This window comes from Elgaria multicarinata, chromosome 5, assembly GCF_023053635.1.
Source record: "Elgaria multicarinata webbii isolate HBS135686 ecotype San Diego chromosome 5, rElgMul1.1.pri, whole genome shotgun sequence".
In the NCBI taxonomy this organism is placed as follows: domain Eukaryota; kingdom Metazoa; phylum Chordata; class Lepidosauria; order Squamata; family Anguidae; genus Elgaria; species Elgaria multicarinata.
Genome location: NC_086175.1, coordinates 14,523,195 through 14,595,283, shown reverse-complemented (window position 1 = coordinate 14,595,283; position 72,089 = coordinate 14,523,195).

Sequence of the window (72,089 nt, the reverse complement as noted above, 5' to 3'; positions counted from 1 at the left end):
TACCGTTGCTTCTCCGCTCCTGGTTTCGTTGCTCAGTTATTTCCTGTTTCAAAACAGGAAGTAAACAATGAGTCGGGCGTTCTAATCATGCTGCTTCACCTGCACACAGCAGGAGAGAGCAGCAGCTTCTGGTTTAAAAAATATTTCGGACTTTCTGGGGGTTTTCTTGTGGTGCAAGGAAGGCCAGAAGGCGCGTGGGATGCAGACAAAGTCGTATGAGGGGCCTACAAAAAAAATCTGTGAGTGCCCAGTAACGAGTGTGCAATAAAACGCTCGTCAGATGGAGCCCTAAGTTTCTGTTTCATGAGTTAAAATTGGTGCCTGCCCAATGTCTGCTCAAAAGGGATGATTTTCAAAAGCAGCAGCAGCAGTATGTGTGTGCATGCTTAGCTCTTTTCCCATCAACCAATTTTCCACTGCAATTGCTTGTCTAAGGGCCTTGCTAGACCCTACCAGATAAGCCGGCAGGGAGGCGGGGCGATGCCGCGTTAACTTTAGCGTGCCCCGCCCCGCCTCCTAGACGGCCGATGTGCAGGGACGAAGGAAGCCCTGTAGCGTCGGCCATTTTGTTTTGTTTTGTTAAAGGGGCCACGTGCGCCCCGAAGACTGCGGACAAGGTAAGCGGTTTTTTTTAGTTAAACCCCCCCATCCGCTCCTGATCCCTTCCCATGGCTCCTGCCCACTCTTTCCCCGCCCTCCCTCCCCGTCCCCGTCTCCCGTGTCGCCCTGTGCCAGCCCTCTTCCGCCATCTCCCGTGTCGCCCTGTGCCAGCCCTCCTCCGTCGTCTCCCGCGTCGCCCTGTGCCAGCCCTCCTCCGCCGTCTCCCGTGTCACCCTGTGCCAGCCCTCCTCCGCCGTCTCCCACGTCGCCCTGTGCCATCCCTCCTCCGCCGTCTCCCGCGTCACCCTGTGCCAGCCCTCCTCTGCCATCTCCCGCGTCCCCCGTGCCAGCCCTTCTCCACCATCTCCCGCGTTGCCCTGTGCCAGCCCTCCTCCTCCATCTCCCGTGTCGCCCTGTGCCAGCCCTCCTCCTCCGTCTCCCGTGTCGCCCTGTGCCAGCCCTCCCTCCCCATCTCCCGTGTCGCCCTGTGCCAGCCCTCCTCCGCCGTCTCCCGTGTCGCCCTGTACCAGCCCTCCTCCGCCGTCTCCCGTGTCACCCTGTGCCAGCCCTCCCTCCCCGTCTCCCGTGTCACCCTGTGCCAGCCCTCCTCCGCCATCTCCCGTGTCGCCCTGTGCCAGCCCTCCCTCCCCGTCTCCCTTGTCGCCCTGTGCCAGCCCTCCTCCGCCATCTTCCGTGTCGCCCTGTGCCAGCCCCCACCATGTCCACTCCCCGGGATCCCCCCCTGGCCCGATGGGCACAGCGCTGAGTGCTGTGCCCAGTCTGTGGCTTTTCCCGGCTACTCACGAGTAAGCGAGTAGCAGCAAAAAGCCACAGACTTTGCTAGACATTCCGCAGCCCCGGCCTCAGGCCGGGGCTGCGGAAAAGGCGCGCCATAAGCGACTTCGCTTATGGCGCATTAAGGGAGGCTTCGGTGCGGCCTGGGGCCGGATTCCCCTGTGCATCATGTGGACGCACAGAAGGGAAACCGGGCCTCAAAGCGCGCTAAGGCCTCGTCTAGCAAGGCCCTAAGTCACTACTCACCCACCCCAACCATTGATATTTGGAGGGGAAACTGAAGCCAAAGATCAGACTATCTAAGTTTGACCAGGGGGAGGGCTGCAAAGCACAGTTACTTTACTATGCCCCATTTGTTTTGAATGCTTAATGTGGAGGAACCCTGGAAATGCTGGCCACCTCTAAAGAGGGATCGCTGAGTGGTGGTCAAAGACTCAAGGCACAATTTCTCTCATTTTAGAAAAGTTTATTATGAGCAGCCTGCAGTGCTGCAAGGTGACAGAGGAGCCAAGGAATAAGCCACTATTTTCAGGAAAGGCTAACATACTTACAGGGGCCAAATCTACACCAAGCAGGATATAGCACTATGAAAGCGGTATATAAGAGGCAGGAGCTACACTAAGCAAGATATAGTACTATGAAAGTGATATGTCGTATGTGTCATGGCCCACAACAGTTGTCAGTGCACTTCAATACAGCTATAAAGCAGTAGTGTGGCTCCCACCTCTTATATACTACTTTCATACCATTCATAGTGCTATATCCTGCTTAGTGTAAATGTGGCCAGGGTCAGTTTCCCTTAGAAACAAAGGCAGAACTTCCCCAATACACCAATCATAATACAGTAATAGGGAAGCTTTTCAAACCAATGATAGGCAAGGCTTTCATGCATGTGCAGAGTGCAATATTTCTAAGGCCAGAAAAACAACCAGTACATGAGTTACCACACCTTTCCTGTCCTCGCTGGGAGGACAGGAAGGACACTGGGAGGACACTAATCACTCTGTTGATTAGTACTTCAACAGAAGTGGGTGCATTACTTAATATATTTTAGTAGCTGTAGAAGTTTTGATTTATAATAGAATAGGCCCAAAGCAACTATTTCAATACAGGATGGGCACAGGTGAAGCAGCCCATATACCTTGATTTCCTCGACATTATCTTGTACAGATCTTGTATTGTACATCCTTTCCAGATTGTACATACCTTACAGCACTCAAGCTGCAATAATAGGAGTGCCTCCTACATCAGTGGGCCAGCAGCAGACAGGCAGGAAGTGAGCCACTATTTAAATATCCCATAATATCCCCAATATAGTATCACTCAGGGACATTGGATGAAATTATAATGGTGGTTCCCAGATCCTCAGTGAAGAGCTTGCATCCTGTCCCTGATCAGAGGGCCCAGGGCTGGAGTTAGTGATGGGTCCTGCCAGGGTGTTCCATAAATGCTGCTGTTAGGCCTGAGAACTGTAGGGGGAAAACTAAATGGCTAAAATTCCAGGGTCCCTGGTATTAGATACTCAAGTCACACCCATCTCAAATAGCCTTGGTTTTCCCCAAGTGTTGTAGTTATAGATGTGCTTCAGGATTCACGACAGAATGCTTACATTCGCCCAGATTACACTTGGAACTTAAAACATCTACTCAAACTTTAAAATTAAATGTATTTTATTAAAGAAAAGACAAAGTTTAACACAATCACAAACCTTCCGCCCAAGCAAAGCAAAATGAAATACCCACAAAACTTGCACCTGTATGCTCACCAATTCTGCACCATTCATACTGACTCTGCAAAGGGACTCCTCCTTTGGAGAGGGACTTCAGTTTCTCCCAGGCAAAATAAAGGAATTACTGAGGCCTACATGCTAAGCTCAGAACAATGTCCTGGATCTCATGCCTGAGGAAAAGGAAAGGCATCTTCCTTCTCTGTGTTCAGGTTTAAAAACTAGGCATGTGCTCCGCTCCGATTAGGAGCGGAGAAGCAGTAGCGGATTGGCCTGCTCCGCCTTACCCAGAGGCGGAGTAGAAGTGGACCGCGGACCCCTAGAAGCAAGGCGAAGAGAAGCGGCCATTTTTTGGAGCTCCTCTTTCAGGCGGAGCACTCCGATCGCCATCTTGAAAACATTTCGCCATAGGATTGCATTGCTGGAAATAAACACGGATAACTGGGTTGTTTTTGAAGCTATCGTTCTGGAAATTCTTGTGCACAGAGAGTCGTGGATGGGGGTCATTTTGAGACTACTCTCACCTCTCTGCGTCATGCGGGTCGCGTGCTATATTTTTTAAAAAATCGGGTCAACAAACAGGGACAGCGCGGCTCAAACGGCGGTTTTCGGCTTTTCGCCCATAGGATTGCATTGTGGGAAAGAATCGGGGATAACTGGGGGGGGTTAAGCTATCGTTCTGAAAATTCTTGTGTGCAGAGAGTCGTGGATGGGGGTCATTTTGAGACTACTCTCACCTCTCTACGTCGTGCGGGTCGCGTGCTAGAATTTTTAAAAAATCGGGTCAACAAACGGTTTGGGTTTTTTTTTGGTTTTTTTTTGAAGCGATGACAGGTACATTCAACTCCCAATCCTGATGAGAATTGATCTCCTTATGAAGCATCCTCCAATCCCAGCGTTCGAGGGGGGGGACTAAGGCAGAGTCATCCTGAGATCTTTGAGCTCTCAGCATCTTGTGGGTTTTTCGTTCGTTGGGAGAGGGTCTACTTAGCTAGCTGCTGCTGTGTACTTTGGAGATAGATTAGGATTTTAGCTTGGTGCGTGTGTTTGTTTGCTTCTTTCTGACTTTTTGCTTAGTTTGCTCTGTGTTTTTCCCTTACTTTGATTTAATATAAACTTTATTTTTAAATTTTGGAGTGTGTGTTTGTTTGGTTGGTTCGTTTCCCCCCTCCCCTCTCTTAAAGCCTGCTTTTGTGTAGTGCAACAGCCACAGATTGAGCATTTTGGGGAAAGCATACACACACTTCTTGTCCCATTTCCCTACATTTAGTAATATTCTTAAACATATTATTATATTCTTATACATGGACACATGGATAAGCTATCATGGTGCCGAGTTTGAGGTTTCTAACGTGCAAATTGACGGAGCTATCGAAAGGGGTGTGAATTAGGCTTATGGGTGGTGCGTTAGAGGTTAGAGCCACGCCAAAAATCAGGGGATGATGCGACTGCCTTGAGTCTGGGCATCCATGTGGACACATGGATAAGCTGTCCTGGTGCCGAGTTTGAGGTTTCTAACGTGCAAATTGACGGAGCTATCCCAAGGGGTCTGAATGGGGTGCCCGATTTTCAAAAATTCGCCAAAAATAAGGGGATGATGGGATTTGCTTGAAACTTGGCGTGCATGTGGACACATGGATAAGCTTTCATGGTGCCAAGTTTGAGGTTTCTAACTTGAACAGAAAAAACGTTGTATAATTTTTTAGCTTTCAATGCAACCCTATGGGGGGGGAAACGGAGCTCCGATCCGGATCCGGAGCTCCAAGCGGAGCGGAGCGGAAGTGGGCGGAGCGGGGGTGGGGCGAAGCGGCCCGCTCCGAAAATGGCAGATCTGCAAGTGAAGCAGAGCGGGGGGTCCGTGCACACCCCTATTAAAAACCCTTCTCAAAGACAGTGTCCTGCCTCCTAATACATATTAATTTATTTTAAAACATCTACGTCTATTGGTCCACATCATCAGTTTAGACTATCCTCTTCCCAGAACAGCTCATCCTTTCTGACACACTTGTTTTTGTTTAAACTGGACAACACTTCTGCTTTTCATGTTGTCAAATATCCGGTTTACTTCTCTTTTCTTCCAGACCAGGGATTTCTAAATCAGAACTCTACCTTTCTATAACTCTTGGCTATTTCCCTAGTTCCCCTATAAGGAATACATACTACTGGAACAAGTGCAGGGCAATTATGACTAATACAGCAAGTGATATCAAAGCATACTTTTCGACCCTAAGTCACACCCTTGATACAAATGCTTTACTTGTGCACCTACTTGTCTCCTTAACCTTAAAGCATTACCCCCACTATTTGCATATACCTTTAAACCCTTTCTATGCCTCCAAAAGCTTATTTCCCTATGCTAGGCTGACAAGTCCTTATAATCCCCCTTGCACATACCCAATAAAATTGCAAGGCCTAAGAAAACTCCTTCAGAACACACCAAGTGCTCTCCTACCACTGGCAGGCTCAGGGTTCTAAAATGGCTTTTTGAAAATTTGGCCATCCCATCCAAGTTTTTTTGGGAAGTGTTGAAACCCCTCACTGACGACAGGACAAGGTGAAAGTAGAGCTGCCCTCTGTAGCAAATAAACAACTCATTATTAAACTTTAAATAAAGTTGCCTAAATGTTATGGCTCATAAATGATCTTACTGCTAAATAATTAGTACAAAGCAGACCATGAAGAGTTACGCAGAGTCCCACTGCACCAAGAGCAGGAGCAACATAGCACGAGATTAAATTTAATGGCCGTAATTCAATGTATAAAGTGATATACACTGGGAAATAGAAGGGCAGCTATGCTTACACGGTATTGGCTTCTAAATTAGCCATGGCCATGGAATAAGGCTGTCTTGGGAGTCATTGTGGAGCTCCCTGAAAGCACAAGCTCAGCTGGAAGCAAAATTAAGGAATTATTAGGAAAGACACAAAAAACACTACTGGAAAAACCAAGCATCCTTTTATACGTTTAATAGCTCACTACTTCAACAGGGTTTGTTTGTTTTTCAGTTCTAGATACCGCATCTCAAAATGGGTAGCATAGAACCAGAAACAGTGTATATTAATAGTGGGGAAGTCATCAATTCTTTACTTTTTTACATTCCATTTTAACATAGAAAAATTAGGATCTGACCTTGTCAATGCTCACTCCACTGGGATAACACTGCTGTGAGTGCCTATATCCTGGAGAATGTTCTTTTGGAATGGACTTCATGACATGGACATTTGCACAGGTTTATCATGGGCTGGGAAAGGATTCGACAACAGTGTGCACCATTGCAAGAAGCTGGAGAAACCTGAACAAAAAAACAGACATTTATTTTTTTTATATCTACAGTCCTGGAAATGTAAACTTTAATGGGGACACGCTCCTTATGCAGCATGAAAGGAATAGGGGGCTGTTCTAGGTACTGTATTGCCCCAGATTGGCAGGATTAGCTTAGGGCACCAGAGCCCCCCAACTAATTGCTTTATCCCTAACTGAAGCCCTGGACTAGATCTACACTACTGCTTTATGGTGGTATTGAAGTGCACTGATAATTGTTGGGGCACATTAGATATTCCATATACCACTTTCATAATGGTATTTCCCACTTTTTATTACACACTGCCCAAAATACCACAACAAATATCACTATGTGTCCTATGAGGTATAAATGAGCAAGAGGGATATAGAGCTACATCAGATGGGGGGAAATCACACTTTCTTACCGTTGCTTCTCCCGCTTTTGTTGCTTTATTTATTTTTATTTATTTATTTATTTATTTATTTATTTATTTATTTATTACATTTCTATACTGCCCAATAGCCGAAGCTCTCTGGGCGGTTCACAAAAGAGAAAGTAAACAACCTGCATGTAGCCCATTCAGTGGGCTGTTCTAATTATGCTGCTTCTCCTGCACACAACAGGAGAGAGCAGCAACTTCTGTTTTTAAAAATATACTGGACATTCAGAGTGTTTTTTTGCGGCGTGAGGAAAGCCAGAAGAGGCAGAAGGAGCACTGGAGACAGACAATGTTGTGAGAGGGACCTAAGAAAATCCATGAGTGCCCAGCAACGAGTGTGCAATAAAACACTAATCTGATGGAACTCATAAACCGTGTTTTCATGTTGGGATCATAATGATTTGACACAAGGTGTAGATCTGGCCCTGGTGTAGAAGAGACAGGACTGCAGACAAACTGCTGGGAGACAGCCATTCTAGAATTTTCTTATGATAAAGAAAAAAGTGCAAGGAAGAATGGACAGAAGGGTGGATCAATTGAGTCTGGTTGCCATTTTGTGAGGGAACTGGCTACCATTTCCAGTTTTGACTTTACCTCGGAGCCTGCGTTCTCTGCGCATGCCTGAGTTCCGGAGCGGACATTCCTGTCGAACAGGTTTGAACAGGTTTTGCCATGCTGCCAAGATGCGCGTGCAATGCCTTTGTGTAAGGTGTGTGTGCGCGCGCGGTCCCTTTGTATGAGGGGCGTGTATAAAAAGCCCCTCCTCCCAGTCCCTGGGGCAGCAGCTCGTGGACCCATCCCGTGCTGTTGTCTCGCTAGCGAATAAAGCTATCTGTTTGGACCAGAACTTTGGTGTGGCCTCCAGTTTTTCCGTAACAATTTCAATATATTTTATAGAAGAAAAATTGAATGAGAAAATCTATCCATTTTAAAATCCTATATTTCATTGACTAAGAAAGTGAGTGAACACCCAGAGTTCATTGGCTCAATCCCTTTCTCTCCTTCCCATAAGGAAATTAAATCTCACCTCCTGCTGCTGTGGCCTCCTCTGTCTAATTGTTGATTCAATGTTCCTTAAGAGAAGTGATGCGTTACATTACTCCACGTACATTGATGGTGCTATGTAGATCATATCCAATGTTAGTCTAACTTAAGATTCATTCATTTCAATGGGTCTACTCTAAGCAGGACTAACATTGGATACAACCCATTGCTGCCAATGATAATACTTGTGCTTGTGATAGGATAGTGTAAGAGCATACCAATTAATGGAATCTGGAGTGAATAGATTGAAAACCCATCACAGTAGCCTATAACTGGCATCTTTCTGCTGCTATCTATTCCAACAGGTATCCACAATTCCACTTGGTGGGGTGAACCATTGGGTGAGAACGAAGGCAAGCAGTTTGCATTACCCTCTCCCAGGCTCTCACTTTCATCACAGTTTTCAGAACATAAGAAACAGCAGGAGTCTCTTACACTGGTTCTAATCTTCTTCAAACATCAGCTCAAGTGAGATAAGGCTGCACCTCTCCCTTGAGCCATCTGCATGTGCCAGAGAGCTCAAGGGAGAACTGGGGTCTTATCTCACTTGCAGGAATGTTAAGAGAAGATAAGAAACAACAGGAGTAAGTCAGTCCTGTTGTTTCTTAACTACTCCATACTCTAGTCAAAAGAAGAGAAATCCATGACTCTCCTGGAAACCACCTCCAAGAGGACTTGAGGGAGGAGAGGTACTTGGAGGCGAGCACAAATAGAGGCTGGCTAATAAGACCACAAAGCCAATATTTATGTAGCACTGCATCACAATAGCATGCCTGCTATTAAGCAAAGGTCATGTGGATTTTCATTTTCATTTTAAAAAGGATTGGCCTGTTGATAAACTTAGGTTGGATACATGTATAAGAACGGCATGTCAGCCCATGGCATCTTTGGGCACCTGCTGGGCCACGAGTGCCTTGACAGTTTCCACCACTGAGGTCATGCTCATCCTGGGATGCACCTGATGAGTGGCTTGGAACCACCACTTTAGATTCCCACAATGCCTTATTATTTTATTACATGTATTGCACACAACATCCAATTCCATGGAAAGGGCTGTTTTAAAGGTTATCGAAAAGAAGTATGGTGGTACCATCTTATTAGCACCATGTAAATGAGAAGTTCAATTGTCACATAAATTTCAGGCTACATCCAATGTTACACAGTGGACTTCCATTCACTCAGTGAGACTTCCTGGTCCCTTCCTCTCCTGCATCTCTCCCTGATGTGCTCTGCCTGAATCTGCTGGGAGATCCTTCAGAGCAGATTTGGTGGGATCTACCTGGGAAGGGGCTGAATGGAAGAGAGGGAATATGTTCCACCAGCAGTACCCATTCTGCTGGTGGATGGATACAGTTGATTATGTGTCAGAGGGAGGGAAACGGTTGAATCTATTAATCTATGGGAAATGAAATTACAATTCTTATGGTTCTCTGTGTTTAAATTGGACATGGACTGGACAATAGTTCTGATCCAGCTTGCGGGGGGGGGTACACAGGGGACACACATTTAGGGAGAGAAAAAACATGCATACAATTGCTTAATGCATAAATGGTGTCATGTATAGTTTGGCCCCAAGATGGAACTGCTCTAAATCTCCCTGCATCTACAGGTTTAGCAAGGGATTCAAATGTAATAAATATGAAAGGGAGGAAATGACTGTTTAAGAAGTACTACTATTTATTTATTTATTTATTTTATTTATTTTATTTATTTATTATTGCATTTATATCTCACCTTTTTTTCCTCCAAGGAACCCAAGGCAACATACACAATCCTCCTCCTCTCCATTTTATCCTCCCAACAACAACCCGTGAGGTGGGATGGGCTGAGAGTCTGTGACTGGCTCAAAGTCAACCAGTGGGTTTCCATGGCCGAGTGGGGACTAGAACCCAGATCTCCTTACTCCCAGTCCAACACTTTAGCCACTACACCACACTGGCTCTACTATTTAAAAATCCATGGTCGTAACAGTAGATGTAAATGTGCAACATGTGGATGAAATATGCAAAGATGTGACAGGTGAATTTCTCCTAACTAGCAATATCTTCTTTCAGCCCAGTACTTGTCACATGCTTCCCTGCGATTCCTTCCCTCTACAAACTACGGTTACAGATTCAAGACTGCATGTTAATCTTGGAGAGTTTTCTATCTTTAATGCTTTAGTTTCTCTGCATGGAAGGCAGTATTCAGAAAATTATTTGTGTGCCATTGTACCAAATGAGGACCAAGGTTCTGCTCTCTCTCTCTCTCTCTTTCTAATTAGATAAGCAGTCTTCCTTTGGGGATGGCAAAGCAATTCTGAGTAAGTCTTCCTTCTTATCAGAAACTGATTATCTTTAGATGAGTCTATTTTCTGGAGAGACCATGGGAACAGCAATTACACAGGCACTGATTTTGTGACTCATAAATGGAGGGGAAGAATCAAATGAATCAGTGAAATTATATTTTAAGACTTCACAAAGTAAAAGAAAATCAATTTAATTGGCAAAAGTTGAGGCCATGTGGAGTTCTTTTATCCCCTTATGTATTGGTGAATTATTAAACTACTGTTTGCTCCTGTTCATATTAATTTTGGGAAGAGAACTATAGCAAATTAAAGTCAATTGTTATAAGGCTTAAAGTTAGGAAATTAAGACTAATATTAATGGCTAGGAACAATGGATTAAAAATATAATTAACTGGCTAATCTTATCTTCCTTCAAGAGCTATGTGAGTTTATAAGGTTTCATGTAAGTCCCTTGCACAGGCATAGCTTCCAACAAGTTACCTGGACCTCTGTTGCTATGGGGTAAGACATATATGCTACACAGCAGCACTGTACAAGGCAAAATTATGAGTCAGGAAATGCAGGAGGTGTGACTATGTTAAGTGAAATTTTATCCGCAAAATACTTATGGCAGTGCACACATCAGTTGTGCCTGCATGACCTAGCAGTTCCCATGCACTGCCTTGCAATGCCTTCTAGTAAAGGTTTCAGTTCCCCACCAACATTCAGCAGCTAAATGTCATAGCCCCACAGCTAACTACTTCATGAGCTGTTACTGTAATCCATTATTACGGCAAACCCAGATGATTGAATTTTGCACCAGGGGATGTTTGTGTAGATCTGGAGTCTCTCCGCTAAAATGGGGACAAGTTCTGGGGATCAGCCATCAGCAAAATCATGGTTAGTCAAAAAACATTTAATAAACAATTTCCCTAAAGGATTGGATGAAAAGCCTCTATAGGAAGGGTGATTAGGTACTACCATCAAGACCACCCTGCCCCATGTATTTTACAACAGCCTCTCCAAACTTCCTGGACTTGGCCGTAACCTTCCCTACTAAACTCTGTTATTTCATGCTCTCTAGTGACTCACATCATGTAGCTTTCCTACAGAGCTCATCTGCTGTGAATATACAACCAGCTATGAACCATAGCCACACTACATGATACAGGACTTTTTTAAATATACCAACTGACTGAAGCCTAATCTACACAAAGCAGGATATTGCACTATGAAAGAGCAATATGAGGCAGGAGCCACACTACTGCTTTATAGCAGTATTGAAGTGCACTGACAATTGCTGGGGCCCATTGACACCTACCATATACCGCTTTCATAGTGCTATATCCTGCTTGGTGTGGCTCCTGCCTTTTATATACCCCTTTCATTCCACTTTCATAGTGCAATATCCTGTTTCGTGTAGATTACACCTGAGTCAGGTGACCTGGTAGCCACAGCTCCACCCTATTTCTTTTTTTAAAAAAGCAGTTTTTAAAAAACCCAAAGTAGGATGAGTAGATGACTACACAAAGAGAGGGGTGGGGGAGAAACCACCTGAAGAGTGTGGGGAAAAAACTATCAGAGAGAGAGAGAGAGAGACAGAAAGGCTGAGTTCCGACGACATATTAGGCAATGGAGGTGGTAATAACACACTCATAGTTCATTAATTTTCTGGTACTCCTCACATGACATTTTGACTCTCCCCCGTCATGTAGCTGAGAGTCCCAGTGTTCTTCTGGGCTGCTGGTGCTCCACCCTCCCTCCTCACTCAGTCCTCCCGGCCACATCCCATCAGCCATTGTGAGTTCTGCTGGCTGAATAGTAGTAGCCGGGGTGTTTTCGGCCGCTCCTTCCGGAGAATTCTATGGCCAATGGAATAGTGCACTCGACGGAGGGGGAGAGCCCTCCACATGACATTTTAATCGATTGATTATTTGATAAGCAATGAAGTAGCCTGTTGTTTTTCTGCATTGCTTAAAATGGTGAAATAGCGTACTCTAGGTTGTGTGTGTGTTGTGTGTCCCCCAAGACACAACAATCAACTCAACCAACAGTTGCTTCCCCCCCCATTGATTATTGTGTCGTCTGAACCCAGCCAGAGTCAACTACAATAGTATGACAAGTAATGTAACTCAGCAACCTCAGTGGATGGATGAATAGCTAGGTAGATAGATAGATAGATAGATAGATAGATAGATAGATAGATAGATAGATAGATTCCTACCTAAAGATAAGAAGAAAAAAATTCAAACAAGCTACAAACTCACCCCATAATTGACGACTCTACCCCACTTGCCTCTTACAGCAGCCTCACACAGAACTGCCCTGTTAGTTCATTCTGTTTGCCTGCTCTGTTCACACAGGACCTTGCTAGACATACCTTTAAATCCGGGCGTGTGGAGGGGCCAGCTCACGCTAGAAGTAGCGCACGCTGTTGCTCCTGTCTACACGTAACACGTGATGGGGTAAAGGAAAGCCCTGTCGTGTCGGCCATTTTTTCCCATTTAAAGGGGCCATGTGCGCAGGAGTGCACCAACGATAATGTAGGCTTTTTTTTAAAAGGGTTCCCTGCTCCCCCTGCGATGTCCGATGCCCCCCCGCCATGATCTCCCCACCCTGGCTCCGTTCTTCCCCCCATCTCACCCGCTGCATCCGCTCTTCCCCCCTGGCCCCCATCTCTCCCCCCCAGCCTGATGGGCACAGCACGGCTTCTCCCGGTTACTCACAAGTAAGCCACATAGCCGGGAAAAGCCGCAGAATCAGCTAGACCTTCCGCAGCCCCAGGCTCAGCCCAGGGCTGCGGAAATACTGGGCCACAACCAGTACCGGTTATTCCGGGCCGAGGGAGGGTTTAGCCTGGGCTGACCCCGGGATCCCCTGTGCATCATCTGGATGCACAGGGGTGAGCCCGGGTATCAGCCCGGGCTAAACCCTCATCTAGCAATGACGACAGTCCCAGGAAATAGTTATATAGATGGAAACAGGGTTGGGCAAAGCTGGTAATAGGCCCGGGCCAGATAGGAAATGTAGGCCCCATTTCAAACTGCTCTTTAAGTGTTTTTCAATCAGTTCTAAATACATATGAACTAGAACGATTTATAAAAAACAGTTATGCCAAGCACTTTTATTCAAGATGTATATAAGACATCACTTCGTCACATTCAGAAATGCTTTACGTGCTTTTCTTTGGGCAAATTCATCAACAACAACAGAAAAATAAAGCAACTTTGCACAGGGAGACTGAGGCCATAGCTAGACCTAAGGTTTATCCCTGGATCATCCAGGGGTCAAACCTGTTCATCTAGGTGACACACAGGGGATCCAGTGCTCAGGCAGGAGTGACCCCTGGATGATCCCAGGATAAACTTTAGGTCTAGCTGTGGCCTCAGAGTAGGCCCCCGCAAAATCATAGGCCCATGCCAACTGGCCCCACTGCCCACCCCCTGCCCAGCCCTGGATGGAAACAAGAATCAGTCCTTGTGCCACTGTAGGGAAAATGAAACCTGACTGTAAGAATATGGTATGAGAAGGTTAAAAGACTCTGTCTGATTTGGTAGATTGATTTTATTTTAAACTCAGCTAGTGGTTTAACTGAAGCTAGCAACTTTGCCGCCACATTTTCCCTTGTACCCCCCTTTTTGTTCTGTTCCCTCTGGTGATTTCACATGCTTTCAAGCAGAAAAGAAGTGTTAGCAGTTTAAAGTGATGTGAACTTGAAAAATCAGGGGGGAAATATTGGATGATGTGGCTGTCAGCGAAGGGCGAGTGTAATGAATCAATCTGAAAAGCTATGATTGGACTTTAAAAAGAAAGGGGGGGAAGTCTCAACCCAAATTGGTCAAGGAAGGTTTACAACAGCAATTAGAGCACAGCTGCCATGGTAGACCTTTTGGGGAGTGATGCTCCAAATGCAAGAATGTCAATTTCAAACAATTAGTTTAAAACAACACCAAGGCCAAGATATGCCTAACAGAAATAATAACATGACTGCTCTTTCAATAATTGCTCCAGGAGCAAATCAGAAGGCAGATTACAAAACTATAAACTGGTATTTATCTTTTACTTTGTTCCAGGAAGTGGGCAACAATATGTCAACCAGTGCTTGAAAGCTTGTAGTGGGAAAGTATGCTTATAAGTTAAGAAGAATGTTGGACTACTGTGATATTTGGGTGGGAGAGTGAAGTTAGTTGTCGTAAGCACATGCTTGACATTTCAGGCTCATGCAAATGTACTAGAGAGAACCCTTTACTCAACAATACTAGACCAACCCTAAACCAAAAACTCTTAAAGCCAATATAATATGAACAAGTACATCAGAAGGTGCATTGAGAGACTCTTCAGAGTTTGCACCTCATCCATGACTATGTGCTGCTGCTTTCTTTCCCCGATGAGAATCTTAAGATAAGGTTAGAATGGGCCAATATTTTAAACCATATGACACATTTTTATTAAATATATGAATTAAATGTATAAATATAAATGAGAACCCCCTTCCCCCACCTCGGAATAATGTGGAGATATTTCTGTACATTTGAGTATACCCCATGGATAAGCTAAAGTCAGAGACCCTCAGACATGCCCTGAAATGTAGAGCAGACAATGAGCACCCCATTGCTATCTCAAAATGCCACACTGCTATTCCAAAAGTCCCCAAAGGCCTGAGGCTATCACATGCATTCTAGACTTAGACCACCAAGATCGGGATATTCTGGTACTATTTGGGTGGGTGAGGAAGCAGCAACTCTAACCCTGAGGTAAAGTTCTGAAATTTTCTAAAATGTATTTTCACACTTGAGAAATGCTACACAATTGCACAATTCCTTTCAAGAAAGAGCTAAGTCTGATGTCACGGCCAGGTGTGGTGTGACCTTACCCAAATCTAGACGTAGAGGTCTCATTCTTCATTCTAGGGTCCATCATTAGGTCCTGAAGTGCAGCAAGCAGAAGGGATTGGTTTATTGACCAGGAAATGATAGATGTCCAGCCTCCTGATATATTTTTACCAGGCCTGGCCATTCTTGAGGCTTTATACTCCTTTCCGGTTACAGTATACTAGTCTAGACTTAGTTTTAATGTCCCTACTCCTATTGGTTTTTCCCCTCCCTCTCCTGTCTGTTACGGTGATTTTAGATTGTAAGCCATATGGCACATTGTCTTGTTTTGTTTTATTCTGTACAGCGCCATGAAAATTGATGGTGCTTTATAAATTATTATTATTAATAATAATAATAATAATAATAATAATAATGGCATGTCATGATTTGGGGTTCATGTATGTATAACCAGAATGAGAATGGGCATAAAACACACATTTAATCTGCAGAATGACTTAATTGTTTATACAGTCGTCTCAGTCCTTCCTCTGCTCCAGAAATCCCCTGAGACCTTAGAGGATGTCTCCATAAATCACCAGTTTTAAATAACATATTGACTAGTGTCTTAAAACAAGGGTATATCCTTAGTTTGTCCTAGGGATGTAAGAGCATTTTATTTTGATGTGTTTTGACAAGAACTTGCCTTGTTCACACACACACACACACACACACACACACACACACCCCTCACAAATATAAATGCAAATGCAAGCATATTTTTTGGGCAAAGTCTGCATATTCCCACGTTTGGAACTGCTTTCATAAAAAGTGTGAAAAATATGCTCTATAAAAATGCGCATTTTGAAACATATATGCATTTTCAAGCTTCAGTCAATGGTGGGAAAGTGTGCATTTGGGTACATACTTTTCCCAGTTGAACAACAGCTTCCAGGTAGAATTGGGAGTACCTTGACAAAGTCAAGCCTCACTTATACTCCTATATACTTTCATGACTTGGGACAATGTTGGACACCCCTCTTTCCTTCTGTGTGTGATCTAGGCACCGAGGCCTGTGTACCCCTGGCTATATTCGGATTGGTTTTTCAAAGCCCAGTCATCTACTATGCATTGTGCCACATCATATAGAATGAGAATACCCAGTTGGATCATTACTTTCAAATATTTTCATAGATGGAAGGAGAAAGAGAGACCAAAAAGCAATTCAATATGCTATTGTTTTCTGCTAAGTAATTTATATTCGTCAGCTTCATGTACTTAAACAGAAAAGGAACTAATGAAGCACCAGTGACTGAACACCTATTGGTATGTTCCTTATTATTTTTTCTCCTTAAACCTTAATGAGGTGTAATTACAGTTTCTAGTTGTTTTGTCTGGGACATGCATTATTCCAGCAAAGAACAGTGACAAGTCGCAGCGTTTCACTCCTTGAATGGCAAACTTGCTTGCAAGTATGTAAATGAGGAGCAGCAGAGAAGAGCCTGGAGATATTAACATCTGTGTGAATGAAGCAACCATTTCACAATTCAGTGGACCTTAAACAAAGCAGACATTCAAAGCTGTTCAGTACATGGGGCGGATTTTTAAATATGTTCAATTACCGCTTGTCGCCCAGCTGTCACCAGAGCACAGCTTCTGTATCACCAGGGGATTTTGCATTGACATTGCTTGCATGTAAAAATGGTGTTCCTCAGAAACTGCGGACTGGCATACTAAACCTGCTCATTATTCACACATACTAGTGAATTAGAATTCACAGCTTTTCCTTTATTTATGGTACATTGAGGAATGATGGATAAAGGGTACATGGCACTGAAACTCAATAGGCTTTTTGCCGCCGTATAACATGGCTTTGCTCAAGCTCGTAGTTTGTCCCAGAATTAGGAAAAGTGGGGAAAAGGATATTGCCAATATGAAAATATATATATATAAAGAAGTCCCGGCTACTTCCCATTCCTTGGGATGGGAGAACCAGGGATGCTCGTGATCGCTTAAATTTTTCAATCCTCATTTCAAAGCTCAGTTTGGCTGGCTCCTGATCTCTTTTTCAACTTGTTTTCCAGTTTGTTCACATGGGGGAAGTTGCACATTTTATTTATTTATTTATTTATGCTCTGATAACCTCTCATTTGGATTACTGCAATGCGTTATACGTGGGGCTGCCTTTGAAAATGGTCCGGAAGCTTCAGCTGGTACAAAACAGGGCAGCCCATTTATTAACAGGGACTGGCCGGCGAGATCACATTATGCAAGTCCTTTTACAACTTCATTGGCTGCCAGTCCAGGTCCGGGCCCGATTCAAAGTGCTGGTATTGACATTTAAAGCCCTAAACAGTTTGGGGCCAGGTTATTTGAAGGAATGCCTCCTCCCATATGTACCTGCCCGGACCTTAAGATCATCTACAGGGGCCTTTCTCCGTGAGCCCCTGCAAAAGGAAGTGAGGCAGGTGGCTACTAGAAGGAGGGCTTTCTCCACTGTGGCACCCCGGCTGTGGAATGAGCTCCCCAGAGAGGTCCACCTGGTACCTACACTGTACTCTTTTCGTCGCCAACTGAAGACCTTTTTATTCTCTCAGTATTTTAACACTTAATTTTAACTTAAATTTAAATTTTACTGTTCTAACTCTGTATTTTAATCTTATATCAATTTTGCTGCGTGGTTTTATCCTGGTTTTATTCTCTCAGTATTTTAACACTTAATTTTAACTTAAATTTAAATTTTACTGTTCTAACTCTGTATTTTAATCTTATATCAATTTTGCTGCGTGGTTTTATCCTGGTTTTATTCTCTCAGTATTTTAACACTTAATTTTAACTTAAATTTAAATTTTACTGTTCTAACTCTCTATTTTAATCTTATATCAATTTTACTGCATGGTTTTATCCTGGTTGTGCTTTTTATACTGTATTTTGTCTTTGTGCTTTTAACCTGTTGATTGTGTTATTATGTTTTTAATTTTTGTGAACCGCCCAGAGAGCTTCGATTATTGGGCAGTATAAAAATGTAATAAATAAATAAATAAATAATATTTTATTTATTTCATTTCTATACTACCCAATAGCCAAAGGTATCTGGGTGGTTTATAAAAATTGAAACCATAAGGTACAGTGTAAAATATAATATGGAAGCTTAAAACCACAAATGCAAATGCAAAGAAGAATTCAGGAATTTACAAACATTTTCAGAGAACATGTGGTCCTGTGCGCATTCTTGGTTGCAAACAGGGCATTTTAAAGTGATTTGCATACTGAAACCAAGTTCTTATTCATCCCTACCCATTGTAGGGATGGGCAGATTTACACAGTTCCACCTCACACACCACTCACTGGCCATCTGACCCTGTTCAGTGCGGGACACGAGCCACTGGTTGGTCCATGAGTGCTGGCGCATGGCTGCCTACTCCCTCACTGAGCCACCATTTTGTGGGAAATGGCAGCTCAATCTTTTACATAAAGGGGCTTTTTATACAAATGACTGCTATAAATAAGCCCTTTTATGCAACAGTAGCTGAAATGCCCAGCGTTGCTCAGGTCCGTGAATAATGTTTATAACATTTATTTGATATAATAAATTTCTATGCAATTTATTCATTTTAGGTTGTTGTTGTTGTTGTTTGGTTGAGTTAGTAAATTGTTTTGTCAGAATAAATGGGAAATTGTGTTAATAAGAACTGTATTGTAAATTAGAGCTTTTTGATGAACCACATTTTTTGTTTTACCTGAAATGCCTGCACCTCCCATCACGGCTTGACCGGAGCAGCCATCTAAACTTCAAAAACAATCAGGACACACAACACCCTTTCTACCAGCTAAAATGATGCCTAGGTCCCTGTATAATGTGTTAAATCTTTGAACACATCTGAGGTGTGGTGGAAGACAACTGGAGAGCGGGCCTTCTTAGTGGTGGCACCCTGCTTATGGATTTCTTTTTACCAGGCAGGCTTGCCTAGTGACTGAATTAATGGGTTTTAAATGCAAAGTGAATTATTATTATTATTATTATTATTATTATTATTATTATTAAATATTTTCCGAGGCCTTTTAACTTGATGAGATTTTTTATGTGTTTTTTTTCTGTTATAACTAAACCACAACATTCCAAGACAGATGGAAGAATTACTGAATAAAGTTTATGATTTTTATGTAAAAGCCTGACTTTACTGTTGAAGCAGAAGAGTGAATGGAGGAATGACTGACAGCTGAGGCTAGAATGGAATGGTTGGTGGGGTGAGTGACAGGTGGGGAAATCAGACATACTTTCCACTTTATAGGTAGAGATTACAGGCATAAAAGGTAAGCTATGCATAAATGGTAGACTATTCATGTATCCAAAAGCACATACATTTGAAAGTGTGCAAAAATTTGTACATTAATGTGTACTTTGCAAAAATGCACACACATTTTCATATGGATTTATTTATTATTTATTTATTTATTTATTTATTACATTTCTATACCGCCCAATAGCCGGAGCTCTGTGTGTGTGTTTAAAAAACCAAGGGTTTTTGGAAACAGGACAGAATGAGTATGAGCTCAAAATACGGACAATTTTGGCAAGACCAAGATTGATAGATCCATCCATCTGTATAATACATACACATATACATGTAAGTTATTTTCCCTCCTAACCTAGTTCCAAAATTTGAAACCTCATGACCTCATCAGGAGTGTAATGGGGTTCAACTCCTCAACCAACCCCCTTTTAACCTCCTTGAACAACATTGTCCTCCAAACTTATAACATTGTCCCAGAAATAAATTGCCCTACTATGTAATTTCCAGGGAATCTGACATTCCTCCTGAGTAGCTAAGTGCCAACTACATACATTCTCATTCATCCCTACCCATTGCTAGAAGGGATGAGTGAATGTACTTGGGTCTGCCTCACAAGACAGACTCTTGACCAGTAGCGTAGCTTGGGGGGCCCTCAGGGGCGTTTGCCCTGGGGGCAAAATTCTTAGGGGCACAAAAAAATTTTTTTAAAAAAAGAAGTAGTAATAATAAATTAAAAAAATAAAATCTGTGTAGATCAAACTGTGTAGACAGAGCAAATATGTTATGTTGCCACATAACATTTTCAATGTGTATTTCAATATTATTATTGAAAAATTTGCACATATTTAAACCAGGCAATTTTAAATAAATGTAAGTACCGGTATACTAGTATTAAATTAATTTTGCTTTAAATAGATCAGTATTTTCTTAAAATATAATACATGTGCTTGGGGGGCGGGGGTAAGGGGTTCAATACTAGACTGGTGGAAGAGGCTCAGGGAGTGCTAAAGGTCCACGGATTAGGGGCGTAATACTTGCCATGCCCCGGGTGCCGGCAACGCACGCTACGCCACTGCTCTTGACAGCTGCCTGAGCCTGCTTGCTGACCTATGCATTTGCAGAAGTTTACTTTCCATTCTGAGCTATCTTTGGAAATATCACTTCACTTGTAATACAGCTGGATATTATGGAGTTGGTAAAAATTTGTACTCCAATTCCAGTAAAAAAAAAAAAAGCTTCAGCAATGTTGCCGCGTTTTTAGTTTTGTTCTGGCAGGTTCCTATGTCTTATAGGGAGTTTTCAATATGGCAAATATTCTGATGTGTGATTCCCCCACTTGCAGTCCAATGCAGTCCATTCCAGTAGACAATGCTAACTTGTCTTGTGTTACTTAAATTAATCAATAAACTCATATTGATCCTTAAAGCAATGGAATTACTGAGCTGGCCTTGGAATCTATGAATGAATGTCATTCTTTGGCCTTTTGGTAGAATAGTGTAATAATTCCTTCAACACCAAGCTTTCGTGTTTCCGAGGTTTATACGGACTATTAAAGAAAATGAATGGCATAGCCACAAATCAGCTACAGTTAATCAGCTGAGTAAAAAAGTTAGAGTAGATAGGTAAACACAAATTGATTTGAGGACTTTTAAACTAACAATAAATTAAGATTGGAAACTGCCATGTTTATCCTGTTCTGAAACAACTTTTGATGAGGTGTACTAGATGCAAAATTGGTACAAAAAATTCTTCGGTTGAAAAATCAGAGAATGGCCCTGTTCATATAACAGACTAAGTCATGATGGTTAAGCATTTTGAGCTAACCATGATGGCTTAGCATGTCATGTGAACAGTGTTTTTCCTAACCATGGTGGCTATATAACCACAGTTTAACCATGTTTACTAACCACTTGCTGCAAAAGGGTTAGTAGCCCTAACCATAGCTTAGTGTATTGTTTGAACAGGCCCACCATTTCTAAGATTTGTGGAGGTATTGAAATTTATCCAAATGCTATAAGATCAGTGGAAGCTGGTGCCTCTAGGAAGATGTTAATGTCCATCCACCCTGCCAAGCCTCTGCCTTCAGTGGAGTCTGGCAGATTAAGAGGTCTGCCATGCCTCAGTTAGAAGTTTCCTCCTCAGAGGAACTGTTGGAGGATCAGGAACTACAAACCATCTGCAATGCACGGATCTGCCAGTAGCCAAGGAGGAGCCCAGGCCCTCAAGGTAGACGACTATGAGGCGATCACCTGCAGAGGACAAGGACTCAGAGATGGAGACAGAGAAACCTTCCAGCCCCCAGGAGAGCTGCCTGAAAAGACAGAAACTCAGAATAAGTGCTAGATTGATCCCCCTCCCATGGCTATGGGCCTTAGTAAAAAAAGAAAAGAAAGAAAGAAGGTCCATTGGTGTCAATGTGTGTGTTTGTTTAGAGGGGAATTGGCAGGGGGTGCACATCTGAGGATGAAAGGGATGAGCCTCTTCTCACTGTAAACTCCAATCCCAATAAAAATCTTCCCCTGCTACCACTGCAGCTGTATTAATTAAGATAAAACATGAAACTGAGCTGCGCGTTATGCATTGTGGAGTGTAGGTGGATAAATAACGAGACAGACAACCATAGCTGGATTTTTATTATTATTATTATTATTATTATTATTTATTTATTTATTTATTTATATAGCACCATCAATGTACATGGTGCTGTACAGAGTAAAACAGTAAATAGCAAGACTCTGCCGCATAGGCTTACAATCTAATAAAATCCTAGTAAAACAATAAGGAGGGGAAGAGAATGCAAACAGGCACAGGGTAGGGTAAGCAGGCACAGGGTAGGGTAAAACTAACAGTATAAAGTCTGCACAACATCAAGTTTTAAAAGCTTTAGGAAAAAGAAAAGTTTTTAGTTGAGCTTTAAAAGCTGCGATTGAACTTGTAGTTCTCAAATGTTCTGGAAGAGCGTTCCAGGCGTAAGGGGCAGCAGAAGAAAATGGACGGAGCCGAGCAAGGGAAGTAGAGGCCCTTGGGCAGGCGAGAAACATGGCATCAGAGGAGCGAAGAGCACGAGCGGGGCAATAGTGTGAGATGAGAGAGGAGAGATAGGAAGGAGCTAGACCGTGAAAAGCTTTGAAGGTTAACAGGAGAAGTTTATATTGGATTCTGTATTGAATTGGAAGCCAATGAAGAGATTTCAGAAGCGGAGTAACATGGTCAGAGCGGCGAGCCAAGAAGATGATCTTTGCGGTGGAGTGGTGAACAGAAACCAACGGACTGATGTGAGAAGAAGGAAGGCCAGAGAGAAGAAGGTTGCAGTAGTCCAACCGTGAAATAACCAGTGCATGAACAAGCGTCTTGGCGGAAGAGACAGACAAAAATGATCGAATCCTGGCAAGATTTAGCTACTGCCTCAATATGAGGAATAAAGGAGAGCGAGGAGTCAAATATAAAGCCAAGGCTACGAGCTTCCTTGACCGGAGTAAGCGTAACATCATTGACAGTAAGAGAGAATTACTGCAATGCATTATACGTGGGGCTGCCTTTGAAAACAGTCCGGAAGCTTCAGCTGGTACAAAACAGGGCAGCCCGTTTACTAACAGGGACTGGCCGGCAAGATCACATTACGCCAGTCCTTTTCCAGCTTCACTGGCTGCCAGTCCAGGTCCGGGCCCGATTCAAAGTGCTGGTATTAACATTTAAAGCCCTAAACGGTTTAAACAGGGCCACTTATTTATTTAGTGATCTGCAAGGGGGGGGGGGGTTGCAACCTATCGGGCATCCATTTTAGCCTGTTTCAGGCCGCTTAAATGGGGTGAGTCATTCATGGCCTGTGGACAGGCGTTACACCAGGCGTCTCCCCACAGGCCTCCCCTTACAGGGTAGGGGAGCCTTCCTTTGTCACCCCCAACTCAGACCGCCCGGTTCAGAGTGGGTGAGTAGGGTTGGCCGCAAAGGTAGGTCTTCTCTCCCAAGCTAGGCTGCTGGGCTCAAAATTGGGAGCCTCGGACTTACCAATCGCTTTAAAGAGCGCCCGTAAATGCTCACCAATTCGGAACCCTATGGATGCCCGTACCTAGTGCCAAATAAATGTGACCAAATTAGTAAATCAACCTATTTAAACTCCCAAACTGTCCTACAGTGTGAAGTAGGCAAAAAAAACCTCATGTACAATTCAGTATATGAGTAAAAAATTCCTACTTGGCCCCCAAAAAGGCAACCAGCAAGCCCACACTGTTTACAGGGAGGGAGGGAGGGAGCCGCGCAGCGAAAGAGGTGGTGGGAGGGGTTAGGCTACCATATATAGCCCACGCGCTCCCTCCCACCAAGGCCCGGATGAGTCAATCCCGACATAGATGGGCACGCCTCATGCTCATCCCCCACGCCCACAAAAGCTTCCCCGCACCCAGGCCTTGCCGGGCGCAGCAGAAACGCCCTTCAGCATAATGTAGAATGTGAATGAATTCACTCCAGTTCACAGCCTACCGGGGAGGTGGGTGGGAATAATAAAATACAAAATGCAGAGGCTTAGATGGAAGCATTTCCAAGCATGTTTAGAGGCAGTCATTTGCACTAGTTTGTACCCTCCAAGCTGGCCAAACAAAACCAAAAGTGCATTTGAATACGAGCAGGGATCAATTTAATTTTAAAGGCTAACTGAAGATAACGATTCTCTCTCTCTCTCTCTCTCTCTCTCTCTCTCTCTCTCTCTCATATCTCTGTGTGTATGTGTGTGTTTAGAAATCAGCACATTGGACATAATTAAGAGCCTTCTCTGTATAACATTTGGGATGGCAAAAATAGATTTCTTGGAATTAAAAATCCATTAGCAAGAAGGGTAGAGCTAAAACAAGTAGCTCCTGGATCAGTAAGAAAGGGAGGAGAGAAGTGGCATTTAAGAGTTTAGTTTATTTTGAAAAAGTATATGAGATGCTCATATACATTTAACTGAAGGAAATCCAATGGGTTCGTTTTAATCTCTGTATGTTGTAATTGTATTTTCAGACTGCTGTCTATTAGGGATGTCCGTCACTAGTTAATCTGGTTCTTTTTTCTTCTTTTTTCTCAACAAAGTTCTGTGGCACGTATGGCTTGATTTGTGTTTGCAAGCCAGCCTGCGGGCTTTTCCACAAGCTCCGGGAACATTTTATGCATTTTGCAGGTCCGCAATTTGTGCAAATTTCTGAGCAATTTGGTCAGATTATGGCTGAATTTGAAAAAACAGTGGAATCTGCAGGTAAAAAAAAAAATCACAAAATGTCTGGAAAACGCCTCAAACTCACTGCACACTGAATCAGTTGCTGCTGTGGGAACTGAAATGAAGTCTGACAGCTAAACGTAGGGAAAGCCATCAGACTCCACCCCCAAACAGATTTCTGAAACATCCCTACTCTATATTTGCAATTTTAATTGCTATTTGGCACTTGATTTAAAATTTCAGGTCATTTATTCCACCTTCCTGTCATTCTTGTATTGAGCTGAGGACGCCTAACAATCTGAACAAAAAAAAAAAAATTAAAGCTAGTCTTAAAATCACAAATAAAATCACAAATCAATAATAAATATTACCGTTGCTACTATTCCTTTTACTATAGTTTTGTTGGTTTTATATGCTGTCAGCAAACTTGGATACTTTATGGAAACATAATTTTAAACAAAGAAATTGCAACATAATATATTACCAGGTGCTTCAAAAATGGCACTGAGGCTAACCTTCAAAAAATATGTTAAACCACAGGAAAGGAATGCTAATTCAATATGCACTGGTTTCTGCAAAGCTCTGTCATTGTTAAGCATTGGAAAGACCCAAATGTTTCAGATATCCCTTTTTGGTGAATAGATTTTTGGATTTTGCATGTATGGAAAATATTACAATGCATTAAAACAAACAAACAATGTCATCCATTTATTACCTTTTCGAATGATCATGAACATGGATATGGATTTGACATTAAAAGCACACTGGGGGCCTTGCTAGATGAGGCCTTAGCACGCTTTGAGACCCGGTTTCCCTGCTGTGCATCCAGATGACACACAGGGGAATCCGGGCCCAGGCCACACTGAAGCCTGCCTTAACGCGCCATAAGCGAATTCGCTTATGGCGCGCCTTTTCCGCAGCCCCGGCCTGAGGCTGGGGCTGCGGAACGTCTAGCAGGGTCCGTGCCTTTTTGCAGCTACTCACTTACTCATGAGTAGCCAGGAAAAGCCACGGACTGGGCACAGCACTCAGCGCTGTGCCCATCGGGCCGGGGGGGAGATAGGGGGAGAAGGCCGGACCGGCAGGAGAGGGGGAGGGCGCAGGGCGACATGGGACGACGAGGGAGGGCAACACGGGACGATGAGGGAGGGCGAAGGGTGGCGCGGGACGATGAGGGAGGGCACAGGGTGGCACGGGACGATGAGGGAGGGCGAAGGGCGGCACGGGACGATGAGGTATGGTGAAGGGTGGCATGGGACGACGAGGTAGAGCGCAGGGTGGCACGGGACGACGAGGTATGGCGAAGGGCGGCACGGGACGATGAGGGAGGGCAAGACGGGACGACGAGGGAGGGCGAGATGGGACGACGAGGGTGGGCAGAGGGCGACACAGGGGATGGGACGGGGAGGGTGGGCGGGGAAAGAGGGGGCAGGGGGCAGGGGGCTTACTTTAAAAAAGGGTGGGGGGCTAAAAAAATTTTTAAACCCCTTACCTTGTCCGGAGTCTTCGGGCCGCACGTGGCCCCTTTAAAAAAAATGGCCGACGCTGCAGGGCTTCCGTAGTCCCTGCGCGTCAGCCGTCTAGGAGGCTGGGCGGCGCGCGCTGAAGTTAGCATGCCATCGCCCCGCCTCCCTGCTGGCTTATCCGGCCGGGTCTAGCAAGGCCCTGGGTTTTTAATTGTAAATATTCTACCAGCATGCTTGCTCACAAAGCAGTTTGGAAACTATGCTAGTGTTCATATTTATACTATAATCTAATCCTTCCAAGTAAACCATGTTTATTTGTAGCAGCAGTTCATCAGCAATGGATATGCTTTTTGGAAGCTGTCTCAATGTGTGTCTTGCAAACAGTTCATTCAATTGGAAGGCACTTTGGGAAATTAATTCTGTTTGGTGGAAACCTGGAAAACAAAAGTTTTCTTTCCAACTCAGCACGACCCTATCATGTTGACATTTTTAAAGGAATTAGCATATTTCATCTAACATTATTTAGTGCCGTAGATCTAATTGTGCTAATGTTCTCCATCTAGGTGGCACCAGTCAAGATCTGATGCTGTTTGAAAGCAGCTGGTGTACTCAAAGGCTCTGCCGAGCTTTTGCAACATAATTAATAAAACGATCCTGTTTGCGCAGTGCTCTGGGACCGGAGATACACCACAGCAGTGCCAGCAGAATGGCTGCAGTAGCCAATGCATGCTCAACCCGGGAGGGGAGGGGGAAAACAAGTAACCTGAAAATACACACACACACACACCCTCAAACAAACAAAAAATAATATAAAAATGACAGGCCTCCAGCATTCCTTGAAACTCTGGCGGCCTGCCACCACACAGTGTGGTCACAGCAATAGGAAGTTGCTCCCAGAATAAAGCCTGACATCACAAACCGCAATGATGTCAGAGTAGCCCAAATCCATCAGGCCCAGTGGTACAGCCACCAACAAACCTGCCATTGGTGGGTTTCAATCCTCTTATGCTCCTCATGGTGTGTCAGAGTATGTTAATTTCTTCCTAAGTGAAATTAACATACAGATGTCTTCCTTCAAGTACTCATTCAAACTTATTGATTATATGAATCCCTAGAATTGATTCAAGGATTTCTCCAAATTCAGTGGCAGGATAAAGTTAACTACTCCAATGAAGTGTATTTAATACAACAACCCTAACCATCGAAGGTGTTATGACATCAGTGTTTCACCACCAACTGGGATGACATGATAGTGTTTCCTATATGTTTCCAAGCCCAGTTCAAGGTGCTGGTTTTAACCTATAAAGCCCTACATGGCTTGGGACCGCAATACCTGATGGAACGCTTCTCCCGACATGAACCTACCCATACACTGCGCTCAACATCTAAGGTCCTCCTCCGAGTGCCTACTGTGAGGGAAGCTCGGAGTATGGCAACAAGGGAGAAGGCCTTTTCGGTGATGGCCCCCTTACTGTGGAATGATCTCCCCAATGAGGCTCGCGTGGCGCCAACATTGTTATCTTTTCGGCGCCAGGTTAAGACTTTTCTCTTCTCCCAGGCATTTTAACAGCATTTAACAACGTTAAGTTTGTTTTTAATGGACCCAAAAGAATTGTTGTTTTTAAATTGATACTGTTGTTTTTATACTGTTTTTTATGTTTTTGATGGCTTTTAAATTTTGTATACATTTAATGTTTACCATTTTTAATTGTTGTAAACGGCCCAAAGAGCTTCGGCTGTGGGGCAGTATATAAATGTAATAAAATAAATGAAATAAATAAATAGTGAGCAGAACCTTCCACATTTTTTAAAAAAAGCTAAATAATTAAAGCCAGTTTTATGGATGGTTCCATCAGAATTTAGAAATACACCAAGAATCAGAATCCATGAATGGGATATGCAATTTGGGTGCTGTCTCAGTAGGTCCGTTTACTTTTTATGGGATCTGGAACAGAGAGGAGAGGGGTCACAATTCTTTCCACCCATGTGAGGAAGGTGCAGCCTTCCAATTGGAGACAGCACTAAATAGACAGCCCACAACTCCTGACAGTGTATGGTTACACCAGCAGGATCCTCGGGGTGGGGTATTGTTAATAACTGGTATTTGCTGAAAGAGTCAAGGACTAGAAATGGTTGGAAATTTATGGATGCTGCTAAGAGGTCCTCTACATTATTGGGGGCAGGACACTTTCTTACCAGGTCTCAGATCTATTCATGTTCAAAATGGGCTCCTTCAAACAGCAACAAACAATGACCATGTGATTTTTAACTGAAAAGAGAATGCCATTGAAAAGAATAGGCTGCAATGAAACACTGCCATCAAGTAGTGGAATGAAAACCTATCATAAATAGATACTGGATTATTTCTGTGTTATAAAAACACAGGATTGCTGGGGGGAAAGCGGGGGATGCCCTGTTTGTGTACGACGTCATGAAATCACCCCACAAACTTCCAGGAATGGCCATTCATGAGCATACTATAGATCACTCATTTAGAGATCCCCTAAAAGTGGGAAATCTACATTATCTTCTCTCTCACTGATAAAGAGCCGGGTGTAGTGGCTAAGGTGTTGGACTGGGAGTCAGGAGATCCGGGTTCTAGTCCCCACTCAGCCATGAAAACCCACTGGGTGACTTTTGGCCAGTCACAGAGTCTCAGCCCAACCTACCTCACAGGGTTGTTGTTGTGATGATAAAATGGAGAGAAGGAGGAGGACTATGTTCACCACCTTGGGTTCCTTGGAGGAAAAAAAGGCAGGATATAAATGTAATAAATTAAAGTGTAGTAAAAACAAAAGGCATGACTCCATGTCAGCATGTTGCAAGGTTTTCTGCCCCCAGCGCACCTTATTCACTGCTGCTTGCTGGGGCAGAAAAATATCACAATGTGTTGATGACCTCATGCCACATATTTTATCACACACTTTGTTTTCCTACATATTTCAGGGGAAAGGAGGAGCAGGTGTGGGGCTGCTCTTTTTGGCAGCAGTCCTGCAACTCCCATAGTGTTTGTCTAGCCTATATTGAACATGTCAATAAACATTGGCAGGTCTTTATTATCTCTCTTGTCTGCACTCTTGATCCACTCAGTGCCCCGGTAAAGGAGACCTTTTTAATGCTTTCACAATCAGCAGTGAGACTTGGGGAGTTTGACCGGTTACCTTCTTAATTAGCTAAGTGGCAAGGAGTTAACATCTGGATGCCACTGAAAAAAATATGACTACAGCCATTATGATATTAACATTTGCTGACTCTGGCAATGTGGCCTGCTCTAGGTCAATTGCATCATCAGTCTTTAGCTGTGGGTAATAATTGCTTGCTCCATGATCAAGCACATTTTAAGCAGCCTGGACTTCCATGCAGTCTTCTTGTGGGGAGGGGGGAATACCCATGTGCCTTTGAGCATTGTAGCCTGAGGACAAATTCAACTATTTTGTGTTAATTACGAAATGTGAACTACCAACATATTTCAACCTTCTACAGTATTGTGCATCTATAGGTATCAAAACCCTTTAATTATTTAACATTCATAATTTTTTGGTCAGCACAGCAGACTATTGTTCCCTATTAAAAGTGCCAATTTCATGCTTCATATTGCAATAAAGCATCACACAACCACTACAGCTCTTTTCCTGAGATCAGATTTAAGGAGAAAGAAATGTAACATCAAGGATCACAAATATGCATGTTAAGTGTTAACATGGAGTTGGTTCACACATGGATACTCATCATCTGATGGCAGCCATATCAAGTCATGGCTTGCATGTGTGAATGCGTCACTGCAGATCTGCTACCAAAGCCAGATCTCGCATATCAGTAGTTGTGCAATGATTTTCAGAAATTCAGCTACATGTTTTGCCACTTTTGCAGTTCCAAGCTGTAGCCACTGGTAGACCTTTGATAGAATTTCATTTCTCTGTTCATCAACTCTCCCACAATGCTTTTCAATAGAGTCAGTTCACTCATGTAGCTGCCAGTCATTACGTGTGCAGTAATCAAATGCATGGAAATTAAGTGATGTGCCTGTATTGGATTACATCCAATGTTAGTCCTATATAGGGTAGACCTATTAAAATGAATGGGACTTAAGTTAGACTAATGTTGGGTACATTGATGGTGCTATATAAATAAATAATAATAATAATAATAATAGACATCAGTACAGAATACTTGGTCTCCTTTCTATTCAAAACAAATACAGCTTTGAATGTCATGAGTGCAGAGTTCATCCTGGTTTTCCTCCTATTAGAATCATGGTTCTTTATTATGCCATCGTAGATCATTAATAAAAGAGAGAGAAAGACTGGTAAATGGGGGAAATCACAAAAGGAAAGGAGAATGATAGAAAAAGAATAACAGACACAGAATAAAACAGAGTCATTTTTGAATGCCAGATCAAGTTCCTTAAATACGATGGCAAAAATAGATGTCTTGAAGGATGGATGAGAAATTCATTGGGTTTGCATTTTAACATGAACTTAGTAAATTCACACTTCCCAAATCTACACACCAACCAGAATGCAAACAAACAGAAATATTTGCAGTTTCCTGAATTTTGTGATGCACTTCACACAGCAAATAATGTTACCCCAAAAATGCATACTAGAAGAAAATGTATATATTAGGGAAACGACTACACAAAACACATTAAACTGGAGAAATCACTTGCAAAAATGCTTTCTGCAGGGGGCAGGCAGGGGGCTGCAGGATGGTTGGAACAGCCTCATGGAGTGTGACCCTATGCACAAGTGCAGTAGAAGACAAGTTTTTATATACCAAAAAATGGCCTGATGTGTTTCAAGGTTTAGAGCTCCTTTCAAGGGCATTTTGCTTTCACAACTCTTTATACAGAGAAGAGATTCTCTTTTTTTCTTTACTTTCTTCTCTGCAGAAGAAATGTATCAGGGCATTTTTTTGTAAATAAACCAGTCTTCTATACCACCTATGAACATTTCCCTTTAATGGATTGAGATAGCTCCCTTGTTTCTGGACACTTCAACGTACAAAATGCTTGTAAATTCTACCTTACATAAGCATAAAAGTATATCTGGAATTCTATATATAATGTTCAACTGAATTTATTTCAGCTTCAGGTTTTCTTAATATGTACAGGGTTATTTGTGTGTGTTCATTGTCTGTTTCTTCTAATGACTTTTAAAATAGGTTACAATTGTATTTCACAGAAATTGCAAGAAAAATATTATAAACTCCATAGGATTTTTCAAAATTAAAAAAATGGAAAGTTGATGTTCAAACACATGGAATATGCAATTTGTTTATTTAAAACAAATTATACCACCTTTCAAGGCAAAGCCTTGTCAAGGTTGTTTACAAAGTAAAATTTAAAACAACAACATGTAAGATATAATTAGGCAAAAGAGCTATCTAAAACATTTAAAATAACAGCCATAAAAGCACACATTTATAAAATAAAATGGGCATTGTGTAGTAACAGAACTGTCTTCCTTTTTGTATATAATTTGTTTTTTGATATTATGGAGTTAAATCCTTTCTGAGTATGCTGATCAGTTCCAGCCAAGAGGTCATCTGTTTGGTTAGCTGTTAGGAGACAGTTCATAGAATCATAGAATAGCAGAGTTCGAAGGGGCCTACAAGGCCATTGAGTCCAACCCCCTGCTCAATGCAGGAATCCACCCTAAAGCATCCATGACAGATGGTTGTCCAGCTGCCTCTTGAAGGCCTCTAGTGTGGGAGAGCCCACAACCTCCCTAGGTAACTGATTCCATTGTCATACTGCTCTAGCAGTCAGGAAGTTTTTCCTGATGTCCAGCTGGAATCTGGCTTCCTTTAACTTGAGCCCATTATTCCATGTCCTGCACTCTGGGAGGATCGAGAAGAGATCCTGGCCCTCCTCTGTGTGACAACCTTTTAAGTATTTGAAGAGTGCTATCATGTCTCCCCTCAATCTTCTCTTCTCCAGGCTAAACATGCCCAGTTCTTTCAGTCTCTCTTCATAGGGCTTTGTTTCCAGACCCCAGATCATCCTGGTTGCCCTCCTCTGAACACGCCCCAGCTTGTCTGCGTCCCTCTTGAATTGTGGAGCCCAGAACTGGATGCAATACTCTAGATGAGGCCTAACCAGGGCCGAATAGAGAGGAACCAGTACCTCCCGTGATTTGGAAGCTATACTTCTATTAATGCAACCCAAAATAGCATTTGCCTTTCTTGCAGCCATATCGCACTGTTGGCTCATATTCAGCTTGCGATCTACAACAATTCCAAGATCCTTCTCGTTTGTACTATTGCTATTTGTAGTATTGTCTACTTTATTGTAGACAGTAAAGTTTGTACAGTAAAGTTTGTAGTATTGTCTACTTTAAAGCCAAAGGTTTGTCTGACCACACTTGAGACAGAAGACAACTGCAAGCTTTGAACAGGATCTTCTTTTTACAATTAAAAATAGGCAAAACAACTAAGCAAAAGTGAAACCAAAACCAGTACCCCAACTCCCTACAATCATTAACCATTTAGTAGATTTTCTGTAGTAATTTCCTTTCCATATAGTGGGTTTTCACCAATGGCTGTTGGCTTATTCCAATGGTTTAAAATAAATTTCCATTGCATTTCTTCCCTGCCACCACCACCACTCACCCCATAATTCCTTTAACATCTGGCATTTGTACATGGTATTTAATGTATCTAAGTGCCAAACAGTAGACTAGGGCCTTAGCTAGACCTAAGGTTTATCCCGGGATTGTCCCAGGGTTGTCCCTGCCTGCTCCCGGGATCCCCTGTGTGTCATTTACATGAACAGGGATGACCCTGGGATGTTCCCGGGATAAACCTTAGGTCTAGCTAAGGCCTGGGTGGAAAGGAACCTTTTTGAATGTGAGCCGATGGGGAATCCTCATTGTGAGATTGAAAAGTTGCAGTACATAAGAGTGTCCATATTTTTGTGTGTCAAATGTTGTAAGTTAAGTAGAAATGGAACATGAGCAGTGAATCATCCCCCCATTGGCCATCTCTATGCTTATTTAATATTTATTTGCTTAGTATAAGAGGCTAAAGATCATGAGAAAAGAAGTTTTATATTTCTTATAGGCATTTAAGGTTCTGAAATTCACATTCCTTTGTGATATATATATATATATATATATATATATATATATATATATATGCTTTTTTTTAAAAAAATGCAATTACACTCGATTGGTTTCCTATATATTTTGCCAGCGCAGTCTTCCAGACTGAATACTTCATTTCAGAGATCCACTTTGAAAGCTTAGGCACAGCACTGACCCTTCGATACTTCTGCTGCCCTTCCTCTCGGAACAGGCTGAGAAGTAGTGAAAGGGATGGAGGACTTGATTGTATAACAAAAGAGGATATAATGGGAATGCTGTCAAGCAGCAAAAAAGATGGAGGCATTTGTGGGGAAAAGAACAGAATGAGAGCAAAAGATTCTCTCCACATATCTCACCAAACGATATAAAGAAAAACCATACTTTCCATGACTTTATCGTAACATTGATAATAGATCTCAAGAATGTCTTTCCCAATTCATGGATGTTAAAGTCCTCCATGTAGACCTTCCTCCATCGATGCAGCCACATAGTGGACGTAATACATAATACAGCACAATTTCTGATAGATGTGATTTCTTATAGACACTATTTCTAATGCTACAGTAGCCATTCCAATGGCAATTTGAAAGAGCATGGTGGCCATATTTTTTTTATCCACCATGGCTATTTAAATTGCCACTTGGAAGCAGAAGCTATGAATAGATCAGATGCTATTCCACTATGAGGCTATATCCAGGGGATGGGTGAGAAATGTGTTATACATTTCATGCAAATTGAGCAAATTTTCACCTCCCAACCTAATATGTAAACTGAGACAGACTTATGTTCCAAAATCTGCACTTTTCTGAGCTTGGCAACACCACTTGTTGGGGTGGTGAAATGTGCAGAAAAATGTGCATATTAGTGAAAAGTGAGCACAAAACATACACATTTATTTATTAATTAATTATAGTACTTTTATCCCGTCCTTTAGCCAAAAAGGCTCTCATTTGAGATGTGTGCTCACAAAAATTCAGTACATCAATGGAAAGTACTTGGAAAAATTTGTACATTAGAAAATGGGGCACAAAAATGCACCCGTTTGGAAAAACACACACAAAAGGGCACAAATATCCATGCAGACTATTTCAAAATGTATGCATGCATGCAAGCACATACACACATCTCACACACTTATGCAGAAATAAGACCAGAATGAACTTTATCATTTTCTTTTTTACGAGAATGAGATTGTCAGACCTGTCCATCCCTAGACATTCCCCATGGAAGATTTTAGAGCATCTGAAAAGGGGCTGCCACCAGCAAACAAATTCCTGTAGAATTTCCAGTGTTTTGCAGGAGATGCTCAACTCATATGCCATTTATCATTCCTATTCATAAATTTTGTTTATGGGCATACTCCTAGAACCAGACAATATTACGTAGGGGTGGGTGAGCAGCCTGGTGGCCATCTCAAAAATCATGTCAGGTTCTTTGAGCATTTCTGCTGAATATTCTAAACTATTCAAGGAGATGTTTTGAGCATTTTAGAAGAACATTTGAAGGGCCTGATGCCACCCACCCACTAAGTGGCATCCCTTCCCCCCTCCCCAAGGAGAAAGAAAGAAACCTCACCTTCAGGAAGGATGCGCAGTAGCAGGTAGCATCAGGTTCCAAAGGAGATGGGAAAGGCCAAACAGATCTTTCTTCCTGCAAGAAATGAGTACCATTTTCCATGAGGGATTATAGGACATCGTTCAATGTCCCATACCTAGAGAGAAAATGTGACCAATCTTTCATTTCCCACAGGATGAGAGGCCATCTCCCACCTTTGTCAAGGCTCTCTACATCTTGCTACTTCTTCTCCAAGATGAAATTTTAGTTCTTTTTTCGGGGTGAGGGTAGCACATAACAGGGTGTTGGCATAGCCCAGCAGCCCTGCTTTGAATTCTCACTGACTATTAAGCACTTTCCATCCATTGTTTTCAGTGAGGGAATTAAACACATAATTAAATCAATGGGATTTAAAAGTATAATTATACATAGCATAAAAGTGTACAAATTAATTCACACACATTAGTTCACTAATCATTACAAAATGCTATAAAGGCCATGATGAATAGAAACTCTCCTTTAAAATAATGAATACTAAACTGCTTTGGATTCTTCAGTAAACAGATTTTGTCCAAAGTTGTGCATGCAACTTTCTTGTTCTCCTGCCATTTGTAATACTGTCCATTACAAACATCACATGTTGACAAATCCTGTAGGCCTATGCCTGAAGTGCAGCCTGCCACCTTCGTTTTACCTGAATGACCATTTTTCTTGTTTGCATTTCACAATGGAATAAGTTTCCCTCTTTGATTAGCTTCATAAGCCTTTGGCTTAGGATGGGTCTAGGCATGACGACGAATACAAAAATAGTAATGCAGGAATGCATGCAACCAATTTCTCTTTTTGCTTAAGTACTGAGTAAAGTTTAAATGCTCACGCACACTTTGTCATTCTCGGGGAAGAAATACTATCTGTTGTTATCCTTTAAATCTCTCCAGACTAGGAGAAATAAAATAACTGTAGTAATCAATTTAAAGAGATTTACTGCAATAACAAACATAATCTTTTAATTTATCCCCATGATAACACAAACTGAAGTATCTAAAATACCAAATATTGAACTCTAAAAGTGAAAATTTCAACCAGTTTCTTGGATCAACTTTATTTGTTAAGTAGCTCAATCTTATCCTAAGTTTGCACCAGCTGCACATGCAAGAAGAGTGCTCCCAAACAAAGTATTACACCCTTATGGTGGGTTTAGGCTGCCATAGTGATACTGAATGCTGTGCAAATGCTAACCTTACACTGGCAGGACACAGACACCTCAAGGGGTGTGGGGAGGGAAATGGGTGGAGTGGTGGGGCTGATGGTTCATCAGAAAGCTGAGCTTGTTCAAACGTATATTGGACTCTTGATGACACTGTGGTGAGCTATCTGCAACACGAGCCCTGTAGCTACAAACACTCCACTGGATTCAAGGGAGAGCCTTAAATGATCACCCTTGCATTCACGCTTCCCAGCCTTACTCAGCAGCCAATCAATGCTCAGCACCTCAAGCTTCAGCAAGAGAATGCATTGCACATATCAAGACGGGCAGCTTTCTGTCCCTAGGTCTGTAGACGAAGGTTGGAGTCAATCCAACCTTCCTGCAAGGTTGGCCCCGGACCAAATGCCCTGTTGTCCCTGGCCACCCCTCGCCCTAGCCCTCTTTCCAACCAGGACGAGCCAGAGATTCCTGGAATAAAACACACACACTCAGCTTTAGGGCAAAAACAAGTTTAATACCATTCAGCTAAAACTAACATGTAAGGGGTTGGCCAGAGGTAGCAGCAAATGGGGAAGAAAGGGAGAAGGGGACGGGAAGGGAGGAGAGTTAAAAGAGGGATCACAAAAGGGTAATGTACTAGAAGCCATGGCTCCATCTAAAACCTTCAAACACACAACCCACCCCCAGCCATAAAAGCAGCTAGCCTTGTCTCAGGAAATCCAGACATTTAAAATAAATAAAAGACCCTAGCTTACTCCGAGCAGGCTGACTTGGGTGTTCTTCCTCCAAAACCAGAACAGAAGATTCTCATCCCAAACAGGATACCCTTTTTATCCCCTTTTGAATTTAGGGCGCCATGACCTCGCTGAACCAACCCCCAGCTCGGCCTGGCTCTTAACAACCCTCCCCTCTTAGGGAGGGCTTCACCCTCTCTCTCACAACTAAACCCAATTATCCTAACAACCATGGAGATAACCTGCAGGTGAGAGGCCCAATCTGACCTTGCAGTCTCGGCGCCGAGAGTTCCACACTCCTACCTCCACTTAACATACCATCATAGCTACACAACACATACCGGAACAGATACAAAGCAGAAAGAATAATACAATTAAAAAGCCAGTACAATTAAATAGCCAGTACAATTAAAGAGCCAGTACAATTAAAGAGCCAGTACAGCCCGCAAACCAGCAAGGCCCCCTGTCCTTCATGTCTATAGGACTTCACTGAAACTTTGGTGGGAATGTTGGTCAAAGGGCACATTGCACAAATGGTGTCCTTACAGAATGCCACTCCTGCAGCTCAAGCTTACTGAAAGTATGACAGGTCTCCATGGCTATACAATTTTGGGGAAGGGGTACAAAACGTGTACTCCAAGAGTACCCAAAGTCATAGCTCCCTACCCAGTTCCTTCCAGATGTAATGGACTACATTTCCCATCACCCCCAGACAGCATGCCCAATATCCATGTTGGCTAGGTGTGATGGGAGTTGTAGAGCAACACATCTGGATGGTACTAGTTTGGGGGAGGCTGCTCCAAGGTATGGAAGAACCCAGTCCGTACTATATTTGCAAGCAATGCCTAATTCAGAAGTCATCACATAACATATCCTGTAAAATGTTGCGCTGTAGAAGAGACTGAGATACAAATGGTATTTAAATTTCCATTAAAAAGGCTTTATGTTAATTTCCCCAAACACCTATTATAACAAGTGGCAATGATCGCAGCCACCTACCTCATGCAGAGTTTCTAATAGAATGAGCCAACAACAACAAAATGAATGTGAAGATTTGAAGGTTACACATGCCACTTCCAATTTTGGAAAACTACAGTGGCAGATGCTTGGCCTTGAATTTCTGCCAGAACTGAAACACTGTGTCGTCATGCATTTCAATTTGTAGGCAGATCAGAGAGTTCCAGGCCTTTTGCCACAGGACAAATTCTCAACTACCTATGAATAAATACTTATTTAACACTGTTAAAATTGCATACTTCAAACGCTCTTGATGGGAGAAATGTTCTCAGGTGTCTTGCGTCTCCTATTTGTTTTCCCCCCTAAAGACTTGCATGCTTAGGTAATTATAAACAAAGAGCATTTTCTTGTGGCATATTCTGAAGGTATCTGTATTAGAATCATAGAATCATAGAACAGTAGAGTTGGAAGGGGCCTATAAGGCCATTGAGGCCAACCCCCTGCTCAATGCAGGAATCCACTTTAAAGCAACCCCTGACAGATCGCTGTCCAGCTGCCTCTTGAATGCCTCCAGTGTGGGAGAGCCCACTACCTGCCTAGGTATTTGGTTCTATTTTCAAACTGCTCTTACAGTCAGGAAGTTTTTCCTGATGTCCAGCTGGAATCTGGCTTCCTGTAACTCGAGACCATTATTCTGTGTCCTGCACTCTGGGATGATTGAGAAGAGATCCTGGCCCTCCTCTGTGTGACAACCTTTCAAGTATTTGAAGTGCTGTCATGTCTCCCCTCAGCCTTCTCTCCTCAAGGCTAAACAAGGCTTTCAGTCTCTCCTCATAGGGCTTTGTTTCCAGACCCCTGATTGTCCTTGTTGCCCTTCTCTGAACCCCCTCAAGCTTGTCTGCAGTGTGGAGCCCATAACTAGATACAAAACTCAAGATGAGGCCTAACCTGTGCCGAATAGAGGTGACCAGTACTTTGTGCAATTTGGAAGCTATACTTCTATTAATGCAGCCCAAAGTAGCATTTGTTTTCTTTGCAGCCACATCACACTGTTGACTCATATTCAGCTTGTGATCTACAACAATTCCAAGGTCCTTCTTGCTTGTAGTATTGCTGAGCCAAGTGTCCCCCATCTTGTAACTGAGCATTTGGTTTCTTTTTCCTAGGTGTAGAACTTGGCATTTATCCCTATTAAATTTCATCCTGTTGTTTTCAGGCCAGCGCTCCAGCCTATCAAGATCACATTGAAGTTTGCTTTTGACTTCCAGGGTATCAGATATCCCACCCAATTTTGTGTCATCTGCAAATTTGAAAAGTGTTCCCTGCACCTCCTCATCCAAGTCATTAATAAAAATGATGAAGAGCACTAGACCCAGGACTAAGCCCGGTAGGTACCCGACTTTACCTCCCCCCAGTTTGAGAAGGCACTCTTTGAATCCGATTCTGTAGCCAACTGTGGATCCACCTAATAGTTGTTCCATCTAGCCCACTTTGCTAAACAGAACGTCATGGGGAACTTTGTCAAAAGCTTTGCTGAAGTCAATATACATTATGTCCACAGCATTCCCATAGTCCACAAGGGAGGTTACCTGATCAAAGAATGAGATCAGATTAGTCTGACAGGATTATTTGTTGACAAATCCATGCTGGCTTCTAGAAATCACTGCATTGTTTCCAGGGAGGAATCTACGCTACTGCTTTAAAGCACTTTATAACAGTTTTGACAACTGTTGGGGCCCAGGACACACTCCATATACAGTTGTCAAAACTGTTATGAAGCGTATTATTATTATTATTATTATTATTATTATTATTATTATTATTTGCATTTTTATATTGCCCAACAGCTGAAGCTCCCTGGGCAGTTCACAAAAACAAAAACCATTCAAAGTATAAAGCATTTTAAAGCTGTAGTGTAGATCCAGCCCAGGGATTGATGTCAGACTAACTGGTCTACAGTTCCCAGGTTCCTCCTTTTTGCCCTTTTTGAAGATATGGACAACATCAGCCCTCCTCCAGTCATCCATAATGTTACCCATCTTCCATTATTTTCCAAAGATAATAGTGTTTCTGAGAGTTCTTCTTCCAGCTCCTTTATTACTGTAGGATGCAGTTCAACGCCCCCTGGAGATTTTCACTCATTCAAAGAAATTAGGTGTTCCTTGATGATTTGTTTATTAATCTCAAACTGCAATCCTTCCCCTTCAGCTTGTACTTCACTTTTGCCAGGGAGGGGTCAAAGACCCGCTTTTGGGAGAAGACTGAGCCAAAGTAGGAATTGAGCTTTTTTTTTTTTGGCCTTTTTTGATGTTGGTTGTTATCAAATTGCCATCCTCATTAAGCCACCATTTCTTTCCTCTGTTTTTTTACTATGCACGTACCAGAAGAAAGCTTTTTTGTTTCTTTTAGCATCTCTCAGTAGTCTCAGCTCATTCTCAGCTATAGCCTTCTTGATGTAATTCCTGCACTTCTGTTCTACCTGTCTGTACTCTTCTTTTGTAGCCTGGCCTTTCTTCCACTGCCTATATGTATCCTTTTTTGTTTTCAGGTCAACTCTAAGCTTTTTATGGAGCCACATTGGTTTCCTCTGTTGTCTCCTATCTTTTTTCCTTGTTAGAATTGTTCGCAATTATTCTTTTAAAATTTCCTTTTTAAAAAACTCCCACCTATCTTGGACTCCTCTTCTCATTAGGGCACTTGCCATGGGACCTTACTGTTCATAGTTCTGAGTTTATTAAAATCAGCTTTCCTAAAATCCAGAGTACCCATATGGCTACACTCCACTTTTGCTTCCTTTAAAATCAAGGATTCAAGTATGACATGGTCACTTTCCCCACTTACCCTTTTCAAAAGTTTCATCCTCGTCTTCTCCTTGATTGGGTGTTTGGTAATAGATTCCAACTATCATGCTCCTTTATTACTTGCCCCATTTATTTTAATCCAGATGCTCTTGATGGGCATCCCAGGCTCATCCTCCTGTATTTCTGTGCAGGGATAAGTATTTTTTTTTTTTAACAAATAGTGTGACTCCGCCTCCCTTTCTATTTGTTCTGTTCTTTTTGAACAAATTATACTCTTCAATTGCTGTATTCCACTCATGGGAGTCATCCCACGAAGTTTCAGTTATACCTATCAAGTTGTATTTGCTTTCATGTATTAAGAGTTCAAGTTCATTCTGTTTGTTTCCCATACTACGGGCATTAGTATATAGACATCGAAGACCATGCACTTTATAGTCTGCCTTTGTTCCAACATTGTTGTGAACACTATTTTTGGGATGCTGTTAGAGCTGTTCTCTCTGTTATAGTGCATAAGCCTTCATGCTTTGTTGCCTCCAAGTTTACATCTCCCTCCCCCATAGGATTCAATTTAAAGCCCTCCTGATGAAGTTCTTCAAACACATTGTTCCCAGCCGTTGTGAGGTGCAACCCATCCCTTGTCAGTAGTTCATCTTCCAAGTGGCATAGCCCATGGTCTCAGAATCTGAATCTCTTACATCAGCACCACGTTCATAGGCAATAAATAAATAAATGTTAGGGACATCTCCTGACAAACTCCTGTTTTCTCTCCCTGTTCACTCGCTCTGATCACTCACTCTCTAGAAGCTGGCTTCCTTATGTAGCTTCTAGTCCAGCTGGGGCAGCTCCTCTTCTCTGCTCTGCTCAGCTAGGAGTCAGGAAACAAAATGATACTCCCTTCCCACTCAGCTGCTGAGAGCAATCAGGCCACACCCATTCAGGCCCAACAGCATCTCTTAGGACAAACCCCTTGACTTAGCACTCAGGAGCACATGGCAAGCACACCGTGTCTCTGAATTGGCATCCTCCTGGATTTACTGGAGGCCTGTTCCCTCCTTGCCTTGGTCTCCTGTTCCACTACTCTCCTCCTGACAAACTCCTGTTAACGTTTACTTCTTTTTGTAAAAATTTAAAGGCTTTATAAATGAGTTGGAATTTCTCATTCCTTTAGCTGCTTTCCTACTTTAATTGAGAATACTGATTCCTCCTATAATTAGGAAATATGGAAATTCCTATCTATATGGGAAAATCCTTCCAAGTATGTAGAACAATCATATCCAGAATTATTCAGATAGAAGTTCAATGGAGCTTAAATATTAGGGGTGTGCACGGACCCCCCGCTCCGCTTCACTTGCAGATCCGCCATTTTCCAGATCGGGCCGCTCCACCCCGCCCCCGCTCCGCCCACTTCCGCTCCGCTCCGCCCGGAGCTCCGGATCCGGATCCGGAGCTCCGTTTTCCCCCCCCCATAGGCTTGCATTGAAAGCTAAAAAATTATACAACTTTTTTTCTGTTCAAGTTAGAAACCTCATGTTTGGCACCATGACACCTCATGGGGATATACACACGCATGCCAAGTTTCAAAGCAATCCCATCATCCCCTGATTTTTGGGGAATTTTTGAAAATCGGGCACCCCACACACAACATCCCTGCGAGGTGGGCAGGGGAGGAGGGAGGGAAGGCAGGCAGGCATGCAGCTGGCATTTCTGGGGGCATAAGGAAGTGAGCCAAGGATAAGCCAGTAATGCATATAAAATGGAATAAATCAATAAATAAACAAAGGAGGGGTGGAATTAAAAGCAGCAGTGTTGCTCAATAAACAGCAAGAAGATTTTTTTAAAAAAGGCTATATCTGTCTTTTACCAGCAATAGGGGGACGTGCCCGGGGGAGGGGGAAGTAGCTGCCAGTTCAAGACACTGACAGCCACCAACAGCTCTGAGAAGAAGTAAAACGCTCACTTCGACTCATAACAGGCATTGCTCCACCACTGAAAAGTGACCATTCACTTCAACTCATGATAGGCATTGCTCCACGGTTTTACTCTCTTTGGAAGGCTCTAATGGCCTTCCAGTGCAGGAGAGAGTGGGGGCACGTCCACGATGAGATGCCCTAGGGGAGCTCATCCCCTTGCACCACATCGATTCAGTTGTTCCCCAAGGTTAGGGTGGGGAGCAGTGCTGTGTTTCTATCTCTTATTCTTGGCTTAGTATATGATTTCAGGTTGTGTTTGTGCATTTGGTGGGGCTACTGTGTTAAAAAACACGGGGAAAAGCCCGTTCAGATGAAGAAAGAGAAGTTTCCCAGAATCCCAAGTTACCTGTTTTGCCTATGCCCTCCTCCAACTTTGGGATCATCATGACCGGGAGCTGACTCTGCCCCTCAGCCCTTTGAAAAAGGTATTTTTCCCGCCAATTTTTTAAAAACTTCTAGCCCGCGACCCGTACGATGCAGAAAGTTGAGAGTGGTCTCAAAATGACCCCCATCCACGACCCTCTGTGCACAAGAATTTTCAGAATGATAGCTTAAACCCCCCCCCAGTTATCCCCGATTCTTTCCCTCAATGCAATCCTATGGGCGAAAAGCCGAAAACGCCGTTTGAGCCGCGCGGTTGACCCGATTTTCACAAAAATATAGCACGCAACCCAGACAACGCAGAGAGGTGAGAGTGGTCTCAAAATTACCCACATCCACGACTCTCTGTGCACAAGAATTTTCAGAATGATAGCTTAACCCCCCCCAGTTATCCCCGATTCTTTCCCTCAATGCAATCCTATGGGCGAAAAGCCGAAAACGCCGTTTGAGCCGCGCGGTTGACCCGATTTTCACAAAAACATAGCACACAACCCAGACAACGCAGAGAGGTGAGAGTGGTCTCAAAATGACCCCCATCCACGACTCTCTGTGCACAAGAATTTTCAGAATGATAGCTTCAAAAACAACGTAGTTATGCGCGATTATTTGCCGCAATGCAATCCTATGGCGAAATGTTTTCAAGATGGCGACCGGAGCGCTCCGCCTGAACTCGGAGCTCCGAAAAATGGGCGCTTCTCTTCGCCTTGCTTCTAGGGGGTCCGCGGTCCGCTCCTACTCCGCCTCTGGGTAAGGCGGAGCAGGCCAATCCGCTACTGCTTCTCCGCTCCTAATCGGAGCGGAGCACATCCCTATTAAATATGTATGTGGCCTATACTCACCTGCCTGAGATTATTGAACTTTGTATGGACTTACTGTGTAGTGTTCCATGAATGGAAGGGGAAACAGATAATAGCCTGCTTCCACTCCTTTTTGCCCTTCCCTTCCCATCCTGTGGACTTTTCTGCTGCTACCAGGTGTATTTCCCCCCTTTTGCTGCCTCCACCAAACCAGCTTGAGTATAGACATGGAGTGGGAGGGAGGGAGATATATATATATATATATATATATATATATATATGTGTGTGTGTGTGTGTGTGTGTGTGTGTGTGTGTGTGTTTCAAATAACAATGCTAAAAAGTTTACTAAATAACAATGTTAATATGGAAACATTATAAAATCTAAATAGATGAGCAGCACACACACACACACACACACACACACACACCATATGAACATTGGGGAGGGCAATTAGGGATAAATACATCCAGCTAACTTAACTAGACCATGTCTCTATTTTATCTATATTCCTTATCCAAGCAATATCTTGCTTTCATAAGTTCATCATTCTTTTCAACCTGTTCTCCAGGTCCAGCAATTGTTTCTCTCCTCTAGAACTTTGGGCTTCCCTCCTTCTCTGTCTCTCTGCCATATTTCTTTTTCAGCCTTAGGAGTTTATATCTTAAAATTTATTTTTCCTTTCCATTTACAGCCAATCAGGGGGGTAGTTTTTTCTTCACTTCTGCAAACTAAGTTTTACTTTCCTAAGTTCATTCTTTCAACTTCTGTTGAACCTCCTGCAGACTTCTTCTTCTTCTTCTTCTTCTTCTTCTTCTTCTTCTTCTTCTTCTTCTTATTATTATTATTATTATTATTATTATTATTATTATTATTTAGAAAACAGACCTGCTTTGCACAGGTTGGGAAGAGCCCTTGGTTTGATACAACAAAGCTTTACACACCTGTCAGATTTGGTGACATTGTGCCTGACTCATCTAAGAGAAGCCACGCCCACTGGCATCCCTAGGCATGACCTCTGCTGTGAACTGTATTTATTACTTTTGAACCCATTTCTGATTTTATTTTCTAATGCTATTAATTTTATAGTGTTTTTTTGTATGGGTAAAATTTACTGAATTGTCATGCTAAGTTTGGTTAAAATCAATCAAATGGTATTGAAGCTATAAAGATTGAAATTTTTTAGTGGCTGTCATTTTGTTTCAAGATGGCAGTCAAAAGTTTCATTATGCCAAAAACTACCCTAGATAGACGTAGAACAAATCCTTAAAAATTCATAACAATCAATCAAATGGCATAGAGGGACTGAGTGCCCAAACGTTTTGATTGGCCAACATTTTGTTTCAAGATGGCGGTCAAAATTTTCACTATGCCTAAAACCATCTCAGATAGAGGTACAACTCCTGAAAGTTTCAGATGAACCAGATGTACGTTTTTTGAGACCATCGAGGACATACAAAGAAACACTTCCTTTAATGTATACAGATTTCTCTGACCTTCAGTTGAACCTCTGGCTTCTTCAGCAAATGTTCTGACTGCTCTAATGTAACTAAACAGTTTGTCCTCTAAACTATTAACCTTTTGACTGGAGTCAGCCAGCACACACACACACAAACACAAACACACACAATTTAACCCCATAATATCAAAACATTAAACTAAAAATCAAACAAAATTCAAGAATGAAGTATAGTTCTGTTCCTTAACTGCACCCTTATGAAAATGACAACATTGTTCCATTTTGATACCTCTACAAGTCTGACAATTGACAGAGTAATCCTATGTACCTTGCACAGCTGTAAGCTCAATGAAACTTACTTCCCAATAAGGCAAGCTGGTTTTGCACTACAAGTCCCAACATGGTAAGGGATATGGGAGTTGTAGTCCAGAACATGTGCTTACCCATGACATATAGGATTGCAACTTCTTAGGGTACTTTCTAAAGAACTAATGCACTGCTTTCACAGACACCACTATTAGAGTGTAATGACCTGTCATGACAAATAAATTAGTTTTGTACCATCCATAGACGGAACATGTGATTTCTTTTTTTCTTCTTTGTGATTGATTGCAATTAAATTTAATGCTGACATTTATAGCCCAAATGGCTGAAATATTTATTAAAACATCAAACCACCAAGTTTTACAATGAGAGCCATAAAAATGAAAATGTATTCAGTCTCTATGGATAGAGACAACAAATTTGGGTAGTAGCTATAAATTAACTATGTGGGGGAGAATATAAAAATGGCCACTTGCATTCAATATGTCAGTAATGCGTGCCATATTCTACCAGGTTTTAGTACCAGCAGTATTTTGTACACTGGAAAGGAGACTAAGGCCATTGCTAGACGAGGTCTTAGCCCGGTGTGAGGCGTGGTTTCCCCCCTGTGCATCCAGATGACACACAGGGGATCCCGGGGTCAGGCCGGGCTGAGACCTCCCTTAACCCGAGATAAGCGGATTCACTTATGGCCCGGCTTTTCCACAGCCCCGGCCTGAGGCCGGGGCTGCGGAAGGTCTAACAGGATCCGTGGCTTTTCCTGGCTGCTTGCTTACTTGTGAGTAGCCGGGAGAAGCCACGGACTGGGCACAGCGCTCCATAGGAACACTGTGCCCATCGGGCCAGGGGGGAATCACGGGGGGGAGGAGATGGGGCCGGGGAAAAGACTGGACCCGGCAAGAGGGGGGGAGAAGAACAGGGACGGGCATCGGGGATGGGGACAGGGCCTGGCGAGCGGTGACGGGCATCAGGGACCGGGGGGGAGAAAGATGGGGACAGGGCCGGGTGAGCAGCGATGGGCATCAGGGACTGGGGGGGAAGAAGGACGGGGACAGGGCCTGGTGAGCAGCGATGGGCATCGGGGACTGGGGGGAAGAAGGACGGGGACAGGGCCTGGTGAGCAGCGATGGGCATCAGGGACTGGGGGGCCTGGCGGATGGGGGGGACAGGGCCTGGTGAGTGGGGATGGAGGACAGGCAGGGGGAGCGGGGAACCCATTATTTTTTTTAAAAAAAAAACCTACCTTCTCTGGCGGTGCGCTCATGCGCACATGGCCCTTTAAGGGGGGGAACCGGAGCACGCGACGGGGCTTTCCCTTGCTCCATCGCATGTTGACGTTTAGAAAAGGGTGACGGCGTGCACTAGCTGTAGTGCACCATCACCCCTCCTCCCAGACGGATTATCTGGTAGGTCTAGCAAGGCCCTAAGACTGCAATCCTTTAGCCACTGAGAGTAAGCCCCATTGAACTCAATGGGATCTATTTCTGTGTAGATATTTACTGCCTCACACAGTTCAAACATGCATGATCATCTTATAATGATTACAGCATCAAGTACATAACACACACGTGTAAGTAAGTGTCATAACAGATGAAGCACCAGCAGTTCTTACTCCTGGTCTGGTCGCACAGGCTGACCATTCGTTGTTCATAACCAGGAAGGAAAATGAAGACTGCCTTAGAACAGCCTTCCCCAACTTGAAGCCCTCCTGGTGTGTTGGACTACAACTCCCATCACCCAGACACCCTGGATGTGGTAGACGGGATTTGTAGTCCAACACACCTGGAAGGGGCCATGTTGGGGAAGGCTGGACTAGAATATTAGGGAAAGGCAGAAGGGAGAAGCACCACTGAAGCTGGGCGAGGACGAAGAGGAGAGGCTCTGGTGCTAGTGTCAACAGAAAAACTGGCTTTAATATCGTTGTTGTTTTCAAAAAAGTTTTCCTTGACAGTGTATCAAAGGTGAGCTCAACGTTTCGGATTACTAAGAATCCTTCTCCATGAGGTAAAACAGACTGAATTAATATACTGTTATTAAAAGTGTACCTTAAATTTTACAACATAACATATATCAAAAGACATGGACAAACCCAAAGCATATAGAACATCTTGACAATATTTCTATTGTCTCTTACTAGAATATTGCCTGGGCATCAGTAGTCTCCACCGTATCTGATTCCAGACTTGTGATTCCTCAGCTCTTGGCTCTTAGTCCATGGCTACCAATGGCATTTCCACTGATAGAGGGAATACCCATTTGGGGGGTCACGTGACCAAACTGAGAACAAAATTAACAAGCAAAGAGCAGCAGCTTTAAGGAAGAGAAGAGCAGTGATGCCTTTTTGCCTCGTTATATCCTCTTTCTTCTGTCTTCCTCTATCTCTCTTTCCTGTGCCTAGCTCAGTGAAATGGAGAACGAAATCATTTCTGCTTTCCTTCATTCCCCATGTATCTTCTGAAAAACAAAAGTTCAAAAGTCTTTTCAAAAGTTCCGAGTTACCCCTTTTTGCTTTTCTTCTCCCTGCCTCAAAAAACGAATAGCTGAAAACACTATGATAAGCATGCCTAGTCAGAAGTAAATCGCGTTGTCTTCAGTGGTGCTTACTCCTGGGGAAAGACAGTGAGGGAAGGGGAATGTGTCAGGGTAACAGGAGCAGCACAGGAGAGGTGCCTATCAGCTTTCAGAAAATACTTTGGCATTAAGGGGGCTGGGGCTACCATCAAGGAAGGAATCCGTTTCATCATAGGAGTCAACCCCTGCCTCCTGTAAGCCCTATTGTTCCTGGCTTCACCCCATCCTCCTGGCCTGGTCAAGCAGAGGAGGGCAGTAGCATCAGGAGATCATCCCCAGCTTCTCTACCACCCCCATCCCAACTCCCTTCTCCTCGTTGGTGGTTTTTTGGGGGGTGGGGGGCAGCTACTTTGTACTGTTAGCATATGGAGAAATGCAACGGTAATTTACCACAAATATTTTTAAGCCTCAATTGTTGCACACCATCAAAGGTGTGAATGCATTCAACAGATCCAAAAAGGAAAGAGAAAAATGAAACTAAAATGATAGCATGGTCTCTCCTTTCCTCCACCATTGCAGCAATATGCTAAAGCTTGTTTAGGGCAATTGTGCTACAAACTGAAACAATAAACATATCTTCTGCTTCTCCCACAATTGCATCGTGTTACAAACATGGTGGATACTGCACTATGTCCAAATAAGGAATTTGCTTTGCAAAAATACCGATCCACTACTGCCTCGTACATAAAGGGACTCTAGTGTTGATCATCCCCAATGGTTTGTCTGCAAACAGTATGTACAGAAATCAGCAATGTATGTTGAGTAGAGCACCTAACCTATATGCACACATAAGGTTTCAAGACAACAACTGTATGATGGCAATTAATCGTGTCAACTTAGAATTGCAATTTACATAGCGTACAACTGTCTAATGAAACTCACCACCAAGTTTTTAGTTTTCTTTAGGCAACAGGCTTATCTGAAAACTGTTAGGTATACCATTTTCCCCCTAGAATTTTATGTGAAATTATTTATTTAGCCTTGACAGTTCAGTTACTGGTACCACTGAAAGATGTCCCCTATAAATTATTTCTCTGTACAATTATGTTAGAAAGCATGATTATGTACTATGCATGAATTTATTATCAGAAACTCTGGCTGCCAGCCAGTAATAGAATATGCACTTTTAGCTTAGCCAATTAGCATATAAAATCTGGTGTTTATTCCAGCATTCAATTGAATAGATGTCTGAATCACTTTGTTAAAACATTTGTTCTTAGTAACAAAAGCACTTACCTTATTGTTAAGGTCCTCTCTTCACTGTGCTGGTATTAGCATCCACTTCAAATCTACATTTGGATTCTCTGTGACAGCATGCAAATCAACTCAGTAGGGCTCTGAGTTTAACGTATTTCTTATTGTAGATATTCAGACCTTGGACATTGTTGTTTGAAAGTGAATTTGTAGGACTTTGCAAGAGTTGCTAGTTCTGCTATAACAATGTGTTATTTGCCATCTGATTGTGGAGATATGATATCAAAGGCTAGGACCCATCTCATCCATGTGCAGAGACCAATGTGCGGAAGTTCCAGATGCAGAGGTTAGGAAGCCAGATGTATAAACAAATGGAAAGGAAAATGATTGTTACGCAGTGTGCCTATTTACAAGCATGCACATTATCTACATGGATTAGATTACTGCAACGCGCTCTATGTGGGGCTGCCCTTGAAGCTGCTCCGGAAGCTGGAGCTAGTGCAGAATGCTGCAGCTCGGCTGTTGTCTGGAGCTGCCCCTTTCCAGCATGTAACTCCTCTGCTGAGGGAACTGCACTGGCTGCCTATTCGCTACCGGGCCAGGTTGAAGGTTCTTGTACTTGTGTACAAAGCCCTAAACAACTTGGGACCAGGATACCTGAGAGAGCGCCTTCTCCCTTACCAACCTGCCTGGTCACTGAGGTCATCCGAGGGTCTGCTCCTGGTGGTTCCACATAGATCCATCCTCCGATTGGAATCCACCAGAGGAAGAGCTTTCAGCATGGTGGTGCCCCTCCTGTGGAATTCCCTGCCTCTGGAGGTCAGGCAGGTGCCAACCTTGTACTCCTTTCGGCGCCTCCTAAAAATATATTTATTCCAAGAAGCCTTTCTTTAACATGCAGCCTTGGATTACTGTTATTGCTTCTTTTACATTTTGTTTTAATTGTTTTTATTCTGTTTTTATTTTCATTTTACGTTGTACACCGCTCCAAAAAAATTTCAATGGGGAGCGGTATATAAATATTCTAAATAAATAAATAATAAATAAATAAATAAATAAATACAGGTAACCTGAACACACATATGAAGTATCTTTTTTGACATTGAACTCTGGGCATTGAGGAAAACCTGATGCCTTACAGGCTATGTGTAGCATCCAATGTTAGTCCCACTTTGAGTAGACCCATTAAAAAGAATAGGACTTAAGTAATTCCTGACTAACTGAAGTCCCATTCATTTCATTTGGTCTACTCGAAGTATGACTAGCATTGGATACTACCCTATGGAAGTCAGAAACCACAGACAAGGTCTTTGAAAGTGATTCATTGTTTATTGAAGAATTAAAATAAATTTAAAGCATGAACCTGGGGAATCAGCCTCATACATTCTACGGATATTAAAACTGAGGCTAAAAGATAACAAACACTTAATGGGCACTATCTGTATTGCTGCTGTGCTCCTGTTGCTTCTGTTGCACCAGCGGGAACCACTGCTAGTGCAGCAGGAAGCTAGCGTTTCCTGAAGCAACCCTGGAAATGAGTACACTAGATCTGTGGGTACGTGAGTGTTTAGCTAATTATGGAGGGGAAAGAGAGGGGAGAAGGTTTCAGGGTGGTAATTTTGATCCTGTGATGATCTGAATAGAGAAGGAACAGGTTTGGGGATTATGGAAGTGTTTTTTTGGGGTGGGGGCAGAGTAAAGAATAGAAGAGATTCCTGATGAAAACAGCAAGATAGTCCAGGTTTGGGGGTGAGGTCAAAGAAAATGGGGGTTGTAGGTAGAAGAAAGATAAATTACAATAATTTACAAAATTAAAAACAGTGACAAAAGTTTTCTCTAGTAGGATTGAGAGCCTGAGTACATGGGAACAGAGGTAGGGAAGGGACCAAATTTTGGGATAGGAAACATCCTGAGAACAAATAGCTCAATGGAAATGGTGTCTTCTTTGCATGTAGAAAGTCCCAAGACCAAATAAGGGCAACTCCAGACCTGCTTTCTGGAACCTTGGAGAGCTGCTGCCAGCCAGGGTAAACAACTCTGAACTAGATATAAGTATAAGGCACTTCCCTGTGTTCCTAGTTTATGTGGGGGGAAAGAACTTAGAAAGGGGACATCTGCAGGAGAAGATGTGTGGGTGGAAGAGAGCTTAAGCAAACTCCAACCGGGTCTCCATTTATAAATGTTCCATATTCTCATAATGACATGAAATTGGGATCCCCTTTATGGACAATCTGTCAGTTTCACTTTCTTCTACATTTAATGTTATATATTCTGCGAAGGAATTTGTGGATTCTGGTAAATTTCAATTCATAATTCAATATGTATGGCTATTTTGAGCATAGAGTGGACCACGATGTACCTGGCTGCTATGGAACCTTTAAAGATGTTGGGGGGTGGGAGGTAGCAACTCTAATATCAGTACAACAAACACCTGAATACACAGGCATCCAAAGCCACACATTTAATAACCAAGCACTCAAAGCCCTCTTGGTAGATAGTTGAATCTGTCCATTTTTCTTTCTCTCATTTTTTTTAAAAAATGTAAATTCTTTATGTACCATTTATGGAGAAATTTTCAAAATTTGGTAAATTCCTAGCAAAAAAATGAACCAGACAAAATTCACAGCTAACCGTACCCCCCTACCCTGTTTTACTCACATGGTATAGTTTTACCCTACGGCCCTTTCTAAACCTAAAGATTATCCCAAGCAAATGGAGGGGTCACCCCTGCCTGCTCTCAGGATCCCCTGTGTGTCATTTGGATGCACAGGGATGATCCCAGGAAAAAAGGCAGGTGTAGAAATGGCATATGTTTGAAATACCACATTCTCCTTTGTGAGCCTGCCTGGATTTTAAGATCCTTCCTTTGGACAGACTATTAGATCTGTCCCACACCCATCTGAGGCAACTTTGTTGGGAACAAGAGATATGGCCTTCTTAATGGCTGCCCCCAGGATCTACTGTCCTTCTCCTGGCAGGCAAATACATTTTTATTTAGGCAGGCATTGGTCTGTTAAGATGGTTTTTTTTTTTTTTTTTTTAATAGAACTAGGTTTTAACTGATGGTTGCTCTTTATTTCTTATTTCTTTTAAACTGTGGTGTTTTATCTGATGTGGTTATTTGTTTTCTTTTATCTATATGTGTGTGTGTGTGTGTGTGTGTGTGTGTGTGTGTGTTTTGTTAGCTGCCTTGAGCACATTTTTAGTGGAAAAGCAGGATATAAATCAAGTAAGTTAATCAAAATAAATAAATTATAGTGCATATTAGTGCTCTAGAAAACATTCCAAAAACTGTGCAAAACGTAATATATGGGATATTTGCATATTATTTGTCATTACATTTTCAAGAATTGAAATAAAATCCAAAATAAGGAATAGTTTTATCATTCTCATCAACCCGTTTCTACATTGGTTTTCTAAACAAACCAGATGTAAATTAATAGTTTTTTCAAGGGATCTCTAGTGGATTATTTCCCTCTGTCAATACCTTTTCTTCCTCATTAATACTCCACTGTATCTGGAACCAAAACAAAAACAAATTTAATAATGACCAATCTTGATGGTAATCAAGTCAGTGAAAAGAGCTTTAAAGATTTGGCTTCCAATTATCCTCCCTAGACTCTTCAACAAATGTTTGTGCCCAATACAAATGCATATTTAAAATTCATGGGGAGGAAATGAGAAGGAACCACTAAGACTTTGTTAAGAATTAACTGCATCTCAGAAAAATAAATAAATCAGGGCAGCTCACCTTGTGCACAAGAAAAGTTTCAACAGTTGTACAAACTTTAAAATCCACATAGGATTTTTCAAAAAAAAATATGAACAAAGAAATTAGAATTACGGCACAATCCTATTAGACCCACTCTGAGTACTTGCAATAATAATAATAATAATAATAATAATAATAATAATAATAATAATAATAATTCTTACCCGCCTCTCCCACTGGATTGAGGCAGGGTACAACACAAATACGAAACACCATGAAATACATATAATTGATAAAAACATATAAAACTAATACATTATTAAAAGGCAGTGCATTATTAAAAGGCAGCACATTATTAAAAGGCATCTTAAAGTTCAACTGGGTAGGCCTGCAGGAAGAAATCAGTCTTTATGGCTTTCTTAAATTCCGGAAGACTGTTAAGTCGACGAATCTCTCCCGGCAGGTCATTCCACAGTCTAGGAGTAACAGAAGAGAAGGTCCTCTGGGTAACGGTTGTCAGCCTAGTTTTTGCTGACTGGAGTAAATTCTTCCCAGAGGACCTGAGTGTGCGGTGCACCATGTACAGGAGAAGGCGATCCCGCAGGTAACTTGGACCCAAACCATGTAGACCTTTAAAGGTAACTAACTGGCAACTAGTGAAGTGATTTTAAAGCTGGTGTAACTTGGAAGCTTGTGAGCATCCAATGCAGAGCGGGAGGCAATTTCGCCAGTCTAGTGAAGGCTTTGGGGTGGGAGAGGAAGGGAGGCTGGGGATGGCTGGGGATATGTCATATCTCCACATCCTCAGTCTCCTCCTCTCCCCTGGGAATTCCCCCTCTCGACCCCTACGAGCTTGCCTTTGTCAGCTTGTAGTAGCAGCCAACATGGTTCTCTCTGCTCTGGCAGCAAGAGGGGGGAGGAGGAAGGGAAAAGCAGACTTACCTAGGTCCAAGCTCAGAGCACTGTCTTTGAGCTTTGAGCCAGGAAACCACAATATCCTGTGTATCCCAGATACTGTCTAGGGGCCAGGGGGCATAGGATTGCTCTCTTAGAGATGATCAAATGCACTCCGGTTGAAGCATCACATATGAAAGTCTTAGAACTGATAGATTCAGTGGCCACACCATCCATTAAGGTGAACTAAGGCACAATCCCATGCATGTTTAGCCATGCTGTCTGTGGGATGCTGGGAGTTGTAGGACTTTTCTCTCTCTAAACACAACTAAGATTACACTGTGATGCATGAAGTCATTCTCATTTTGAGCTGTTCTGCACAAGCCTAGCACAGCTCACCAGTCGTCTACGTTTTCTATGTAGTAAGCTCTTTATTACTGGAGATGTCAAGGACTGGATCAGGGATCTTCTGCAGCTAACAAAGGTGGTTTATCACCTAGATAACTGACGTCACGCCCTTTGAAAAAGTCGGGGTAAATCTCTGACTTTTTCAAATCAGAGCCTCACAGGGAAGTTGCACGTGCATCATCTAACTGACGTGACACAGGTCTAGCCACCACAGAGCTTTCCCTGCATGAAGACAGTCTCCAATTCTAGTCTCTCTCCAATGCAGAACCCCTGATAACTGGAATATATGTAACAGCTACTAATTCACCCTCTAGAAGGTGGTGAGCGTTGTACAACCTTACAATAATTTTTTAAAAATCATAACATAACGTATCTTGTTGCACCACTGGATTGCTCCTCAATTTTGGAAATTTTCCTCACTCATTTCCCTGCCCACTGCTTTCCTCCCTATGATCCTGTTCTCCAACCATTCTCTCCAGCAAGTTTTTCAGAAACATCTTTGCCACTCCCTGGGAGAAAATGGCCAGGCAGGAGTGGGTTATGAGATGGGAGAAGCAGCAAAGGTGGAAAGGTCCAGGCAACCATTCCTGCTCAGTACCTTGCCACTGCAAATTGCCACCTTAACATGCAAATATAAAAAGGTACACGGATCTTTTAAGCTGGTGGACACATTTTCAATTTTGATGGAGTGTTGTGGGTTCTCTTACAAAATGGTTACCATGGTAGGGAACTTTCTCTTTCATAAAATGGCTGCCATGGCGAGAATGGTTCATCACAAAACACCTATTTCTCAGAAATCCTATTGGTGAGACTAAAAGAAAAATAACTTGCCTAAGAACCTATGTCTAAGGCAGATGGTTTGAGCTCCAAATACAACACCACTCTATTTGAACCCAAATAAACTGAAGCTGGAGGGCAGCAGTTTGCTTTGAAGCATGTTAGCTTCCCAGTTGTTGTTGATGTTAATTACAAAAAACCCCTGCAGGTACATTGGTGCCCATGGGTTCCAGGTTGAAAATCCCAGATGTATAGGTTCCCTCAGTCAGTTGTGCTACCAAACTAATAATTCTGCCCTGAATGTTAAGGGTTTTTCAACCTTAATATCAGTATCCCAGCTTTTATGAGTTTCAGCATGTTAATGCACTTTTTGTGATTTAATTTCATTTACAATCATACTTAATTGCTTACCTTGTTCAATAAAGAAAAGCAGTGAAGCAAAAAAAAAAAAAAAGACAGCACAACCACTTACAAAGGTTAAAATGAAACCCTTATTAGGACGAGAGTGAATAACACCTCCGTGCTAATTACCATTGTACAGCCAACACCATTAAACAGTGGAAAAGCTCATTAAGCTTTACTAAAAGGTGTACTTGAAATTTATCAGGTCAGACAGAAGAACAGAAGTTAGTAGCTATATTAGCCCTTGATACTAACCTTTATTTCTCTTCACAGAAATAATTTCTCCCCTTTAACCTTTAGCATGATGAACCTAGATTTTTAAATAAACAGAAAATCTCTCTTTGATATAAACCTGAATTTGTGACTGGAGGATTTCAGTATTCAAAACATCTACATAAAGGGCATAGTTGGGGAGCTGACATTATTACTTCATAAAAACCACAAATAAGGTACAATTGTGTGTCCTTTTCTTTATCCAAAGTGAATGAAACTCACATACTGTGACCCAGGTGTCTTTTCTAATTAAGCTATCCTGTCTTTTCCTATATATATATATATATATATATATATATATATATATATATATATACACATACACACACACACACACACACACACACACACACACACATACACATTTCTCATCCACTTTTTATTGTTACATATCATTTTAATATGGGTGTTTTTGTTTTTTAAGAAACCTGTTTTACATAGTTTTTGATAATTACAATCCAGTTAATAAAATATTATAACTCCCCCACCGCCCCTCATTGCTCAGTCTTCGATGGCTACGATTTCTGGGATAGTTAACTCAGGGGGTTGGACTCAATGACCTTGTAGACCCCTTCCAACTCTGCTATTCTATGATTCTATGATGATCTATGTGAGATATTTAATATAAAGATATGGATTTGTCTTTGTGCTGCTTCTCACAGGTTACATTAGTTTCAGGAAGTATGTCACCAAAGGCCACCAAGTGGTTTACTTCCTGTCTCCCTTTCCAGTTTCTGATTTGCTATGCTGATTTAACCATTATCAGAATATCTTGGAGCTGTTGTTTTCCTTAAAGATTGTTTTTTTGGTGGGTGGTTCTTCCCTTTCTGTCAGAAGTTCAAGGTATTTCCACTTGTGGGTTCTTGCTAGATGCACCACTGTCAAAAGATGATCAGTTATTCTTTTTTTACTGGAACAGCTTGTGTTCCTTTCGTTGACATAAGCCAGTAGAAAAATGAGTTATGACCGGGGTTGGCAACCTGTGGCCTCCAGATGTTTTGGTCTAAAACTCCTATCAACCCTAGCCAGCATAGCCAATGGGAACTCCAAAACATCTGGAGGACCCAAAATTGCCTACCTGTGGATTAAGCTCAAACTTCATAATTTGTATGATTTTGTCTTGGAGCATTTTCAGAATTGTTGGATTTTGGCACATTTCCACTAGAGACATAAATAGGAAAACTTGTCTAAACACCCTTTCCAACAGAGTCCATCTCCTGGGGCATATGCTGGATTATTCCAGAGGTTCTATACCAGAATGTCAAAACCTTTTTGAACCAGGGGATTGTATTCATGTTGTATTCACACAAAGCAATTTAATGGGGATTCCTGACCATACTGTTTTCAGGTCCCAACTGGAATGTCTTTTTAAATAACAGGGAAAACAAGGAATACATACAATTCCAAAACTATTATATATAAGAATGATATCATGAAGATGAAAGAAATGAATAATATATATGAGTAGATTCCTAGGCATGATACTTACAAGGCTAACTATGAAATACCAGGGTAATAGGACATTAGACTTGTAATGTGGAACAGTGCCAGTCAAGTGCAATCAACCTATACTATAAAGCCATATCAAATAGTGTGTGTGTGTGTGTGTGTGTGTGAAATCTGGTCGCACCATCTCTTAAATGGTCAAGATAGCCAATCAGAAATTTTCTTAGGGTATGGTTCTACCTTTCTCATTATAGAAGACCAAGCCAGTGGGTTTTTGTAAAACAAAACAAACAAACAAACAAACAAACAAACAAGAAAACAAAAACACAAATACCATGAAGTGGGAATAAACCCAAGGATATTGGTTTTATGCAGGGGTTCTCAGCCAACTCCCAGATGCTCAAGCAAGCAGTGTTGGTATAAATCAGAATGCAGGCTTTCATCTCATCCAGGCTCCCCCTTTATAGCTTTACAGCGGCTGTAGCTAGACCTAAGGTTTATCCCAGGATCATCCCGGGTTCGTCCCTGCCTGAGCGCTGGATGCCCTGTGTGGCATTTAGGCCATAGCTAGACCTAAGGTTTATCCCAGGATCATCCCGGGTTCATCCCTGCTTGAGCTCTGGATGCCCTGTGTGGCACTAGATGAACAGGTTTGACCCCAGGGCAATCCTGGGATAAACCTTAGGTCTAGCTATGGCCAGTGTCTCCTGTTGCTATGGTCAGGTCATTTAAGAGCATTTGCCTATTCTGACTTGAAGGTTGAGGGGGTTGAGGGTATTTTTCCAAGTCAGAAGAGATCATACATTGATTTTGGTACAGTAAGGCCTCATTATTCATGCCAAAGACTGTAGTGGAACATGTAAGGGGGGGGGTATATGCCCAGGTATAATAGCTCCTTATATAATTTGTAAGTATTTTGAGTTGCTATTTGGTAAAGTAATTGAAAACTGGAATACAAGTACAGTAAGCAAAGAAGGAAATATGTCAATAAAAATAAAACTTTGCCCCTTCTAATCACTGGAGGCCTGGCATGATTTCTGAATGGGCCCTGAGCCTACTATTACTCCTGGTACAGTTCCCTGGTACAGTTCCCAAAAGCCAGTATCTGGGGTGAAATTTGGCAGCATGCATACAAACACACACACACGCTTTATAAATAAAGTTGCACAAAAACACTATTGTGACAAAAGAGAATTCCATTTATGGCATACCGTTGGCATTCCTTCACCATGGAAATCTGTATAGTCCCTTATAGTGCAATACTATACTTTATAATAATATGCAAGTAAGTCCCATTGAGCTCAATGGGGCTTCCTCCCAGGTAAGTTGGTATAGGATTGCAGCCTTAGTTGTTCTTCATGTGGAAATGTGCAGGTTCTGTTGTCGATGTGGCTGTATTTGTTGAGAAATGAGCAATAGCACTCCTGCCGATTCACAGAGGAGTCTTTTTATCAGAAAGAGCCTCACGGCCACAGTTTGCAATCAGTGAGTATTTATATTAGCGGCAATTGCATCGACAGTAATTATCTTATCAGAGAGTGGGGGGAAGGTTAGAAAGAAACTTCACCATTGGACACCTACTGGGTGGATAATTAAGTAGCTCCATGGTTTCTTTCATTACTACATTCAATAACAGTTAAATACCAGGGAACCCAGTCATAATCAGACATGATTTGATGAGATATAGAGAAAGACAGGAACAAACACAATGATTTTCTGAAAGTGCTGGAGGAAATTGCAAATGCTTTTGGAAGAGGGTGTTAGCATGATAGGGCCTGATATTTATTAGGGGAAATATTTGAGCTTTATTATCCTGCCAGTTCTATAAAAAGCTCTTCCAAAAAGAAAAAAAGAAGAAGAAAAATCAATCTGACAATGTAACCCCTAAATAGCTTCCTCTTTGGAGTTTATTAGGATAGAAGAAACATCAATTTCATAATAAAACAGCTGATGACACATTGAGCTGAAAACAGGTATATAAACCAATTGAAGAATTGGGAGGAAGTTAGGGAAGGGAAAATAAATTCTGTATGTAGCATGGCTTTAAAATCATAGGTACCAACTTCATATGGCTTCTCCGCCTAGCTAAATAAGAACCAAATGAAGAAATATCAAAATGTTTTAACACTGCAATCCTATAGAGATGCCTCTACTCAGACGTAAGCAACGTTGAGTTCAATGGGACTTACCCTCATGTAAGTGTGTAGGACTGCAGCCTGATTTTTTTTTTAAAAAAAATAATCTGTAGCTTGTGAATATTTTCTGCATTTTTTTTTAAAAAAAATGTTAACCAAAGCTCCCTGGACAATAAACACAAAAAATAAAACCCTAAAATATAACATGATAAAAAGCCAGAGTAAAACCCAGTAAAAATCTAAAAACACAATTTAGAAACCAAACTGAAAGAATAAAAAGCCATGTAAAATAAAAAAAAAGATATTTATAAGGTGCTGCAGATATAACAATATAGGCCCCAGGAAAGCCTCTGAGGATGGCATTCTACGGGCATGTCTACACTAGCCCTATATCCCAGGTTTGTCCCTGGATTGTCCCTGTGCATCCAAATGATGCACAAGGTATCCCAGGGGCAAGCCAGGACGACCAGGGACTTTCTGCAGAATATCTGGGAGAGCAGAAAACTGGAAAAATTAGGTTTTCCGTGGTCCCGGAACTGTTCCGAGGAGCATGCACTGCATGGCCACTGCTCCTGAGTTGTCCCTTCCTCCCCACGAGTAGCAGGGCTTTTCAAATGGCCATGGAGCTGTGCAGGGGCAACCCGTTCCCATTGGGCGTGGGGAACAGATTCAGGTTTTTGTTTTGTTCTTTTAAAAAGAACTTACTTTGCACTGGAGCACAATTGCACTCCATCACTGTTGAAAGAAAGAAAAATGGTGGCCGCAACATCTTATTTCCTTCCAGGATATCATGCAGCCATCAAGACGCTGGGGGAGGTTGCAGAAGCAGGTAAGTCCGTGATTCTCCCCCCTCCCTTCCTCTACACCCTATGGTGTAGAAATGCCCTACAACTGGGGAACCAGTTGTGAACGGAGAGAAACTCTGTAGGCCATCAGGGCATTGGCTGTTACCACCAGCCTTGCCCCACCCATGGCCCTACCAGACTTCCAAAACAAACTGTGGGGGAAGAAAAACTGTATGTTTGGCCAATTCTGGTATGTCCCACCTACTGCCCTAGGAGCTGTGACTGCTTGTGTGGGGTCATTAAGGAAGGGAGAGCCAAGAATGTCCAAGGTCGCCCAAATTCTCTAAACTTCATTTTGAAGCTCATTCACATTTTGTCTGCAACCTGTTTTTCACTTTGTTCAAATGGGGAAAGTGTGCATTTTAAACAGTGTGGGAGAAAAAAATACAAGTCTTCACTTCTGCATTTAGTTTGCAAACAAAAGCCTGAAACATTTTATTCTTGCAATTGCAAGGGAAGCAACTGGACAGAAATTTCTCTATCCTTAAGCAAATCTTCTGCCAGTGTAAATTTTAGGAAAGTATTTATATATTTAGATTATCACAATTGCAGCTACAGTTTCCTGCTAAAATGTGTTTAATTGGGTGTTTCTCACTTATCTCTTGGAAACATAAGTGACCAGCCCTTTCAGTTCTTTTCCCTTGTTACATGTACAAGTCATCCAAGATGGCTATATTTAGACCATTTTGTTCTGTTCTTGAGCAGGGGGTTAGACTCGATGGCCTTATAGGCCCCTTCCACCTCTACTATTCTATGATTCTATGATTCTTCTACAACAGGAAACACGTGCATTTTTCAAAAGTGTGCACTCCCCTCACCGATTAATGAATGTTATAATGTAAGTGTGTGTGTGTGTTATTTTTTTAAAATGCATATTTCAAAGTGCCCACTTCTTTTTTTGCAAAAAATATCCATTTTTCAAATGTGATCACAAGTTCGGGAATATGGGAACTTTCTTTCTTTCTTTAAAGTGCTCCTGTCCACATTCATTTAGGTTTGCAAACTCAAATAAAATTGTTATATAGCCCTAGGGGTCAGTGGGTACCAGTGCCATCAGCCTTGAGACTATTCTTGGTGCTTGTGAAGGCCTTCAGCACTATACTCTTTAATAAAAAAAAATCTGCCTTGAGGCAGGATGTTTCCATCTTGCCTTTCCTGGGCCAGATGTACCCCAAGCAGGGTATAACACTTTGAAAACAGTATGTGGAATGTGTCTTGGGCCCCAACAGTTCTCAATACTGTTATAATACATTATAAAGGAGTAGTGTAGATCCTGTCTTGGTGCTCTGCTAGCTACAGACAGCCAGGAAATCAGTTCTGATGTGGATCAGGATGCCCCTTTTTGTCTCAAGAATAGATGGGATGTAGGTGAGAAGGTCCCTCCCATGACATCGTCTGCCTCCTGCATGCCTTCTGCCCCTTCTGGCCTTCCTTGTGCGACAAAAGAACTCTCCGCAAAGTCTGATATATTTAAAATCCAGAAGTTGCTGCTCTCTCCTGCTGTGTGTAGGAGAAGCAGCGTGATTAGAACAGCCAACTGAATGGGCCTCGTGCTCATTGTGTACTTCCTCTTTTGAAAGAGGAAGTAACTGAGCAACAAAAACACAGGCAGAGAAGTGACAGTAGGGAGTGTGTTTCCCCTATGTGATGGAGCTCATTGTTGGTATTGGATATTGATCTACAGGTAGATCTTATGGTTCCTTTGCTATGTTCTAAATGAACTATAACAGCTGGATTGTAAATGTTGTATTGCAATATATTATAATTAATACACATTTAAATAGTGTATTCTGTAACTAATTTGAGCATAATGTATTTTTGAAAATACAAAATGCAATACATTGACTATAACTTGATTACTATTTGTTGGTGTGTTCTTAGTGTGTTGTGATTAGAGATGGACAGATTTCTCCCATCTTTGCCACCGGGCACTTACTGAATTGCCACAGCCCCTCCACTCCTGTTTAGCTCCCTGGACTCCACCTCTCAGTGAGCTGCCATGTTGTTGTTGTTGTTGTTATGCAAAATTGTGTTTCTGATTATTCCATAAAAGTAATGTTGTGTAAATGGTGGCTATAAAAGGGCCATTTACACAGCATTACTGACAGGAATGGACATTTATGCAAATGGACCCTTTACGCAACATTACATTTACAGAAAAAATATGGAACACCATATTTTTGCAAAATGGCAGCTTGATGAGAGAATGGGCCATGGTGGCTTGGAGAACGAGTATGGGAAGTATGTGGTGGCTGGGTCAATGAGACTCCACCCCTCTCTCAGACTCCAGCAACATCCATAGTCATGCATGTAGGGAGTGATATAATTTTAATCTGAACATTTTATCATATGGCAGTGCTTTAGCTTTCATCTTAAGCAAAAACTGGGAAAGTGTCTAAAGCTGCAGCTCCTATTTACCTAGGAGCAAGTCCCACTGAACTCAATGGGACTTTCTTCTAAGTAGGTCTGCATAGGTTTGTGCTGTGTGTTTGGGCATGATCCAGTCCCTGCACCTTTGGTCCCTCTCCTTCCCCGGCTTCCTAAGTCCACCCCCCTATCCATCCACCAGCACATCCCCTTTCTTCTTCTCCAAGGTTGCATTGTGACCTCGGAGAGGAAGCTGTCACGGTCCTCTCTATGCTGAGAGTGAGAGGGGAGTGCGGATTTATGGTTCCATGGTTGGAGCAGTGTCTCCAGTCTTGGATCCAGGAATCCAAATTATCCTATGGACCCCAGGCTGTAGCATCATAGGACTAGTCCCTAGTTTTTTTGGAGGTCAATACTTCAACACTTATTGAATGAATGAATAGTTTATTTGTTTGTGGCACAAAGACCATTACAAAATTCAAAGTTGTTAACATCGCGACACACATTATTTAAAATATTCATAATTTTTGGGGTACAATCCTTTCTTTACCATGGAGACAATCTGTAGGTCATTCTAGAGGTGCTCCATTTGTCTGCAGCACCCGCCCTTTGCTATCACAATGGTGACATGCATGTCAAAGTCACAAGAATAATTTCAGTGATTACATTATAACCTGAAATGCTGGCAGTCAATATCTAGCACTATCAGATAGGTGGTAAACTCTGATGATAGTTTATACAAGGCTATTAAATCAGATGGTCCCCCTTACAGTCTACGCAGACTTTGTTGAGAAAGTTATTTCTGATTTTTTGGGCTGCAGCAGCAAACTTTGCTACCTTGACACTTACTTGTTTTTCCCTAAGGGATTTGAGGGCTTCATGAATATCAGGATAGCTAATAGAGTATTCAACTACATTTAAAGGTATCCAAGGCTCAGCCTTAAAGTACACACACCTTAGTTTTTTGTTTGTTTGTTTGTTTTGGCAGGGTGGGGAGCAGGGGAGCAGAATCAGTCTCCCGCTGGGCAGAAATTGTTTTGTGTCTTACAGCCATTATCCCACAGTTCAATGTATAATGCTTTTTGATTATCCACAATCATGTTCTAAGAAAGGTCCATTAACCTTCAGCAGTCTTAGTACTCAAATTAAGGAACAAAACGTCAGTAATTAAATCACTCTTCCTTGGTGGTCTGGCAATTTCATTGTCAAATGTACCAAAGAAAATGAAACACTTTTTATACTCTAACACACGCACCCAAATAACTATAATTAAATGAATTTTGAAATGCCTATCAAAGTGCTCATAACTGCTTAACTGAACAGCATCATAAGAAGCTGTAAAAGAGTCAAATGAACAACTTTGAAGAGCAAATGTTTCTGTAGAGTTCCCATGATGCTTACTGACAAGTGCAAGGCCTCAAGGTAGAAGGGTTCCAGAGAGGCTGATCCCTTTTGCAACCAGTGGATGAAGTGATATTCAACTGCAAAACTTCACAGGAGCCGAGATCAGCCTTGAAGACCAAAACTGAATCCAAAAGCAGTTTGAAAAAATGGAAACTTTATTGTTTAGTACATTCAGAACTTCCTACATTCTAGTAATTGTAGTGTCCTCTGCAAGCTGCTATCTATATCATACACTGCTTCAAAGAGAGATGGTGGAGGGTGGGAGGGGGAGAAAGCAATTTTAAAGTAGCCTTGATAGTTTACAGTGAGAAATATCACCAATTGCATATTAGAAAGACGTATTTTAACAAAGGAAAGTTAGAACCCATGTTTTGAGTTTCCTGTGGACACATTTGGTAATTATGGGGTAATAAAGGGTGCCCAGGTGTCCTACCCCACAGAGGACAGTCCTCTATTTGAAGGTGTCTGCTAGTTGAAGAGATACCCAGTCCAAGAGAGGTTTAAAGATAAAGAACCCAGAGAAAGGATAGCAGGGCCTTGAAGCTACCCATCAACACCTTTTACCTGCATAGTGGCAGACTGAGCAGGCATACTCATGAGTTGCCTAATCAAAGTCTTCATCACTAAGGTGAAATAGGTCATATTTCTATTTAAATAACAGTAATTATTTCTCAATGTACACCTATACATATTAATTAAGACACATGCCATTTTGTGCAAATCAGTGTCTTCTTTTGCCTTCTTTTTTGATGTTGCATAAATGGCCACCCTTATTATCAGAAGCCTGAATACTTCCTGGGCCTCATCTACACCAAGCAGGATGTACTGTAGCACTATGAAAGTTGTATATAAAAGGCAGGAGCCACACTACTGCTTTACAGCGGTACTGAAGTACACTGACAACTGTTGGGGCCCATTGACACATACCATATGCTGCTTTCATACCGCTATATCCTGCTTGGTGTGGCTCCTGCCTTTTATATGATGCTTTCATACCACTTTCATAGTGCACTATCCTGCTTGGTGTAGATGAGGCCCTGGTTAAAGATTTATTTATTTATTTTAAAAGTTTTTTGTGTTGTTATTATTCTACTTTACATATGTTCATTAGTTGTTTTATTTAAATGAAATATTTGGATTCCCTGTGAAGCTTGTTTTTGTTACTATTTTTTAAAAAAAGGTTTAAGGGGAGCCTAGGCATTATTTGTTTGTTCTGGACCAGTTGCCATGTACTTGTGTGTGTTCAAGACAGAATTTGTGGATTGTTACCAGACATTTCAGAGGCATTTCAGTCATTTAGAATGGAGGAGCATACAAAAGATGGAAAACCATCAAATGGTCAGGGGGGTAGGGGAGCAGGAATGACCTGGTGATGTGGGGGAAGCTATTTGGGAACTCTTGATGGATTGGGAAATAACTGGAGCCAGGTTTGCCCCCCCCCCCCCCCGTAGTAAGCTTGAGGAAACCTACATAACAGTGTAGAAAGCCTTGGGCATTAAAAAGCTCACAATATTCAGAAAGATGGTTAGATTCACATCCCACAAAGTCACTAAGGGAGTGATCCTATGGAATCTGGAGGCTTAGTTGTATTCAATGCAGAGCATTTCAGTTGGGTGATGTCATGCATTTAAGCTAGATGGATATCTAGTGGAGGCTTCAGTGAGGAGGTGCCAGTCATGGCTTCTTCCATAAGTGCCACTCCTGTCTCCCCTCCTGCCCCTGGGAAGACTTTCTTCTCCATTTCTCTGTGCTCTGTTTTTGCAAGTGTGGAGAGGAAGTCAGAGAGGTTCTCTCCACAAGAGCTATGAGGGCGGGGTGAGGAGCACAATTTCCCATCTGCAAGGTCAGGGCCATAGGATTGCTCCCTAACAGTGCAATCATGCACATGTCTACCCAGAAGTAATCCCCATTAAATTTAATGGGACTACTTCCAGATAAATGTGTAAAGGATTTCAACCTAAGTGTTCAGACTCCTAAACATTCCTTACCACAGAGGATAGATTTCTGAGACTTTTAGAATAGGCCTTAACTACACAAGATTACATTAAGATTTTTTAAAGAATTCACCACCACACACACACACACTGGAATGTCCATCCATTTAAAGAAATGACCTTCCTCATTTGTCCAATGCCCAACACGTTACCTTCATTCCCAGTTCCCAGAATATAAGTATTTCTTTATACTTAATTGCTGATAATTTCTTTGGAAGTCTTGAATGTTCTTAGACAGCACTGCACAAGTAGAATTCATTATTAATATTCACTGCCATAATTGTCTCACTAATAACTAACCCAAAAAATCGGAATGAAAAATGGTTATGTAATTGATATTACAGAATAGCTTACACCTCCGATTAAAGCTCAAGTTAAATTGTATGAAAAGTTTGGGAACAGGTCAAGTGAGAGAATGGGGAAAGAAGGTGCTGCAAAATGGCTAAAATAGCAGAAAGAGGATATTTTCATGTGTGTTGGAAACATATGCTACATGGCAAAACAAAGTTTGAACATTACAGAAACCAAGTGGAATGCCCCAAATAGGAGCCTTTTACTGACACAATGTGCAGGAGGTGTTGCTCACATTTAAATTTATTATAGAGGTATGAAATTTACATATGAATCAAATGGAGTGCGTGAAACTGTCGATACATTAAAGCAGTAGGCTTAGAAAGACTATCACTGCTAAAACCTACACCCATCTCATTTGAGCTTTGCATTAAAAAAAAAAGAGTTGATGTTTTGAACCAGTCTGAATACATACCGAAATTGAGCATGAGAGTATGGTAAACTATCAGCAGTTTTGACGAAACTTTATGAAAATTCACAAAGTTCTCAATAATTTTTTTTTTTTTTTTTTTAGATTTAGTGGGGTGTGTGTGTTAATTTGTTTTTAATGAATGTGGGAGGAACTGAAACCAACAAATTCTTCCATCTGGACCTCCTGGCCATAGCAATTTCCTGGACTACCTAGTTTGGTGCTTTCATCCATAGGGATGGGTGAGACATTTGTTCTAGGGTAGTTCGGATAAGACTTTCCCAAAATTTGCAAATTTCTTCATATTGGGGACCAAAAGATTTTAATAATAATAATAATAATAATAATAATAATAATAATAATGTGGAAGAAGCCATAACTGACAGATTTATCAGCGATTTTAGTGCTTACCTCTTCAAAGTTTGGATGTGTTCATGCTTAATTAGAGTTGTCACCTCTTTTTCCGGACAGGCTCTTCACCTTAAACAGCTTTATGGCAGGCAGGTGCATCATACAGTATAGCTAGATGGGGTAATATCCCAGGGATTAGGATATCCCTTGGCCAAGGATATTGCCCTACACTTTCATTTTGATATTTCCTATGGTCTCAGGATTATCCTGAGACCCAGGACATGTGGCCCAATGTTGCAGTTTTGTCCCGGCTCCTCATGAGTATAATGCGAGAAGCCAGGAACTGGGCCTGGGGCAAGGAGCTCCTCAGGAGCTCTGTGCCCATCAGGGGTGGGGTGGGGGGAGTGTGAGGGGTATTTTTTAAAAAATAAATAAATAACAACCTTACAATTCTGATCGAGTACTCCTGTGCTCCTTTTCCTTTTTTTAAAAAAAACCCTTCAAAATGGTTGGCATGATGTCCTCTTCCTCCAGGGACATCATGTGCCACATGTAGATGAGGGGGATGATCTTGCAATCATAACATCATGAGACCATCCCCCTCAGCTAGCCATGCCCATAGTCATCTCCATGCTGGCAAAAATAAAATCATGAAGAGAATAAAAACAACCAACAATCTAAAAACACAAATACAAAATACAATATAAAAAGGACAAGCAGGATAAAACCACACAGCAAAAATTGATATGTTAAAATATGGAATTAAAACAGCAAAGTTTAAATTTAAGTTAAATTAGGTGTTAAAATACTGAGAAAATAAAGAGGTCTTCAGCTGGCAATGGAAGGAATACACTGTAGGCACCTGCCGAACCTCTCTGGGGAGCTCATTCCACAGCCAGGGTGCCACAGCAGAGAAAGCCCTCCTCCTAGCAGCCACCTGCCTCACTTCCTTCAGCAGGGACTCATGGAGAAGGACCCCTGTGGATGATCTTAAGGTCTGGGCAGGCACATATGGGAGGAGGCGTTCCTTCAAATAACCTGGCCCCAAACCGTTTAGGGCTTTGAATGTTAGTACCAGCACTTTGAATCAGGCCCAGACCTGGACTGGCAGCCAATGAAGTTGTAGAAGGACGGGGGTGATGTGGTCTCACCAGCCAGTCCCTGTTAGTAGGCGGGCTGCCCTGTTTTGTACCAGCTGAAGTTTCCGGACCATTTTCAAAGGCTTTCCGTGCATCTTTCCTTTTTCCTAGCCTAATACTCAGAACCATCCCAATTAATTCTTCACATCCTTCAGGTACTACTTTTCTCATCCAGTCCCGCTCATTCAAATTTTGCAATTCAGATTCCATCCTCTTTTCACTATCAACTTTAGGGTTAATGCCTTCCTAGGAAATGCTGAAGTCTTGGCACTTACAGGATTGACAGGCTGTCTAGCTCAGCAGGGAGGAAGTTTCAATACAATTCCAACCAGAAGAAACGATACAGACAACTAACAAGCAAAGTTTCTTTAGTTTTTCTTGTTGTTATTCTCACATTTTGACTTGACTGGGCCACACTGCTGTATGCCGGGGTGAGCTAGGAGCAGAGGAAAAGAGAAACCATGAAATGAAGCATTCCAGCCAGTGACAATCAGTTGAAGTATGCTAGTTTTTGTCAAAACCTGTCTTTCTTCACTATTATCCTTGCTGCCACCCTTTCCTATCATGTCTGTTTATATAGATTATAATCAATTCAAATGTCTTGGCTAAATTAATTTTCTTCCATTTTATTATAGACCATTTTAGGGAACCACATTGCATGTTCATTTCTGAAACATGAAAATTAAGCTCAGAAGGCAAAAGAAAAGAGAAAGTGTGACTTGTGCATAATATCTTCACTAATTTATCACTTTCCTATTCAATATCAAACTTCTATTCCCATCAGATAGAGATGTCAGCCATTCAACTTGAGCTTATATTTCTGGTCTTATCTCCATGTTTCTCTTCTATAGGGTGACCATATGAAAAGGAGGACCGGGCTCCTGTATCTTTAACAGTTGCATAGAAAAGGGAATTTCTGCAGGAGGGAATCTACACTACTGCTTTTAAAGCGCTTTAAAGCACTTTGAAAACGTTTTGAAAACTGTATATGCAGTGTGTCCTGGGCCCCAACAGTTGTCAAACCTGTTATAAAGCACTTTAAAGCAGTAGTGTAGATCCTGCCCAGGTGTCATTTGTATATATCGAGAACTTGGTGAAACTCCCTCTTCATCACAACATTTAAAGCTGCAGGAGCTATACTAGAGTGATCAGATTTAAAAGAGGGCAGGGCCACCTGCAGCTTTAACTAGTGTGATGAAGAGGAAATTTCACCAGGTTCTCCATATATACAAATGACACCTGCAGAAATTCCCTTTTCAATACAACTGTTAAAGATACAGGAGCCCTGTCCTCCTTTTCATATGGTCACCCTATCTTCTACCCATGTGCAAACTCAATTGACAGCAAAAACAACTAAGAGTGTTGGATCCATGTATTTGATGGAGTGGACCCTACTCCTCAACATTTCATACCCTAATAAACTTGTATGTCTTTAAAGAAAGACAAGACTAACTTGCTGCATGAGACTAACAAAGTAACTCCTCTGGAAATCACTTGATAGTAAGACCCTTTATTCTTTTCTCCTATGTCTGCTTTAGTGAACCTTCTGACATTGGTTCTCCAAAATTTAAAATGTACAAGTTATTGTTGCAAAAATCAACATGGTAGAGTAATATAATCAAGACACAGCCATGATTTATAATGATAAACCTTCAAGCCTTTAATGAGAACTGTACTCTGTGGGGAAATTAGTCGAGTTCTCAGCTAGGTGGGTTCTGGAGCCCAAACTGTCCATTCTGCAAAGCTCTCCAGCTCCAGCTAGGTTGAGCGCTTTTCTATGCAAACACAGAGTAGATTACAATGAAGAGAAGACACTTTAGCAAGCAAACATCAAGCACAGTTCTTAACCAAATAAACATGGATTTTCCACAGAAAAGTCAGAAGTGTAGCCAAGGTCAAACATACATGATATTAGTCAAGTAGAATCAAAGACAGCATCAGGCAAAACTCCAAAGATCAAAAACACAAGTCAGGATACAAGACACTGGAGCTGAAGAAACAACATTACTTCCACCAGTTCTCAAGTCACAGCTGACTGTTCATAAATCTAGAGCTACCAGAGCCCCACCCAGGGTTCATCTGCATCACATTAGAAGCTCATGAGATGTCCTCCTCATGAGGAGAGCTCAACTCATGAGTAGTTCTCTTCTGTAAGGACTCCTTCAGACAGAAAAACTAGCAGAAGGAGTGGGAGGCACACAGGAGGTGGACGACATCATCTGAAGGATGAACACACTTCTGTAAGTGGGCAGTAGCGAGCATGTGATAAAACGCTCATCTGATGAACCTTTAAGTATCCTAGCTCAATTTGAACCTTTTTTTTTTTTTTTTTAGTTTAGTACCATTTTTACCAATGTCTACATCTGGGGACAACTTTGGCAATGGAATGGGGTTTTAGTTGAAATAGGCGTTCTTGTCCAGATCTACATCAAACAGGTTATGACACTTTGAAAACTGTGTATGGAGTATGTCCCGGGCCCCAAGTTTTAAAGCAGTGGTGTAGATCCTGTCCACCAACTTCTCAGTGGGCATGTGGGCCCATAGTAGAACACCACCAACTTTACATGCAGAAGGTCCCCTTTTTCAATTAACTGAGAAAGGAACTGCAAGCTATAAATAACCCAAGCACTTTTGAACCCAATGAGTATTTGTACCTGACCGAGGAAAATGAAGTCTATGTATCAGTGCATTTTCCCCTTTCTTTCCAAATGAATGGGATTGACAGCTTGAATAATTGACTGATGCAAGTGAGCAACAAGGCACAGTTAAGCCTACTGGCATGTAAAAGAGCTAAAGAGAAAGCACAGATAGACCTCACACTGAGATCCTCCTTGCCATTTCTGGATGATATTAATGAAGAGAATGACCTTTTGCTAATGTGGAAAACTGATTATTCCTTGCAGTGGGACGAAGCAAGAAGCCAACGAAAGTGTGCACAGATCACCGGATGGATGAGAAAAAAGGGCGAGATGATTTAATGGTTGTGGAGGAGCATCAAGTTGCCAACCAGATAGCTAACTGTGATACATGTGAATTATTCAGTCTCAGGGAAACTCAGATTTCAGACCACCAGGGAGCTTCCATTTGATTAAAGAAGCCAATTGCTTTTCATGAATTTTACTTGTTTAAATGGCAAGGCTGTTACTGAGAAGCTCGACCATGATCGCTTGTACATTTGTAATTTGTATTGTTGTTGGTATCACTGTAGCCCCTCGTCTAATGGTGTGTAATATGTCTTTTGTTCTGGGGAAGGCTGCATGGCCAAGGGGCTCATGGCCCCTAGGAACAAAAGGGTCCTGATGGTGCTTGCTTGGTACCTTTTAGTAGGGTGACCATATGAAAAGGAGGACAGGGCTCCTGTATCTTTAACAGTTGTATTGAAAAGGGAATTTCAGCAGGTGTCATTTGTATATATGGAGAACCTGGTGAAATTCCCTCTTCGTCACAACAGTTAAAGCTGCAGGTGCCCTGCCCTCTCTTAAATTTGATCACTCTAGTATAGCTCCTGCACTTTAACCATTGTGATGAAGAGGGAATTTCACCAGGTTCTCCATATCTACAAATGACACCTGCTGAAATTCCCTTTTCTATGCAACTGTTAAAGATACAGGAGCCCTGTCTTCCTTTTCATATGGTCACCCTACTTTTAGTCCCAGGTGAAGACTTTTCTTTTCTCCCAGACATTTTAGATTTTATTGCTGTTTGTATAGATTTCATGCTGTTTCTCCTATACTGTTTGATGTTGGTTTTGCATTGTATTTCTTTCTTTCTTTTAGCTTTGTGTACTCTACTTAGAGAACTTTTTTGTTATTGGTGTATTAAAAATACACCAAGTAAATAAATGAAGTGTAAACTACTAGTACCTGATCTGTTTAAAGTCAATGCCTTCTGTGTCTTCTAATGTAACAGACTTAATGGTAGTTGCCCTCATGTGCATATGCAAAAAATGGGAGCTCCAGAGAAATGCAAATGCCTTTCTGACTTCCGGGTCACAGTCAAATGACCCATGAGGTAACCTATGATCTAAAGCCTTTGCAGGAAATAAGGCCCAATCCTGAACCATCCTCACCTCAATATGAAGGGTAAACTATGCCAGGTTAGCCTGTGAGTATGGAAACACTGTGAGTTTAACTGTAACTGTAACTTAAATGGGAATGAAATCCATTTGCTTTCCATAGCCACTGAAACAGGTAAATATACTGGCTCTGATATCATTTGTTCCTCTTTCTTATGA